This window comes from Pinus tabuliformis, chromosome J (assembly GCF_031772625.1).
Source record: "Pinus tabuliformis cultivar Carrire ecotype Pingquan chromosome J, CPIR1, whole genome shotgun sequence".
Classification (NCBI taxonomy): Eukaryota; Viridiplantae; Streptophyta; class Pinopsida; order Pinales; family Pinaceae; genus Pinus; species Pinus tabuliformis.
The window spans coordinates 976,465,050-976,537,138 of record NC_142295.1 but is presented as its reverse complement, the minus strand read 5'-3'; the positions used below and the strand labels follow the sequence as shown (position 1 = coordinate 976,537,138).

At 37.6% G+C, this 72,089-nt stretch overlaps 2 pseudogenes; one reads left to right on the top strand and one right to left on the bottom strand.

Annotated features, from left to right (window-relative positions):
• Nucleotides 1-43,587: 43,587 nt before the first annotated feature.
• Nucleotides 43,588-44,785, top strand: LOC149230103 (DNA cross-link repair protein SNM1 pseudogene; annotated as a pseudogene).
• Nucleotides 44,786-47,137: 2,352 nt separating this feature from the next.
• On the bottom strand, nt 47,138-49,168 carry LOC149230102 (phospholipase D delta pseudogene; annotated as a pseudogene).
• Between the last annotated feature and the right edge of the window lie 22,921 nt (nt 49,169-72,089).

Genomic DNA, 72,089 nt, shown 5'->3' with positions numbered 1-72,089 from the left:
TGAGATTATAGAGATCGTTGATGATAGTAATCCATACCTCGTGCTCTTGGGAATTGACTGGGCCATTGATATGAATGGAGTCATCAATTTTAAGAAGAGGACAATGTCGTTTGAAAGAAATCGCTTCGGGTTGTAGTACCGTTGGACCCTGCAGAAGGGGCGTGCTATACTGAACCAGTCCGTGATTATGAAGAAAGTGATGATGAACTAGATTACATCTACAAAATAATAGCATGAGACCAAGACTGGATCAAATGGACAACAGATGGATGGATTGCATGGGACTGGGAGAGTTCCTACACCTTTGATTCAGACGAAGAGTTGGAACATTGGTAGAATCAACTACATGAAGTATCCACACTACGATGCAATATGATGATGAAGTTGCTACATTGTGTCTCATCGGAGGTAAGGAAATTACCCTATTATGATGGTTTGACTGATGTAGATAATTTTTTGGATGCATTTGAGTGCGAAGTTCCTAAGGATCACCGCTTCAAAGCATTAGACTTGGCCTTGCGCACTACGCTTGTACCATGGTGGGGTATGCATAAAGATAGTTTTAATGAATGGCGAGGTTACAGAAGATGATGAGATTATGGTTTGGGCATCCTAACACTAAATTGATTGAGAAATATAGCAGGAAGGATGATCCGCCTGATCACCTAGAAAAATGGACCAAAGCATGGGGGACAGAACCGCAGCTAGAGTGGGTGCACATATTTTGACATACTTTGGATACAATTCCCATCAACTGGGATATGGAAATGGAGCTTTGCCATGGCACCACAGAGTGGGATATATTGATGGAAGGGTTCTTATTGACCTTCATCTTTGAGGATGGCTTCGCAAGCATCGATGAATCACTACAAGAGATTAAGGTAGTTATCTTTAGAATGCCACAAGAACCTATGGAATGGATCCAACCAGACTGGAGCACCCAGCTGCGCCATGCGCTGGAATGCTATAATGTGACCGCTGAAGAGGAGGATGAAGATCCAAGAAACATTAATATTCTGGAGGCAGAAGGGCATCGTGACATCGAAGGCCCACAAATAGACAACCCAGACATCACTGTGCTGTTGAAGACAAAGCAAGTAAACATTGGTATTAAAGCAGAACCAAAGTTTGCAAATATTGGAGATTATTGGGACGATGCTACTATGGATAAAGTTGCTGAGTTACTCCGCGAATACCAGGACATATTCCCTACCAAGCTTTTGGATTTGAAGGGCATAGTGGGAGATTTGGGTGTTATGAATATCACTCTAAAGCTGGACAGGAAGCCTATTAAATAGAGGTCGAATCGCCTTAATCCTAAATAAAAGGAAAAGCTTCGCCTAAAGCTGGATAAGATGCTGGAAGCAGGAATCATAGAACCAGTTGAAGGATTTGATTGGGTGAGCCCGATGGTTGTTTTAGAGAAGAAAAAAAAAAGGGTGAGATAAGGATTTGCATAGACATGCAGAAGCTTAATATTGCATGTGTCCATGAATCATTCCCAACGTTGTTTACCGATGAAGTATTAGACAATGTTGGAGGGAAGGAGGCCTACTCATTCACTGATGGTTTTTCAGGGTATCATTAGATTAAGATCGCGCCTAAGGATAGGAGAAAAACTACCTTCACGATGGAGTGGGGATGTTTTCAGTACAATGTGATGCAGTTTGGACTCAAGAATGCGCCTGTGATATTTTCTGGCGTAGTCATCGCAACGTTCAAGGAGTTCATTCATAAGTTATTGGAAGTATACTTTGATGATTGAACGGTATTCAGATTAGTCAAATTCCATGTAGCAAGTCTGCGCTTGATGTTGGATACATGTTGCAGATATTAGATCGCATTGAATTTGAAGAAATGTATATTATGTGTTCCCTTTGGAATATTGCTAGGTTACGTGGTGTGCAAGCAAGGGTTAATGGTGGACCCTACAAAGATTGTGGTGATAGTGAACCTGGAGGCCTCGAAAAATGTTAAGCAGCTACGCGTGATGCTGGGACATACGGGATATTATAGAAAATTTATCAAAGCATATGCTCAAATTACCGAACCCATGGAGAAATTACTAAATAAGGACGCAACATTATGTTGGGATGAAGAATGTCAGCGCAACTTAGATGTATTGAAAGAAAATATGGTCACCGCGCCAATCTTGGTATTTCCTGATTGGAAAAAGGAGTTTCACGTACATGTGGATGCCTCTTGCATTGCGTTGGGTGCAGTTTTAACGCATGCCAGTGATGGAGAAATGGACCATCCTATAGCCTTCGCCAGTAGGAAATTATCGAAGACCAAGAAGAATTACTCAATGATTGAGCACGAAGGATTGGACATGGTGTACGTGCTGAAGAAATTTAGGCATTATATGTTAGGAGGGAATTTCAAAATGTACACAGATCATTCTACCTTGAAATACCTAGTCAACAAGCTTGTGTTGGGGGGGGATATCTACAGATGGTTTCTACTATTCCAGGAGTATGACTTTGAAGTAATTATAAAGCCAGGGAGGTTAAATGTAGGGCTTGACCATCTGTTGCAGATCGAAACTGGCAAAGAACCCAATAATCTAGAGGAAGGGTTGACAAATGCGCAACTCTTTGCGGTGCGCGTAGTGGATAATCATTTTGCATATATTATTCACTTCTTGACTACGGGGATGACACTGGAAGGGTATACAAGTAAGCAGAATAAGGAACTAGTAGTGCGCGTGAAAGATTTTTTAGTTATTGTGGGAAATTTGTATAAGATGGGTGTTGATGAAATATTGTGAAGATATGTGCCGAATTTCGAGAGGGATAGCATTCTCGTTGAAGCTCACGGAGGGGCTGTAAGAGGTCATTATGCAGGAAAGGAAACTACGCAAAAGATTTTGCACGTAGGCCTATGGTGGCCAACATTACACAAGGATTCCAAGGCGTATTTTAATGCATGTGATACATGTTAGAGAACGGGTAGACCATCGCGAAGGGATGAATTTCCATTACAACCTCAAGTATCTTTGCAACCCTTTGAGAAATGGGTGATTGATTTCATTGGGCCAATTTAGCCCCCAGGGAAGAAAATTGGTGCGTGCTATATCATCACTGTGACATAATATCTAACCAAATGGGCAGAAGCACAACCAGTTAAGGATTGTACAGGGGCTACGTCAACAAATTTTTTGTTTGAATATGTCTTAACCAGGGTCAGCTGCCCGGAAGTGTTGATGAGTGACAGGGGTACGCACTTTTTTAACGAAATGATCACTGCGTTGACTGAAGAATTCCAAGTCTACCATCAATAGAGTACAACGTATCACCCACAGGCCAATGGAACTGTTGAAGCCTTCAACAAGATTTTGGAGAATGAGCTAACGAAGATCTGGGACACGCAGCGAAATGACTAGGATGTACGCGTATCCGCAGTACTATGGGCATATAGGACTACTTGCAAGAAGATGATAGGGTAAAAACTGTTCAAATTAGTATACTGGGTTGAAGCTGTAATGCCAATGGAGTACATTGTTCCCAGTCTGTGCATAACAACTCTCACGGGTATGGTAGATCGTGAGGCCTTGGAGGAATGACTCGCGTAGTTGATGAAGCTTGAAGAGGATCGAGTTTTGGTAGGATTTCATCAATAAGTCCAAAAGGAACGCGGAAAAGCATGGCATGATCGCCACATCAAGCTTCATACATTCAAGGTAAATGATCTTATCTTGTTATATGATAGTAAATTCACTAAGTTTCTGGGTAAATTCCAGATGCATTGGCTAGGTCCATATAATATCAAAGAAATTACATATGGAGGCACATTTCAGCTCGCGAAGCTAAATGGAGAACCTTTTCCGAGAAGAGTGAATGGGAGCATATTGAAGTTGTATACGAGGGATGCTACACAATGACTATATGGCAGTAGGAGAGTCTTAGTGCTCCAGGAAGTTGCAAGGGAGCGCGAGACTATAAGCTACATTTCCCAGTTTGGAGGACAACGCAGCAAGCAAGCTGCATGGAAAGTGACAAAGTTGCAACCTATGAAGCTGCACGCAAGAAGCTGCGCCATGGAGGGAAGTACCGCGCAGAAGAGCAGAAAAGTGACCATTGGAGTCACTATTCATGACTTGACGGCCAGAAGACAGTTAAGAGGAGCGGGGTGGTGGCATTTAAGGAAAAAATCTTTGAAGATCTGCCACCAAAACAACATTTATTATCAGAATTTGGGGGGAACGATCGGATTTGAATTCAAAACTCCCTATAAATTACGCGTGTTGGTCCAATAGAGAACAATTTGCACTCTCATAGTTGTTGTTGAATTTCACTATCTGTTGCCTATGAGCCGAGCATTTTGGGAAGAATTCCTGGCATACACAAACATTTCTCTTGAAGCCCACGAGTTGTTTATGGAGAGGATGACTGCCACCAACCCCACCAAAGCCCTGAGTTCAGAAGCAACTATATTCGACGCTCCAAGACCAGAAGTATCCAGTGTAGAAGCTACGCGTGCGGTGCCCACGGCATTGAGGTCGCCCAGGCCGAAATAGACCATGGAAAAAGACAAACAACCTGCCATGAAAGAGAAGCAACCTGCAACAAAGGAAAAGCAGAAAAAGCTGGTGCAGGTACGTGCCTCCCCAAGGAAGCATACCGCGACACAGATGCAGAAGAAAGATAAGCAGCCGTAGAAAGTAGTCAACCTAGAGGCAGAAGAAGGCCAGGGAACAGAAGACATCGACGCTGAAGGAGCGGAGCCCATAACAAGGCTCCCTGAGTATATCCCTCCATGGAAGGGAAAAACGAAGGTCACGAAGGACCTAGATTCTGAAAAGTTTACCATTTCCATGCCCCTTCTACCTAAGCAGGTTCCGTTTGAAGGTCCCTAACTCACGCGGATCCCACTATTGAAAATGGAGGATTGGGACCTCACAGATCACGCTAAGTTCGCACACTTGGTGACAAATAAATATATGAGGAGGGTTTATTATGAAGAAATAGGTGTTACAGTGCTGGAAACGGAGGAATGGGTCAACGGTGTTGAGAAATCAGGGTTGTTCAATTTGCTATGGGTGTCACATTATCACCGAACCCCCATTAACACAATCTGTGTGCGCCAGCTGCTCACATTGGTGCATGATGCTTTTCTATGGCTAGGAGGGCCTATACCCATTACAGACATGCTAATTCACAGAATCACACACCTGTCGTACGAAGGCTTGAACCCAACTAAGGAGTTTGGAGGAAAGACTGGGAAAAGGGACCTTGCAGAAAGAATGAAGAGAGATTATGGCCTTGTGAAAAAGTCGTGAGGGTATTTGATTCTGTATATAACAGACCCAACATTGCAATTGGCTACCCAAATTTTAGTGGGGAAGGTGATGAGGAAATGTCACACGGATGAAGTTTCGACACCAATAGTTTCCTTGGCTGCACAGTGCTTGAAGGGCACACAGTTTAATTGGTCAAGAAACCTCTCACAAGAGTTCCCACCGAACTACCGAGAGGCCTAGGATGAAACCAAGTTGTTTCACTAGACTTGATTATTGTTGTCGATTGTGCTTGTTGCATGGGAATTCTTGGAGGACAAGCAATTTCCTCTACTTGAGGAAGGATTGTCAGAGGCAGCGCAATTTGCCTCCTTATGGGCTACAAAGTATATCGAGCGCATTACAAAAACGAAGATATTTTGGGTCCTTATTGAATCAAGTCTCCGCATGGCCATTAACCAGTGTCTGAGGTTGTCCCCAACGTTGTTCACGCAGCTATCATCCTACATGACATTCAAGGTTGACTTCCAAAGGGTGTATATCCAAGCGCGGAAGGATCGAGAGCAGAAGTGACATGACCGATCATATTTGGTAATGAAAAGAGATGTGTAGGAGGTGGTAGCAAGATTTCCTGTAGAGTAGCATGCCCCATAAGACTTAGCTGCTAGACCAAGCACGGGTGTAGATAATTCTGTCACATTAAAAAGGAAGGAGGCAGCTAGGACGACTGCGCGTAACCTGGCTCTGCAGAAAAATAAGGAAGTCGCAGAGAAGGATTGTGTTGAGAAGGAACACGCTGATAAGGAGTAGGCAGAAAAAGACCATTGCGATTCCCAGAAAGGTGACAAGTCACCTTCACTGGAGACAGAGATGGAAGAGGTTTCAGGACAAGGTAGCGGAGGCGAGGAAGGGCAGTGCACCCCATTCATTTTGAAAAGGTGTGACCTAGAGTAGCAAGGTGGGGCGCGAAAAAAGTAGAAAGCTCATAAAACATAGGTTGATCCCATGGTGTTAACAGAAAGTGATCTTGATGAGACTAGCGATAAAGTCAGGGACACCACCAAAAAATTGTTGCAGCAGTTTGAGTAGCAGTACATGGAGACATTGGGAGGTGTTCATAAGGATCTTCGAGAGTTGCAGCTCCAAGAAACCAATATCCAAGAATATTTCAGGAAAGCTAGCGATGCACAAGGTAGTTTGGCATGAGGAAAAAGTACAGTTTCAAATATGGCCTGGTCGTAGGATGTGAGAGTCTTCCCCTTTCTTGAAGGTTCAGTTTGCACTGAAACCGATGAACAACATGCAATCCTTGACAAAGTCACTAAAATGGGACTGAATCTTGCGACGATATCACTTGAGTCACTACATGCATTACTACAGGGAGTCATGGAAGAGCTTCGGATCAGGGAACAACGAGCACTTAGTGTTTTCAGTGAAATTAAAGTCAATAATCAGTAGTTGTTCACTGAAAAGACACAGGTTCTGAAGGAGAAGGAGATGCTACAGGCGCATAGTTTATTATTGGAGTCAGAAGTAGCGGAGGCATGAAAGTCAGTGCTTGAAATTCACATCCTGGAGGATGCACATCAAGAAGCAAAGATTAGAAAACTAGTCGTTGGTGTGCGCGAAGCTAAAGCCAAGGTTGGCCAAGTTCAGTTTGAGCTCAATATGAAGATCACCGAACTACAGTTAAAGTTGTAGCCCACGACACCGCTTGAGGTCTGGGCACGACGTGGAGCCACGATAAAGGAAGGAATGGCCACCTTGGATGCCATAGTCATTGACTATATGACATTGTTCAAGCAAGCAATGGAGTTAGTGACCAATCTATAGGAGGATCCAAACCTACAAACATTGAATACAGAAGTAAGGGAGCTGCAAAAACAATACAACGAAGTCAGGGCAACTACATGCTCCATAGCACCATCTTAGCGCCTTGCTAAACTATAGGAAGGAAAGCAAATCTTAACACAAGTGGAGAAAGCATAGAAAAAGGAGGCCTTGTTGGAGGCTAGGTTGCAACCATGGTTGGAAGAAGATTATCAAGTCACGATCACTATTCAGGACAATCTTAAAGGGTTGTAACAGACACAGGAGACGATGAGGGTGGCCATAGAAGGACTAGCCATGAAGAAATTAGTTGAGGAAGTTAAGAAGGAAGCAATGCAGAGTGCTGTCGAAGTCGCACTGATCCACGTGGAGTTGGGGAATATTCGCAGTAATATCGCCACGCCAGCAAAGTGACTTGAGGGTGAGTCACAATCTTTATGTTGGGGGCTTGTTGGGATGGGGTCCCCTGGGTTAGTTTTGGGGTTAAGATAACCCAAGTTTTGATACACTTTTGTAATTAATGTAAAGAATCTGCAATTTGTGGATGCAGAGCGCATAGATGATTAGGAGTCAAAGGGGTTTAGCCCCTTGTTTTATGTAAAGTATGAATCGGTTTTTGAGATCCACCCATGGTCCATGGACCATGGCATTGTATGAAAAAGGCTATAAATAGGTGTGTCTTAGGGAGTCTAAGGCATGGTCATGGATAACAATTGATGATGGTTAAGAAGTGATAGAAAGAAGAAGTGGATCAGATAGGAGAAGAAAGGATTTGCAGTTAAGTGCGCAAAGGCCTAGGTAGAATCTGCAGCTGAGTGCGTGGACCCCTGCAGTTGAGTGCGCATGGTAGTTTTGAGTATGTAATCCTGAATTGAAGATCAAGAAAGACAGTTTCTGAAGAATTCTTGTGTATTTCTGTTTACTTCTGTTAATACTATATGCTGTCTATGAATAATGTGTTTTATGGATTATTGATTGAATGTTGTGTGATCCTGTTGAATAACTATTAATGATGTATGCAAAGCATGTTTATATATTTTCTCAAAGAATCTAAGGAATTCTCTAATGTTTACTAATAACTTAAGTGAATCTGCGCGAAACCTAATTTAGGACTTCTTTCTGATGTGCGTAAGTAGATAGATTGATTGTTAAAGGTCTGCAAAGACTGATCGTAGACCTTCGCAAAGGTCTATAGGCCATTTTGACATAGTTACAACATTGTTCCCTAAGGGTGTAGTGATCTGCACGAAGGCAGATATGAGGTGCTAAAAGACATCACACTAGTCTCTAGATGCAGAAGCTTGGTTCTTACATGTCCCCATACTGCTTCGGGTGAGACTGTAACCTGTGTTACATGGGTTGTTGCTGAAAGGGCCAGTAGTGTAGGGATTTGTTGTTTGGCGCAACTAACTCTTAACCTGGTTCAGGACCCCCTAAGCCAACACCTATATGAGCATAAATTTACATATGATAATTAGTAACAAATGTATTCATGATGTATAGATCTTGGGACCTTAATTAGCGCTCCATTGTTTCTATCATTTCACCTCTTCAGTCTTCCATACTTCTACCGAAATGTTGTTGCTTAGGATTTTGTCTTGTTTCTAGCCCTATGCATCGAATTCCCTCCTCTCTTTCCTCATCTTCACTTTACTACAACACCAATATTAAAGTTTCCTATTGTTGTGTGTCAGCCACCAGAACCAGATATTTCTCTCTAAGATCAGCCCGATTTACCCCCTGAGCATTTAGATCCATGTATTCACTTGAGTTTACCTTGATGAAGGACCATTGAACCAAGCCCCCCTTCATTATATTTTTCAAACTACGTGACAATTGGAGTGCAGTGGAAATCCCCATTGGTAATATTCAAAATCACTCCTCTCTTAATATTTCCTAGGCACTATTCTACAATCAACCCATAGGTTGTCTCTAGGAAGCTTCTATATCGCTTGAAGCACTTGTGCTATAGGTGCTAGAAAAAGTGACAACATATTCATCCAAGTAGCCGATTTTCAGACCTTTCCCAAAATTGGAAGTATAAGGTGTATTTTTTCCATGTGTTCATTTGATTTTGTTGAGATCATGATTTGAATCTGAGATCCATGTATTCCACTTTGTGAGAGGATCATTATATGCCACTTTATGTGAGATATTGTTCCTTTGTCATGTTGAAGGAGAGCTTCTTGTGAGTGGGAGTTCTTTTGCAGAAGAATGTCTCCTAGGAGAGACATGCCACTCTAGTTAAGGGGGTTCATCCTTTTATTGACAAAGATTGCATCATGCACTCATCATCTTCTTTCAGCAACTAATGAAGCGGCCTTCCCACTCTTGACACTGAGCCTGGAGACGTATTCCACACTAGACAAACTCCATTATCCTATTGTTGTGTTATGGTTGTTTAGATTATATGTTCCTTGTTTCATGTTGATGGTTTGTTGACGTGTTGTTTAAGAAGTCACATTGCTCATGCTTTCACATGCAAATATGCGTCAATAAAAGTTCCTATATAATGGGGATTTTTGTTTGAAATCATTCACGAAGATTTCTTAGATCACTCAGAAATTGATCCAATAGATAGATTGGCATTTAAGGAAATAGAATTGGGACTTCTAGCTAGTTTCATGACCATTTGTCAAAAGGTAGCACACTTAATTTTAAGGAATTATATTTTCCTTTTATGACTATGAAAAATTTCAATAATAAATACATATCAATTACTTTTAATTTCCTCATGAAAGTGCAAACCTCTGGTCACAAAGAAAAACAATATCCTATTATTTGCAATAAGAATCTCTTGTCTTCTAAAAACTTAGTATATACAATGATTTCACATTGTGGACATACCTTGAAATGTGTATGGCCTTCCATTATGAAATTAATACATAAAACATGCAAATTCCCCATTCCAACTCCCACAAGATTGGCTAGAAACATACTATAATGACAAATAACCAAACCCTTTTTTAATATCCCCTTAGAAAAAAGACATCAGAGAAAATACCATTAGATGTGTAAGTTCCAAAAAAAATCATAAAACTAACCTTTTGATTTCCCCTAGAGAGATAGTAGTGCTTCATGGATATCTTCAAAGAAACCAATAGAATTGGAGCCATGAAATCAAGTCACCAATAGGAGGTAGACCCAACAATCTACCAAATGAAATCAAGATACCCAAAGAAATAGGGATCCCAATTTCATGACTATGTTGGCACCCCAAGATTGGGTTAAGGAAAAACCCAACTCAAACCAACTAAAAATTGAACAATGCATTGCAATTCAAGAAACCATAAAGCCTCGCTTATAGGCATTCATAATAGCCCTCCAAAACCATTATCCCATGTACAGAAGAGCCCAAATCACTTCATACCTTATTAGCATACTTCATTAAATGGTGAGTGCCTAAAGGTATTGTGTGGCTAATGCTCCTACAATGCCAAATTCTCCATAATTTTATCACCCTTATCTAATTGAATTGTCACTTGGATATCATGCAATGCTTGTTCATAACTACAGTTTAAGGAATTAAGGTAGCAAAAGTTTTTGTTCTAAGCCTACTTTATTGTCCAAAGTAGAGGCCATATTGGCCAAATGATTAACCTCTTGATTGAGCTACATTAACACATGTCGATATTCATTTAAATCAAACATGTTAGCTTCCTTCTATTTTTATCTTAAACCGATACAAGTTTTCCATTACTCAAAGATGAGGAACTATATAATTTTCTTTTATTTTTTTTGTTGGTTTGACCCATGGGGGATTTAAACTTTGAATCTCATGGTTTACATAGTGGTTCATAACATGGTTCTCTGAAACACCAAACTCCAAGTTAGCTTGTCTATTAAAAAAACTACTAACATATTAGAATATGTTATCTCCATTATTTTCACAATTTTGATTAACTGGTATGCATACAACACACAATTTGCGATCAACACACAATCATCACTAAAATTTTTACAACTAGCACTCATTTTCACATAGTAAACAATTTCTAGAAAACACCACACTCTATAGCATAGCTCTATATTTTATCCTTCTAGGTATATTTAGTTTGAGTGCTAAACTTGGCAGCTCTGGTACCAATGTGTAATGCTCCCTCCCATCCCCTTGGACTTCCTAGGCATATGGGAAGTGTTACTTTCAATTAATATAACCTCTATGGTCTCCTTATGAAGATTGGGTTGTAAAATTTCCTTCTCCACCAAATTTTATGGAATTAACTTTGGATATCACCATCACATCTAACTCGTTGAGGGATTTCCATGGATGTAAATTTTATCCTGATATAGTGCCCAGATAAAAGGTTATGCTCATTTAAAGTTTGGACCCTTAACCCTTTCCATGTTAGTAAGTACTACCACATGGCAACCTAGGTGCCTATGTGGCCCTGCCACATCACCCCTAGTCCAACATAACACCCATGATGGCCTCGTGCCATAGCACTAGCCTCAAAGAGCACTCTTCTCCAAAACACTCATACCACAATAGACTTGTTCACAATAACCAACGAAGAAATCCCCATATAGTGCTCATGTTATTCTATGCCCCTACTTTTCAAGCGTGATCCATTCCAACCTCTGTGGCATGACACAAATGTTTCTTCTATGAAATGGAGATAATATTTCTCACACACCTTCCAATTACCTTGTGTCTTTTATCAATACCATGCTCCACTATGAATTGGCACCATAAAACATTTCCAGGAGGTCGAGCTTTGTGGTGACATGGCCCCATCCACGTAGACTCCACACTAGCTCCATGTGGCATTCCCCAACGACGTGGCATCACAATTCCACTTCCACATGTCACTACCACATCAATGTTATGTAAAAAACCATCCATGCCACTTGCCACATCCTCTAAACTTCCACATGGTGTCCACCTTAACTTAGGTTAGGGGGGTGCCACAGTGCCAAGCCCCATTGAGTTACTTGATGTTTTCATGTTATAAAATTTATGGTCACTTACGACCCTCCACATGAACCACACAAGGGCTTCACTCAATGAACCTTTGACATATCATGTGTGTTCGTGGCATACTAAACAATACCATTAATTAGACTAATTATTGGAAAATACCTATAAAAATCCCATTATTTAACCCCATACCAATATGAACCCAATAAACCTTCCCAATTTAAAAGACCCCTACTTTCACTAGATATTGTAGGTATCCAGTTTTTAATTAACATTTTTTCAAATATCTCTTTATATTTTTTCATTAACTTTGAACTCCACTTTTTATACCTACCAATATAAAAACTCTTTACCCCTATTATATGCTCAATATATTATGTCATTTTTTCCTCAATATATATCCTCCAATATGAATGCACATGGTATGGTATTGCTCTACCAATGAAGATCATGTGGTTAACCAATGTATTTTTTTTCTCAACAAATGTTAAGGTTTCCGTCCTATGGAGGCATGTCTCCATTCCTCGAGACATACATGTGCCCATCAATAGACATTAATAATTCTCATCCCATGAAGGCACATCTTCATTTCTCGAGACATATATGTATTTGTCTCTAAATGGACACTTCTCCATGTTTGCAGACTCTGACTCTATTGCAAATCTAAAAGGGATCATTCAACCCAAGCACAAGCATGCTGTTCAGTGACAATCAAGCTTAGAATTCCTAGGGACTTCAATGGCTTCCAAATCCATTCTTAATGAGGAGAAATGATCAACACTATTATTACGACAGGAATGAATCCATCATCCCCACACCAACAATCCAAGAATTAAACATAGCCATAGTAAGGGGAATAAAGTTGTCAAAATGGTCACCAATAGGCACAAAACTAGGTTAAACTATAACAGAGACTTAACTGTGAATTCATATACATAGCATCCCATGAATCACATAATGGATTCTAGTAGGCACCATCAAATCCAGTGATATATCATTCCATACACAACATCAACCACAAAATTTCACCAGTTCATAAGTAACAAATATCTACGATATTCATAATGTATCAAACAATAGAAATCACACACAATGTTAGTCAGCTGAACTCAACAAATAACCATACATACTATGTAATTAAAACTTCATTTGGAAAAATATTACAGTCATAGGAGTCTGCAAACCCCTCTTAGGTCATGGGAACAATCACATATACATCTCATTAAATACAACCAGGAATAACATCATTTCTCCATAAGAAATATTGATACATTCATTATTATATCCCATAACAACATCCTTCAATATTCATAATACAACAGAAGTATAAGTAAATGCACTTATCTATATAACTTAATGACTAGAAACTGAGGGAGATAATTCCACTCTCCACCCAATCATAAGCCAATTGCACTACAATCTTTCTTGTAGTTGACCACCCCTGAGCCGGATTCAGAGTTTGAGGAGTTAACTGCTCGAGAGTATTCTCACCTATAGCAAGTCAAACAGGTGGTAATAAGAGAAGTTAAATTTTCCAGTAGTAACATCACAGTGACTCTCTACCCCAATAGAAAATCAACCATAGAAGTTCATCCAAGGATCTATGAGTTATAACTTAGTTCTAGGAAAATGAATACATTATTTGGGAGGTTTATTAGCATGATTCTTTAAGCTAGTACTGCAGGAGTCAAAATCCCACTATCTAGGTGGTTTATTAACTTATAGAGAATGTACATAAGTGGTTTATCAACCCCAAGGCTAACACTTTGGTTTATCATCCCTTTCAGAGAATACTTATGTGTCTTAGCCTACCAAGTGGTTTATCAGACCCAAAGATAATACTGAGTATATCGACTCCACTGAACTCTCCCTGTCCAATCAATTCACATGAACACACACTAGCATTAGCAAAACATAGGGAATAATTTCCAAATACAAAACATATGCTATAGAAAAGCCATTTCTCCTCGGAAAATCCATGTCCACTACTAATTCCAAGCTCTGCATTCTCTTTCCTTACACGTTCATTGTTCTTGCTTCTACAAGTTATCTCTTACTCAATACTACTACAGAGTATGGTTGTGCTCTTGCATCTCCCCCTATCTACCCCTTGTCTCCCATCAACTCTTGCTTCATGTAATTTTTTGATGCATGTTGACCATGCCTATGCTTCTCACAAGGAATAGGATTGCATGGGCTCCTCCTGCACTCAGGAAGCCCATACCTGAATTCAATGTTTTCACCATTAATGCCATAAATCCATCATGGAGATAGGCGGTGAAATAAATATAGTGGCTTGGGTTTATAAGAAAATCCTCCTCTTCATAGCTCTGAATCCATGTTTGCTTCTCTCAACCAATCGATGTTTTACATTTCCACATTATTTACATGAATTACAATTCATATAAATATTTACAAGAGGGATAACAATAAGGGTTGTTACATTTACCTATTTAGTTATTACTGCTACAATTCCTCTACATGTTTTTTTTTTTTAAATTCTTAGGGTGGTCTTCTCTATCCATTATGTATGAAGAAACCTCTCAATCCATTTATTCAAAACATAACCTACCCTTTCCATTACTCTCATCCAAATAATTATATTTCCATATCAATGTCCCAGGATGCCAATCATTGCAATCCATAGTATATTGACACCAATCTCATAAGAGTGATACATTTGGCATGTGTTGATGGTGCTGGATAATGCCAACATACATGGGATCTCCTCGACATAAGGTCCCAACTAGACCTCACATTGTTTGGTGTAGGAGTCCCATCCAGAATATGACCCATCTACCATTTCTTAAATATATGCCTTGGCTTTAGCTGTCAACATGAGAGAGAATCACAATTGTCCTTTCAAATGAGAAAGCAAGTATGCCTTGTGTATGTTTGATTTCCGATATATCTATGTTCTTCTATTGTAGGAGGGGAATTAAGTAACCATCTAAGAGAGAATTAATAGTACTACCCTGTTGGAGGAACACATGAAAGAAAAATGTTCGTCTAACATCAAGCAAAATAGTTCACAAGGATGCAACAATCATTATAAACATATCAGAACATTTCCAACAAGGAGCACCGAAGTAACCGAAATAGTTCAACTAAACCAATACTTAATGAAACAAAACATGACCATAAACATTCAAAGAATAGTCTTATAAATATTCATAATCCATGTGTGAAAACATGTTGGCCTTGGAAGGCTTCAATATTAAGAAAAAGTCTCAAGACACATAAATGCAATGAACACCACTAGCTCCAATAGTGGAGCATCAAAGCCACTACTTGCTCCCTAAAATTACTAACTCTGTCTCTCTAGTTCCTTGTGGGATAAGACAAGGTTAAAATTCCTTTACATGAGAAATGAGGATGTATTTATAACTTGAGGAAAGACCTTTCACATCCTCATGACTCTTGACTTTCTAAATTCTAGTGACCTTAGGACTTGTACAACCTTTGGAATTACATATGACTTTTGGTATTACATTTCTTTTGGATGTCCATGAACCTTTAGTTCATACATGACTCTTGGGCTTCCAATCATTTGTATTTTACAATGATTACAATAATGCATCATGACTTCCACATCATCATATGATGAGGCTTGACATGTCACATTATTTGATGACTGGGACTAATAGTGACTTATGGCGTGGTGCTTCTATAGTGGTGACATGGCTGTTGAGTGATAAAAGGTGTCTTTTTAACTCCTAATTATCTTCACATTAGTTATCAATCCAAGTAAGACTTTCTCTTTCAAGAGTGTACACAGTTTTTTGCGACTGTTTACTCAAGAGTAATGCATCTAAATTGCAGTACAGTTCTTTCTAATACAAGAGTAAATGGATGCAGCTTATAGAACTCTAATTACAATTAAAAGAAAGCTCAATTCACTAATGAAACCAAATCATGCATTCATTCAAGTATCAGTCAAGAATACAGTAACAATAACTCATTTCTCTTTGAACTGATTGATTTTCCAAACACAATTTCTAATCTGAATAGCAGGGATCTTGGTCTGAGAGCGTAGACAACAGTAGTCAATACTCTTTACAGGAGAGAATCTCAAGATAGCACGCTGAACTAAATAACTGTATTGGAAACAATAATAATAGAATGCTGGACTAAATGACTAAATCTGAAATAACAATAATGGAATACTGAAGCAGATAATTAGATCAGAGATAATAACAACATAAATCAATATTTCTACAACATGTAAAACAGAGTAATTTCGTTAAGTTTGGAAATACGAAATAGCAAAGCAATGCGATTATAATAAGTGGAAATCAAACCAAACCATCACACGGTAGAAATCATAAAAGAATGGTATAGGAACAACAAGTGAATCCACCAGGGCCGGGCCCTTAGCCGCCAGTGAACACCGTCAGATTACTTCAGTATATGAGAAGGAACAACAACTGCTTTATATATTAATCATTGCAAAATAGTTACAGCCAGTTCGTACTTTGTTTCAACAACGAGAGTCGATGATCAAAGTTACAAATACAATAGTAATTCTCGAATAATCTCCCCTCCTCCTCTGCTTACAATCGCTGCCTTTTATAATGGCAAAGAGGTAAGAAGGATAAATAGTAACAACGATCCCTCAGGATCAAGAGATCTTGAGGGATTCGCGCAATCTTTTAACTTTAGTCGTATTTCCTCCTTTGCACTGGTCCTGTGATTCGCCTTGCTTTTGTCCATAACTGCATGCTCCATCCTTGGCTTGCTACCTGTATGTTGTTTCCTGGTTAGGGAACAACAATTGTTCCATTTCGTCTTTTTCTTGCATGAAGAAGGACAACAATCAGCTAAATTGTGATAATAGATAATTTCCTCATTTTTACTATAATCCTTTGATATATTATCATCTTAGGATATAAAGGGAATATAACTAAAGAAAAGGATGATGAAATAAGTAAGATATGCATACCTTTTCCATAACTCAACATACTCCCCTGCTTACCCTTTTTCACGTCCTCATGAAAACCATGTAGTTTGTGTGCAAAGCAGTCAAGAAATAGGCTAGAGAAGGAATGTCATGAAGTGGTCTGAAACCATAATTTTTAGCCAAAATTTCAAAGATGTGCCCTGTCTTCCCTTCAGGTAATTCATATATAGCTTTATACCCTTCGGTAGGATACCAGACGATAAGGCTTCAAAACTGACAACTAGCCAATATGGGCCTTCCCTCAAGATGAGGTTGCTATAAGTAACAAAGTGATCTGTAGCCAATTTAAAGTTTTTATAGTTAAATGGTTCTCTATCCTGTACATTATGATTGGAAACTGTCCATCTGAATTTAGCTGCTGCCAAGGAGTTGTCTTTAATAGAGAGAAAATATTCTACCCCCTATTGGACAATTTCTTTGTGAATGGGCCCCAAGATCTGGATTGCTCCTTCCTTTTTCATCAAACTTTTATGTTTGGCCAACATTTGTAGTGGGTTCTTTGGTTCTCCTCTGACCCAAAGTTCCAATCCATTTTCATGCCTTTGGAATGTATTATGGGCTTTAAACCATTTCAATTGGTTAACAACAAATGAAATGAAGGCTTGAAATTGTACATCCCCCACAAAAGGGTTGGGATTCTTCTCCAATTCTTCTTCCAATACAAAATTATGCAAGTAAAACTCACAGACTAATCGTTGAACATTCACTCCATGGTGTTTACAGCAGTTTATGAAATCTTCAACATTTTTCAATTCTATGGGTTTCCCTGCCTTGACAGCCTTGATTTTTAGCTGTAAATACCTTTCTAACAAAAATAAAGCATAGTTATTGGCAGGGGACCTGCATGCCAAAACATCCATGTATAGTGAACAAAGAGTATCCATTTGATGCATGATTGTCTCTAGTATGATCTTTATTTTCTTAGTTCTTTCTTCTGCCCTTCGATATTTATCGAAGGCCTCACTTTCCAACGCATTGATATCCCACAATTGCCTTTGTAATTCCTGGTACTTCTGTTGGGGAACAATTTCTTCCTCAAGCCTTTCTATGGTCAGCCGAGCCTGTGCCAGATTTTCTTGAAGATTTGTTATACAAGGATCGCTACACATCAAAACATCTTTGGCTTGGATATCTGTCTGGGTGTTTTTATTATGAGACTGAGTACCTATAGTCTGCATACTCTTATTATGGGACAGAATGCTTAAAGTCTGTGTTCTTTTATTATTGACAGTCGGTCTTTCTGTCTAGGTGGCCGCGCTGTTGGAGGGTATTGCCTCTGTTTGAACAGCTACATTACAAAAATGTACATTCTCTGTTTGGGCAGCCACTTCTATAATGGTTGCATGCTGTTCCTTATCAATTTGAATGAATATGGGCTCAGTTTGAGTCCCAGTAACCCTTATGTCATGAAATTTGGTTTGAATGGTTGCATTCACCGTTTCCGGGGTTCTACTTGAAAATTTTCCCCTTTTTAATGTCCTTATCTTTTGCCGAAGTCTTTTAATTAATTTTTGCAGCCTCTGTTGTTCCTTTCTAAACCTTTCAATTTTTCTTTTCTTCTTTTTTGGAGGAACAACTGTTTCACTAACCGTTTCCATTCTCAACGAGCTCGGTTGCTCACCTAGGCTTTTCTCTCCAAGGGTTGTGTCTTTGCCCTGACTGGTTTCTGTTTCTCCTATTTGGCCCACATCTTCTATGTTCAAATTGACCTGACTAGGTTCTTCTGGATGTGTACTCCTAGTTTGGTCTGCCTCTTCCTGAGTAACTTCTGCCCCTGTTTCTTCCTCACCAGTTTCATTTTCCATCATGCTCCTACTGTGGGCAGAGTTTTCTTCCAATTGCTCTACTTCAATATTAAGGTTGAGTGGGCTTTCGGGTTGTATGAATTCACTCATATTGGCCAAAATCTGGGCCAATTCAACATCATGTAATGAGTCTTGTGGTGGACTTGTGCTGGGCGTTAAGGGAAGTTCTGCTTCATCCCTCTCCTCTTCACTAGTATGCTCTATTTCCTCCTCAAGTTCTGAATCTTGGTTATCTCTTCCTTCCAGCTGTAAAGGTTGCTCATTTTCAAGGCTAGATAATTCTAAGGGTTGGTTGTTGCTACCCAAGAGGTTTTCAGTTGTTCCTAGGCTTGTCTTGGCATATCGTCTGCATTTTTATGGTCTGTTTACTGTGCTGGTAGTCCTTTTCCTTTTTGGGGCAGGTAAGGCTAACCCCCCGTCTATAGTAAACACTAATTCTTCCCAACTAGTTTGCTGTTAGGCAAGGTTGTAGCCTACTATCAGCCTAATTAAACAATGATGACTTACAATAGTCTCTATCTGCCAGGATTTCTTTATGCTTTGAGAAGTTTCATGCAACAAGAAATTCAAATATGCAGGCAAGTTTAGAGAACATTTCTGTTTTAGAACTGCGAATAATTTAAGGTGGCGTGGCCTTACCACATCTTTTCTTCTGTTACATGTGATATAGCTCTGAACGAATCTAGCCAGCTCTGTCCATGGTTCTCCCAGAGATGAAGGTTGAACTCCTTTGCCTTTGACAATTAGGTTTTGTCCCTCATCCCGAAAGGTGGAAATGGCGTCTTGTAGCCTCAATTTTTTATGCATCCATATGGGTTTGACTGTTGGTAATCCAAACACCTCAGCTATTACCACATCTATTACTATCATTCACCTTCCTCTTATTATGGAATGATCATCCTGTAAATTCTATAAAAATTTGATAGCCACGGTTTCATTGGGTTGCTGCAGTCGTGTAAAATATGTGATCTGGCCCATATTAGAATTTCTTGGGCGGCATCAGAAACAACTAGTATCTGAGGCTCCCTGCGCACTGATCGTCCTCCCATTTTGCCTGAATTCTGCACACTATTAGCTTAACACAGGGAACACAGCAAATACACAGAGCCAGCAATGGAACAACAAGTTGTTAATATCGGATAATACTTTTTTAACATAGATACCGTTAAAAACTTTCTATTTTGGGATATCATGTAGCCCAGTACAACCAAATAAAAGACTGACATGCATGCAAAAGTTCTTTGGAAGTCACCCACGCCCCCTGAAAAATGATAGGTTGCCTTCAACCGATTAAATGAAGGAACGATGTACTGGGGGCAATTGTACAATAGTAAAAAAATGGCAAGGTATACATATTTATGATAAGATCACAAAAATATCGGGTTGCTGGAATCGATGCATAGAATGAAAATTATGAATAAATGTGGAGATGCCATGGAGTGATTCGAAAAGGGAGAAAGGACATCTGACGTGGGTGAGATGCTATGCGGTCATTATTCCACTTAAACCGTTATGATTGACTTTTTAAACGATATCTCATGCATAAAGGTTCAAAAAAAGGAATTAGGAACATAATCTCTTCTGTAATAAAGATAAAGAAATAAGAAAAGGGAGTTATAATCACTATTGATGTTGAAAATATGACTCCAATACCATCAGCAGAGCTTCTGTTGCCCATAGGTGTTTATAACCTTGATATAGTTGTTTTTTTCACCCTTAACAATAGTAAACTTTGAAACGGGAACTGATACTGTTACCCGTTTCGTAGAGATAGCAAAAAAATGACCCGATTGTCAAAAGTGGTGATGCAGAATACACATGTTTTTTTTAGAACATGGTTTTTGGAACTTTAATTTTTTTTCATGTTCAAGGATGAAATCAAGTTTTAGAATGGTAGTGATTTTCATGCTGATTTTAAAAAGTGAGTATTCTGCATCACACCCTTTTTTTAAAAGACCTATTTTTTGACTTTTAATTTTCTAGTGTGTGAAATGTAAAAAATTATTTTCTAAATTTGATAGTTTTTGAAGTCGTAATTTTATTCATATTTTCTTGTTCTCTATCTTAATTTTTTTTTTTAGGGGGGTTTTTATTGTTTTCCGTTTTTAAATTAGAAAGTCGATAGTTTGAATTTTAGATAATCTACATATTTATACATCCTTAATTAATTTTTCAATCCACATGAAATAATTGTTTCTAAAAAACAACATTTTTTAACAATGGACATAAAAATAACCATTTTTAACATAAATATAACAAAAAAACTAAACGTTTTTATAATTTTTTGCTAGAATTAACATGTCAAAATCACAATTTTTATACAAAAATATTAACTAAAAATGGTCAAATAATAGTTTTTTTTATGAATTTCATGTCAAAAAAATAATAATAACAACTTTTTTTTTCAAAAAATAATAATTAACTTAAAAACCAATGCGAAAATCATAGTTGTGCTCTCTCTTTCTTTCACATACCAGACTCTTGATGGAAATTTCACCTCTTTTGAACTTTTCCAATCTGAGATTAGCTTCTTATCACTTAAAGCACTTGAAATATTTGTAGGCATGAGCTCAGGTGGAGTTCGTTCACCAATGTTTTTTGAAGATACACCTTTAAGACTCTTTGGTCCAGAAAGATTCACAGAAATTTTCCTTGATGCCATTTTCCTAAAAAAAAACACACAAATTAGTAAATAAAAAAACATATTAACTTAAATTAACAACAAAAATATACCATAAATTTTTTATTTGTATAATCAGAATTGCCCAGCCACCTCTAACGGGCAGGCAGGTCGATGGGCGAACGGGAGGTCAGGTGAGGGATAATGAGACTAAGTGCACAATTAGGCAAGTATGGGCGAGCCCCTACCCATGCGCCCCCCACAACCCCCTGACGACTACATTGAAGCCCCGTCCCCGTTAACTTATTCCTCTCACGAGAGATCTCTTGTCTGGATTCACTACACATTAATAATTAAAGTAACACGCCTGATCCAATCTCCGAAAATGATGATGATGAAAAATCCCTCGATATGATTACCAAGTTATTGTACTCCATGCATCCATCAAATCTGTGTTTTCTCTTTGTTTCGCTCGCCAACTCTGTATTTCTTCGTGGTCCATCCTTTGCATGCCATGCTAGATGTTTGTTTTCAACTGAATTTTCTGTTTGAACAAAGCTTCCTAAGCTTCCTCCCCCCCTTCCCTCACCCTACCCCCTACCGTCCCCCCACACTCCCGCGCCCCATCCCCCCTCGCCCCCCGCCCCCGCCCCCCTCCATCCCCCCAAACCCCCGCCTCCCCCCCCATCCCCCCAAACCCCCTACACCCCCCAACCCCTCCCCGCGGCCGCCCCTCGCCACTGCGCCCACCCCCCCAACCCCCTCCCAACTGTACCCTTCCCCAGTCGCCACCCACCCTTACCCCCGTGCCCTACCCCTACCCCCTCCCCCCCCCCTCCCCCCTCCTTACACCCTACCCGCGCCCTACCCTTACCCCCCCACCCCAAACCCTACCCTTACCCCCCCCCCCCCCCCCCCCGGCCCACCCCCTACCCCCCACCTTACCACCCCCCCCCCCCAACCCCCTACCCGCGCCCCCCCTTTACCCCCTACCCTTAACCCCCCCCCCTAACCCCCGCCCAACCCCCCCACCTTACCCCCTACCCGCGCCGCCCCCCTTACCCCTCCCCCAACCCCCTACACCCCCCCATCCCCTACCCTTACCGCCCCGCCCACCCCCTACCCCCTTCCACCCACCCCCCCCTCCCCGGCCCACCTAGCCCCCCCCTCCACCGCTACCGCCCACCCCCTACCCCCTTCCACCCACCCCCCCCTCCCCGGCCCACCCAGCCCCCCCCTCCACCGCCACCGCCCCCTCCCCGCCCACCCATCCCCCGCCAATGAGCGCTATATTCAGAGGACCATATTCCTCCTCATATGGTGCTCCATATTCCAAGTTCAGAGGATATCAAATAAACAGTTTTTCAAGGAATATAACCCCGTCATCGACCCGCCGCCGGTCGGGCGGGGCGGGGCGGCCCGGGGGTGCCGCTGTGCAAATTCCTTCTTCGCAATTTTCGAATATTTAACTGAATTTACTAAGCTTACTGCATCGGAAGAATGTGACAAACTAATCAATCAATCCACTAACTCATAGACTGGAAATATTGAACTTGAAAGAGTTACGGGTGAGCGCAGTTGACTAAGAGAGCCTCCAGAGGAATAATAGTAAGAAACACAGTTAAATAAGCTACTATAAGCATCACGAAATCTCATATGCTACACTCCTGATTGAGTTAAGTTGTTCGAGTAAAGCGCAACAACAATAAAACGTTGTGCCTTTCTATTTACGAGAAACACTATGAATGAGTGGTGGAAATTTGCATTTCAAATTGTAAGAGTTTTGCAGTTTATGTACGGAGATTATAGTCATTATAATAACGATTATAAATTTTGAATTAGAAGTTGGATAAACAATCAATTAGGCAGTTGTCAAACCGACATCGTAGGTTTTTTCCATTTGCCACATGGCTCGTCATTTTATATGATGCATGTGTTGCTCTCACCAAATGCTAGGCCAACACCGCATTAATGATAAAATGGGATAGTGGAATTTTTGTTTTTATTAATTAAATATGGCTTATATCTTTAGAAAAAGAAAGAGTGGCTTATATCTTTAGAAAAATTAAGTATTGGTAGAACTTTTAACTCCATGCAAAGCTAAGGCAGTTGGGCACTTGGCTTCATCATGTAAGTTCACATAATTCTATAGCGTTGCACCCCGAGTTGATTTCCTTCTTATTTTCTTTTTAGTTGGTTTTACGATCGATTTATATAATTGAAATTCGATGGTGGAAATATGCAAACATTTACAGACTTTGCAAAAGTTATATCTAGATTTGAAGCAATTCAGATGTCTCGGTTAATTAACGTAGCTTAGGATACGATGCTAAACATATTGCTTAATGGGTAACAATTCACAACTTAATGAAAAATTGCATTATAATGGATGACAAAAGAATCCTGGAAAGATGTAATAATTATAGTTATTTGTAAATATAAGGATCGTGGAAAATTTTAGCGGTTAATATTAGTAAGAAGGTTAATTTTTTATGTTTTTTTCACGATGAGAGGGACAAAAGAATTATGGAAACATGCAACAACTATAATTACTTGTCACATTCTTCCGATGCAGTAAGCTTAGTAAATTTAGTAAATTCCGCTGTGCAAATTCCTTCTTTCGCTGTTTTCGAATCTTTCTTTAAAAGCTCATATAACAGGCAATAAAAATACAAGCCCATCACCAATTCCAGTCTCCAAAATTCAGTGTTCTATACAGTAAAATACTGAATAAAAATCATATCAACAATATGACGGGGTTATATTCCTTGAAAAACTGTTTATTTGATATCCTCTGAACTTGGAATATGGAGCACCATATGAGGAGGAATATGGTCCTCTGAATATAGCGCTCAGTCGATCTGATATTCTCCACTAAATAGAATGTTCTGTTGACCTTTGTTACCTTTGTTTGAACGAAATATTTAATAATTTTGTCGTCAATTGGAACCAACTTTTAGATCGGTGCAAACTCAATTCAACGCATTGTGCAGCCGAGGAAGATTCGGGGTGGGGGGGGGGTAGGGTAAGGGTAGGGGGGTGGCGGGGGGTCGGGGGTAAGGTAAGGGTGGGGGGTGGGGTAAGGTAAGGGTGGGGGGTGGGGGAAGGGTGGAGGGGGGTAGGGCGCGAGGCCCATGGGGCCGGCGTTAAGGAAGGGGGGGAGGAGTTGAGATTGGAGGGGAATGGGAGTTAGGGGGTGGGCTTATGGGGAGGAGAGTTGTGGGTTAGGGAAGGAAGAGTTGGGGAAATGGTGCATGGGTGGGTGAGTTGGGGGTAGCAAGGGCTGGCGCATGGGTAAGGAAGAAGGGGGAAGAGGGCATGGGTGAATGGGAAAGATCGGTAATGGGTTGGGGGAAGGGGGCACGACGACGGCCTACCCACGGTTATTGGGTGATTGAGTTTGAATAATTGTTTAAGACAGTTTATATAACTGATGTATGCATCGTATCTTCAAATAAAATTAATGTTTTCCATATTTTGTTAAATGAGAAGTTATGAAGCATTTTTATGTTGTTGGATTATGTCTTAAGTATGATAAATTTTATTGTTTAAATATCTACAATGCAATATCAAATTAGAGATATAATGTCTGTTTTATTCAGTATACAAATAAAGACTTTTGAATTCATTCAGTGATATAATTTGTTCATAATGTCATGTTTTTTTAGTTTTATAGTTGAAAAAATTTCAATTTCTTTTTTATCTAGCATGTTGTGGTTGAAAACATGTTAAATTTATACTTAGGAAAGAAAAATGATATTCTACTAGAAACATTAATGTGTTTTTTCCTTAAAATTTAACTTTGTTTGAGACATAAAAAATTGGTTTTATTAGCATTTTTTAAAAAGTTTGAAAATTGACCCTAAAAGAAAATCATTATTCCAGTATCAACACTTTCATTTTGAAGCTATATTTTGCACGAAAATTTCGTAGTAAATTTCGTAGTCACTGCCATTTTTAAAACACGTTCAAAATTGACACCTAAAAAAAAAAGCATCGTTCCAGTATACACACTTTTCGTTTTTAGCACTGTTTTTGATGTTTTTTTGGGGTTTTTTGGCCAGAGTTCCTGTTTTGAGTTTATAGTTCCCGTTTCAAAGTTTACATTGTTCCTTTGGAACCATGATCCTTTATGTATAATTAGGAAAGTGCCTTGTGATTTCAGAATGGAGGCCATTGTGCTAGCTTGGTAACCAGATGGATCACAATGCCATTCATTAGGAGGGAGTGAAAGGTGGGCAGGCCGGCTCATGATGAGACCTCTTGTTCCAAGGACTTTTATTTTTCTAATGTGTCCATTGGATCATATCCCTGGTGTGGTGGCCATAGTAGGAATGCCACTTCACTGCTTCCTTATAATCATGGCAGGCTGGCTCATGATGATAACCCCTATCCTCTATCTGACAAATCATAGAATTGTTAGTAAACATATATATATATATATATATATTTTTTTTTATTTTTTTTTTCTTTCCTTCTTTTTTATTTTCTTTTATATAGCACTTCCTATTTATATATAGAGGGTGGCTCAGCACTCCTTAAGAGTAGGGATGGTGGAAGAAGTCTGAACATATCAATAGAAGAAAATATGCCCTTACTCTTATTCAATGATAATAAGCAGAGAGAATTATGGGGATTAGGGAAGAACCAGCATGGTACAAGTAATCAATCAATTTGAGTTATAGTGAAGATAAGGACAGCAAAGTGATATAGATAGTTGTGTCCTCCCCTTTTCTAATCAATACAAAGCAATCTCATTAAAGATGATAATTTTTTTTTTGATTTGCTTGTTCTAGTAACCTTTAAATTTTGTATCTTTACATATATGTTTGTATTCTTGCCCTATAGAGGATGATAGAGAATAAAATAATTTTGCCAAGGTGCTTATTTTCTAAAGAAAAACCTCTCAAAAAGAGTGTTGTTCTTTAGGAGGAACAACAAAAAAAATACACACAAAAAAAGGTGTTGTTCCTTAAAAGGAACCACCGTTGTTCCTTAGGAGGAACAGCAACAAAAACTGCACATGAAACTGTTGTTCCTTAGGAGGAACAGCAAAAGGACAAAAAAATTTGCACACGAAACTGTTGTTCCTTAGGAGGAACAACAACTATTCCTTAGGAGGAACAACAATTGTTCCTTAAGAGGAACAACCAAAAAATAGACGCAAGCAAAAGTGTTGATCCTTAGGGGGGACAACATTAAAACAAACCCAAGCGAAATTGTTGTTCCTTAGAAGGAACAACAAAAAGCAAATAATGACGAAATTGTTGTTCCTTAGAAGGAATGGCAGTTGTTCCTTAGGAGGAACAGCAACTGTTCCTTAAATGGAACAACGTAAAGCACTCACATACGAAATTGTTGTTCCTTAGATGGAATAGCTGTTGTTCCTTAAAAGGGAACAACAACTGTTCCTTAAACGGAACAACGAAAACAAATGTAAACGGAACTGTTGTTCCTTAGACGGAACAACAAAAAGAAACGCACGAAACTATTGTTCCTTAAATGGAACGGTTGTTGTTCCTTAGATGGAACAACAACTATTCCTTAAATGGAACAGCGCAAAGAAACATGCGAAACTACTGTTTCTTAAATGGAATGGTTGTTGTTCCTTAGGAGGAACAACAATTGTTCCTTAAATGGAACAGCAAAAAGACAAACACAAAAGATTGTTGTTCCTTAAATGGAACGGCTGTTGTTCCTTAAGAGGAACAGCAGCTGTTCCTTAAGAGGAACAGCAGCTGTTCCTTAAGAGGAACAACAGCTGTTCCTTAAGAGGAACAATAGTTGTTCCTTAAATGGAACAACAAAAACACAAACACACAAAAGTGTTGTTCCTTAAATGGAATGGCTATTGTTCCTTAAGAGGAATAACTGTTGTTCCTTAAATGGAACAACAAAAACACAACCACGTGAAACTGCTATTCCTTAAATGGAACGACTGATGTTCCTTAAGAGGAACAACAGTTGTTCCTTAAATGGAACAACAAAAAGACAAACACGCAAAATTGATGTTCCTTAAATGGAACGGCTGCTGTTCCTTAAGACGAATAGTAGCTGTTCCTTAAGAGGAACAACAGCTGTTCCTTAAATGGAACAACAAAAATACAAACACGCACAACTGCTGTTCCTTAAATGGAATGGCTGATGTTCCTGAAGAGGAACAACAACTGTTCCTTAAATGGAACAGGAAAAACACAAACATGCAAAACTGTTGTTCCTTAAATGGAACGGTTGCTGTTCCTTAAGAGGAACAACAACTGTTCCTTAAGAGGAACAACAACTGTTCCTTAGGAGGAACAACAGATCGTATATACAGGGGACTAATGTTTCGTAAATGGAACAACAATTTTTACTTAGAGGGAACAACAGCTGTTCCTTAAACGGAACAACACGAAAATCAAATAAACAGAAAATTGTTGTTCCTTAAATGGAACGGCTGTTGTTCCTTGATGGGAACGACAGTTGTTCCTTAAATGGAACAGCACAAAAATCTGTACACAAAATTGTTGTTCCTTTAGAGGAACGACAACTGTTCTTTAGGAGGGAACAACAATTGTTCTTTAAATGGAACAGCCAAAGCAAACAAGAGTTTATTTACAGTTTATACAAGCAAATTCAAATAGAAAGAAAAGTTTATATACAAAATTAAAAAACAAATGAATTATTCACTGGATTGATGCTGAGGATGGGTTACCCTCCTCAGCGAGAATTTGCATGGTGGAATCTTCCCGTAACTATTGGCAAAAGGACTCCCTGGTAAGCGGTTTGCAATAAAGTCACACTCGATGACCATTCGCTTTAAAAGAATAGCCAGATCCATCAATGGTTGCTAATGTAATGGTGCCATTATCATGCACCTTTTGTATCTCATAAGGTCCCAACCATCTGGTCTGGAGTTTTCCAGGGAAATCCTGAAACCTAGAATCATATAGGAGTGCCCAATCTCCCTCATGGAAGATATTCTTCTTAATAAGGGAATCATGCCATTTCGCTCTTTGTTGTTGGATCAATGTAGTGTGTTGAAGAGCTGGTAACCTGATTTCATCTAATTCGTTGATTTGTTGTAATCGATTGATCTGAGCTTCATTTAAATTCAAACCCACCTCTTGAGCTGTTCTTAATGTTTGAATTTCAAATTTGATTGGTAAGATGAGTTATTTACCAAATACTAATTGATGTGGTGAATATCCCGTGGTATTTCTTCATGTTGTGCAGTATGCCCACAAGACTTCTAGCAATCTGGAAGCCCAGTCACGTCTGTGTGATGCAACTGTCTTTATAAGTATTGCCTCAATTACCTTATTAGTACTTTCTACTTGTCCATTTTCCTGTGGGTGGTATGGAGTTGTAATGTTGTGGAAGATATGATAATTTCTCAATGTTCTAGCAATCTTATTGCCTACGAATTGTGGTGCTCCATTTGTAATTATATCTCTCGGCGGGCCATATCGCACAAATAGTTGGGAAAGAAAATGTATCACTGAATCCTCCATTGCCCTTGGTAACGCCTCTGCCTCAACCCATTTAGTAGCATATTCTGTTGCAACCAGTATGTATGTTTTTTGATTATATGATGGGTTAATAGGACCAATAAAGTCTAGCGCCAACCTCTCAAAAGGCTCGATTACTAATTGTGGGTTTAGAGGCATCTCATCAAATTGTCTAGGGTGTCCCACCCTCTGGCAGCTATCACATGCTTGAACAAAATTTTTAGTGTCTTTAAAGATAGTGGGCCAGTAATAACTTGTTTGTAAGACTTTGCGACCGATTTTGCGATCTACAAAATGTTCGCCGCATGGCCCATCATTGCATGCTTTTAGAATGTCAAACACTTCATCTTCCCGGATGCATCTTCTAATGTGCATATCTGCTCCTGTATGGAATAAATAGCCCTTGATCCAAGAGAATTGGGTACTGTGCTACACTATTTGTTTTATTTCATTAGGCATCAAGTGCTTGGGTAATTTACCTACTACCAAATAATTTGCAACGTCCGCATACCATGGCATTCTGACAGTAACAACAAATAAATTTTCATCAGGAAATTGATCCTCAACTGCTGCTGCGTCAGCTGGCTTTGGCATTCATGAGAGAAAATCAGCTACAGGGTTTTCTTTTCTGGGTCGATCCTTAATTGTGATGTCAAATTCCTGCAAGAGAATCAACCATCTTGTCACTCTTCCATTTGTAACAGGTTTATTCGCTAGATATTTAATGGCAGAGTGATCTGTATATAAAACTACAGGATATCTAGTTATATAATGTCAGAATTTATTAACAACATATATTACAACTAAAAATTCTTTTTCAGTCACAGTATAATTTAATTCAGTAGGAGATAGATTTTTGCTAATATAATATATTGCATATGGTTTTTTATCTTCTTCTTGGCCGAGAACTGCTCCGATTGCTGTGTCTGAAGCATCAGATGAAATCTGGAATGGCAAATCCCAGTTTGGGCCCCTTAGCACTGGGGCTGTTGATACAAGCCTTTTTAAATCCTCAAAAGCGCTGTCACATTTATCTGTCCAAATGAAATCAATATTTCCTATTAGTGCATATAATGGTGCAACAATCTAAGAAAATTTCTTTATAAATCTTCTATAGTAACTAGAAAATCCCAAAAAACTGCGTACCTCTGTTTGTGTGGAAGGGGTAGGTATTAAAAGAATTATCTGAATTTTAGTTGGATCTACCTGTATTCCAGCTGCTGAGATATAATGTCCCAAGATGAGTCCCTCAGTCATCATCATATGACATTTTTCATGGCTTAAACAGAGCCTGGTGGCAATGCATCTTTGCAGCACTTTTTCTAATGTTTGTAATGCTGGCTCGAAGTCATCTCCATAAGGTGTGAAGTCATCCATATACACTTCGAGCCCTTCATTTATTAAATCTAAAAAAATGCTGAGTACAACCCTTTGAAATGTGGCAGGTGCATTGCACAACCCAAAGGGTAAAACCCTGTAAGAAAATGTTCCCCAAGGGCAAGTAAAGGTAGTCTTATCCTGATCTTCAGGGGCAATCTGAATTTGATTGTATCCGCTGAAGCTGTCAAGGAAAGAAAATAATTTCTTTCCTGCCAGTGTGTCCAAGACTTGGTCAATGAATGGAAGGGGGAAATGGTCTTTCTGGGTTGCTTTATTGAGTTCTCTATAATCAACACATATCTGCCACTTTCCATTCTTTTTCGGCACCACTACTAATGGAGAGACCCACTTGCTGTCAGATATTGGGTAGATAAAGTTGACATCTAGCAATTTTTGTAGTTCAGTTTTAACAATATCTTTAAGATGAGGGTTTAACCTCCGTTGAGGTTGTCGAATGGGCCTGGCATCCTTCTTTGTATAAATGTGGTGTGTGCATAATTGGGGATCAATGCATGCAAAGGCATCTTTAGATTTTCTCAGGAGTTGGACAAGTTTCTGTTCTTGGTTAGTAGTCAAGTTTTTGTTAATATTCAAAGTTTTTCCCGGTTCAATTTCTATGGTTTTGCTATTATAAACAGAGGTGGTTGGTATTGATTGATTGTTAATATCTTTTAGGGGATCTTCTTCTACTTCACTATCAAATGTTGCTTCAATCATGTGACATTTTAGATGGGATCCGACTTCTGGTTGGTTAATGTAGGTGTTAATGATGTCATCTTCTGTTTGATCTTTAAATTCGAGAGCATCTTCTATGGTTAGTGGTGATCTAATGTTTTCAGTTAGGTATGATACAGGTTGTTTTCTGGTTTTGATTATTGTTAAACTTGGCTGAGCTGGAGGATATAAGGCTAAATTCTTTACATTGCTTCCTCTTACTATAGTCATGCTGTCTATTCAACAGCTAATGTAAGCATACATAGTTGCTAGCCAAGGTCTACCTAGAATTAAGGGGTGTCCATCAAGTCGATTTCTAGGATTGATGATCAGAAAGTCTGTAGGGTATTCCCAGGAGTCTACAAACACCATTACATCATGTAATGTGCCTTTTGGTTTGACTACTGATCGGTTAGCCAATTCCAACAAGGTTGTGGTTGGGTCCAATGATGTAATGCCAAGCTTTTGACAAGTTGTGGTTGTAAGAATATTGATTGCTACTCCTAAATCAACTAAGGCGTTGGGGAAGGAGCATCCATTGATTTGCACCATGACTATAGGATTTCCCGGGTCCTCATATTTTATAGGTGTTTCTCTTCCTGATAGTAAATCAGATAAGGTACCGACTACATGGATAGTTGGATTTGTTGTTATTTTCCTCTTTGTATTTTTCATACATAATTCTTTGATGGTTTTTGCATAAATTGGGATGTCTTGAATAGCCTGGAGGAGTGGTATTTTTATACATAATTTTTTCAATTCTCCCAGAAGATCAAAATCAGGGTGTTAAATTGGGCGAGGTATGATTAGTCATTCTGGGAATGGTGGAGAAGAGGTGGTTGCTTGTTCATGAGTTTTCTGTCTAACCATGTTCTCTTCTTGTGGTGCTTGTTCTACAGGTAACAGATTTTCAATTTGAACATTTTTATCCCCCTTTGATTCTATTATACACCTAGATCTTAATTGAAGGTCATTGCACTCCCTTAACTCGGTTTCTGGTTCTGGACCTTCAATAATTTTCTTGAACCAGTCTGTTGTTGGGGTTCGGGTTGGGTTGGGCTGGGAGCTGCGGTCTTAAGTTGGTCTGGGGGTTCTGTTGCAATGTGTACGGTGTTGGCAGTGTGGGTTGAGGTAGGGGGATTGTTCCTGCTGGCTGATTTGTAGGTCTCTGCCAGCTTGACTGCCAGTTCTGATTCTGTGAAGTTGAGGGTGGCCATTGAGATTGATAAGCATTATTTTTCCAAAACGGTGGGAAGTAAGAGGAATTTGGCCAATTATTATTTTGATTCGGTTGGTTGGGCCAGGGTGGCATAGGGAATGGTTGTTGTGACCAATTTGAAAAAGATGGCTGGTTCTACCACATGGTTCCTGGGTATTGTTGAGCATTATACTGAGGAGGTTGAAAAGAAGAGGATGGGTCAATGGGCATACCTGTTGGTCGTGCTTGCCACTGGCAGCGCTGATTTATCAAGTATACTGGTTCTGTTTCTTCTTCTACTTCTTTATAAACTACTTTCAATCCTAGGAGTGATGGGCAACTTTCTATGGTGTGATCTTTCATACAGATGGCACAGATTTGGACCGTATCCAGCGGGCACTCTTTGTGGCTATGCTTCTTTATGCATCTAGGACAGAATATCACCAAGTTTTTTTTCTGCTTTTGCTTGCATAATGTCCAATTGTGTTGTCAGAGTCCCTAGAATATCAATTTTGAAATCCTCTAGTAGATTGCCAATTTCTGCGTGAGTTATACCTCCACCAGAGATTTTGTTATCCCTTGTGATCATGTCACGTTCTGCTGGCTTCAATCTTGTGCTGCCTCTTGAACACCTGATACACAAATTAATGATGTCAGCAAAATTTTCCTGATATATATCCCCTTTACCCATAATATTCAATGTTTCTACCCATTGTTCTTTCATCCCTTTAATTAGTGTAGTTTTCAGCACATTATCAGGTAAAGGCAGAGTTGCATAGGGAGACCGTTGAAGGTTATATTGAAATCGTTCCACATATTCTTCTAATGTTTCACTTGGTCTTGCTACCATCTGAAATATTTCGTCTTTCAATTCCCTAGATCTACAATAGTCCTAATACTTTTTTAGGAAAGCAGTTTTCATTTGATCCCAATCATTTATTGTGCCTCCACCTAATCCCATAAACCATCGTAAAGCTGCTCCTTTCAATGTGGAGGGAAATAACTTTAGTTTTTGGGGATCAGTGGTATAATCATATCCCCGACACAATACATCAAACTCAAACAGGAATGCATTTGGGTCCTCTGATGTCAGCCCATGAAAGGTAGGAATATTTTGGAGAGGAATTGCTTTCATAGGTGCGTTGACTACTGTGTCAACGATGGGATACTGCAATGTGGAGGTCTGAGGTGTTTGTTGGTTGTGGGCCATTTGATCAAATATGTGCCAATACCCTTCTGGGATCTCTAGAGGATTATTCCTAGGATGACTAGAAGGGATGGGAATGTGCTTAACAGTGCTTCCCTGATCGGGAATAATAAGCGTTCCTTGCTGAACTACCACCTGAGGGGATCTTAGCTCCTCTGTTTCCCTTGCTTCTTCTTGAAGGAACTTAATGGCACTCCCTTTATCTAGGGTACTGAGTGTTCCTGGTTGAATTATTACCTGAGGGGACCTTGGCTCCTCTGTCTCCCCGGTTTCTCCTCCTCCTTCATGGAGATTACTAGAATTCCCTTCTTGTAAAGAAATTGGGTGAGAATTTTCAATTTCTTGAAAACTCTGCTCAGTCTCTTCTGTTTTGTTGTGTACCTCAGCAAAGGCTACAAATGGTGAACCTGTGGCCCGAAGGGAGTCAGTAGGTTGTCTGGAAGCAACTTTTCTAGGACCTACTGATGGCTGAGATTCGGCTTTCTTTATAATGTCGTCTATGAAAGTTGATCGTCCAAGGGTCACCGGTCCCTTAGATCTGTTGGGTTTGGGTAGGGAAATTGGATTATTTTCAAGTTTTATCTTCTTAATCATACACACAATTCAAATATTCTATACCCTAAATTCTTTAAAAATTCTGCTAGAAAGCAGGTGGGGGAGCAAGCATTTTACGTGCTCCGTACGCAAGTTCTTACCTTTCATTTTTAATACCCAATTCTCTCCTAACAGACAAGCATCAGATGTACACTACTCTTCAGAAATGGCTACACTCTCCCCGCAACGATGCCAAAATGTTGAGTGATAAAAGGTGTCTTTTTAACTCCTAATTATCTTCACATTAGTTATCAATCCAGGTAAGACTTTCTATTTCAAGAGTGTACACAGTTTGTGGCGGCTGTTTACTCAAGAGTAATGCATCTAAATTGCAGTACAGTTCTTTCTAATACAAGAGTAAATGGATGCAGCTTATAGAACTCTAATTACAATTAAAAGAAAGCTCAATTCACTAATGAAACCAAATCATGCATTCATTCAAGTATCAGTCAAGAATACAGTAACAATAACTCATTTCTCTTTGAACTGATTGATTTTCCAAATGCAATTTCTAATCTGAACAGCAGGGATCTCGGTCTGAGAGCATAGACAGTAGTAGTCAATACTCTTTACAGGAGAGAATCTCAAGATAGCACGCTGAACTAAATAACTGTATTGGAAACAATAATAATAGAATGCTGGACTAAATGACTAAATCTGAAATAACAATAATGGAATACTGAAGCAGATAATTAGATCAGAGATAATAACAACGTAAATCAATATTTCTGCAGCATGTAAAATAGAGTAATTTTGTTAAGTCTGGAAATACGAAATAGCAAAGCAATGCGATTATAATAAGTGGAAATCAAACCAAACCATCACACGACAGAAATCATAAAAGAATGGTACAGGAACAGCAAGTGAATCCACCAGGGCCGGGCCCTTAGCTGCCAATGAACACTGCCGGATTACTTCAGTATATGAGAAGGAACATCAACTACTTTATATATTAATCATTGCAAAATAGTTACAACCAGTTCGTACTCTGTTTCAACAACGAGAGTCGATGATCAAAGTTACAAATACAATAGTAATTCTCGAATAATTTCCCCTCCTCCTCTGCTTACAATCGCTGCCTTTTATAATGGCAAAGAGGTAAGAAGGATAAATAGTAACAATGATGTGCAATCTTTTAACTTTAGTCGTATTTCCTCCTTTGCGCTAGTCCTGTGATTCACCTTGCTTTTGTCCATAACTGTGCGCTCCATCCTTGGCTTGCTGCCTGTATGTTGTTTCCTGGTTAGGGAACAATAGTTGTTCCATTTCATCTTTTTCCTTTTCTTGGTTAGGGAATGACAGTTGTCCCATTTCGTCTTTTTCCTGCATGAAGAAGGACAACAATTAGCTAAATTGTGATAATAGATAATTTCCTCGTTTTTACTATAATCCTTTGATATATTATCATCTTAGGATATAAAGGGAATATAACTAAAGAAAAGGATGATGAAATAAGTAAGATATGCATACCTTTTCCATAACAAAACAATGGCTACCATTATATTTTCTTTTCATCCATCTTCTAATCACAATGATTTCGACCTGCAAAGGGTCTTTGATATTTGAGTATTTGGGGTGCTTCAATCATCAATTTTCAAGTGTGTTATTGGTCCTTTTCATGCTTCCTTTGTTTATCCTCTTTGCCCGATCTTCCTCATGTGTGCTTGTCATGAGGTCCCTGAAATACCTGTTTCTACAATCACTCATGACGAGACTCTGTCAGCCTAAAGATATCATATTATACCATGTTTTATGCATATTTTCATGTTTATGCCTTTTATGTGCACTCAAAAGGGTAAAAGATGCTTCAGGGCACATGGGCACACTTTGAAAGCCTAAAGGGATGAAGAAGAGGAGATTTTGGGCTTTAGCATGCACTCATGTGCTCAAGGTAGGAAATAAATCAAGTTAGGGCACATTTCTCCAGTCTGAAGCATGAAGGGGAATGCTTTGGGCTTCCCAAGTACATTGTACACTCAAAGGAGAGAGGGAGGGCATAGGGCACAATCCCAAGGACTGAAGGTTAAGACTTCATGCCTTTGGGGTGTGCTCATGAACTCAAGAGGCCATAGGGAGGGTGAGGATGCATAGGGGAAGGATAAAGATTTGAGCTTAGTGACTTTAAGGTGTGCTAGTGTGCTTAAGGAGGGCACACTTCTTCGAGTCAAAGGAGTGCGCTCAAGGAATACTTAGTCATTTCGAAGGGCACGGTTTGGAACAAGGAAGGGGATTCATTGTTTGGGAGTGTGCCCAACTCACAAAGAGGGAATAGGGCACACTTTTGAACAATGAAGAGTCTCCCATCAAGGTTTCAAAGTGTGCTTGTGCACTCTTGGCCTTAATGGGCTCGCTTTGCAACTGAAATTTGTCTAAGTCTGGATGATAAGGCAAGGGGCGAACAAGATGAGTTTAGACATAGAACCAAGCATGACGCACACTAAATCATTGAGAAAACTTATACAATATTGATAAACAATGAATATACATCAAAATGCCACTTTCTACATGTTCCCCAAGTACTACTAGTGAAGTGTGTGCGACTGCAACCCAAAAGTGTCATTTGATAACACAAAGATGTTGCGACCATGAAATGCACCTAGAGATGTTCTAATCAATGCAATGACACTTGAGAACATTCAAGAACACTTATAACATATAAAGTGACATGAAACGTAACTTGACAAAAGAAGTGACCCTTGATATGACAATGAATTAGGCTCCAAAATTAGAATGTAGTGAAATTTTGGAGGGTGTTGTAGCAACGCCAACACTTGGTGACAGGCTAGGTGAACTTCAGCTTCTCTATCCGGGAAATTTTTCAGCTGAGGATCAGACCTTTAGGAAGTATTGATTTCCCCAAGTTCCCCTTTTCAACCCCTTTTATATATAGCATATTTCTTTTCTCTACTTGGTTGAAACACATACAAAAGATACACTACATCATAATTATTTCAATACAGGAAAAGGGTAATGTGCATGGTGAGTTTATCATTTTTAGAGTATGAGTTTTCATCTCTGGTGTTGGTCCACTACCAGCAGGCATAGATAGTACCTCAGTGGTGTCACTTCAGGAGCACAAATGTTTATTCGCATGGCATTTTAATTCGGGCCCTTATAGATTAGCACTCATAAAGGAAATAGGTCGCTCATTTCCTTCACTATCCTTATGAGTCAGCGAAACGATAACTGAAAAATCTGAAGTGAACATATGGAGCAGGAAGTCCTTGCCATAATATGGATTGAAGAGTACGTGTGCTTTGATGATAGCTTGCTTGATCTGAGTGTCTTTCTCTTGTTTTTCCCATCTATACACTGTATATTTCTTAATCATCTATTGTATAAGTGTGACTATCTGAGTGTAATCAGAGATGAATTTTCTTAGGAAATCGTTTTTCCCTAAGAAAGGCTACATGGCTTTCTTATTCAATGGGAACGGGATTTGTGTGATAGTCGACCCTCTCGGGATCAATTTTAATTCTAATCTTCACTATGATGTGCCCCAGTAGAATCCCTTCGGACACACCAAAGATGCTCTTCCTGAGATTAAGAGAAATCCCATATTTTCGGCACCACTCAAATATCTGCTTCAGATGATGTACATGATTTGTTCATTTCTTGAAAAACACATTAATATCATCTAAATAAACAACAATGCTTTGACCTATAAGGCCCTGAAATGCAATGTCCATCACTCTTTAGAAAGTTGCACAGACTTTTATTAGTCCAAATGGCATCTTCTTGAAAGTGAATGTTCCCCATTTAGTCCAGAAGGTAGTCTTTAAGCCACTAGACTCTGCTACTGGCACTTGATTATAACCTAAAATACATCTAGTAAAGAAAACATTTTAGACCCAGATACTATCTTAGAGAATCTGCTCCATGGATGGCACTGGATAGTTATCAATTAGAAGCTCGGTTGAGATTCCAAAAATCAACACATAGACGTATTTAACCAAACTTATTTCTAACTAGGACCAATTTGGAAACCCATGTGGAATGCCTAACTTTGAAGATGATCCAGACATCCAATAACTTTCTCAATTCCTTCTGAATAAGGGGTTCTAGTGTTGGATTAACTTTCCGTAGTTTTTGCTAGAATAGTTTCACCCCTTCATTGATAGGAATCACGTGTTGGATGATATGAGTGTCATAATTCTTTAAATCATCATATTTCCATGAAAACACGTCTCGATACTGCTTGAATAGGTAGATAAATTCTTGTCATTCCTATGGAGAATAATAGTTACCAAGGTTCACAAACTTTGTATCTTGTGGGGTTCCAAGGCTGACTTGTTCAGATGCTACCTTTAAACTCCAAGTCTTCATGTTGGTTGCTTCCCTAAATTGGTTCTGTAAATCATATAATTTCTCCAGAGACACCACACCTTTTGGCATATTATTTCCTTTCATTGCATTGGATGCTTCTTATAGAGCCTGATCATTCTCATCCTCCTCTATGGCATCATCTTTGAATGTATCAACATTAACCATAAAATGCGGTATCTGTTGGTCAACATTGAAAATGCGTAAATTAGTAACATTGTATGATAGATATGGTTTATATAAAATTTCAATAAAAATAACTTTTTTTAATGGCGAAATCCTAGATTCCACATTTTCTAATGCATCTGTTTCTATGTTCATAACTCTAAGAACAAAGACAATATTGAAGTCATTAAAATGATTTATCAAACGCCATAACTCTTGTTGGTAATTTTTAAGATGTGGTGAAAGACAATGTATAATATGTCATACCTAAGAATTGACCACCTCTGAGTCATCGATTACCTTTAGAAACTCTACCTTCAGGTCAATAGCTTTCTTCAATCCAAGCATGAGCGCTTCATAGTTTGCAGTGTTATTGGTGCACTTGAACTCTAGATGACACATAAGGATATGCTTCTTATTATTCAGATCTGTAAGAACACAACCTGCTCCAGAATCATCCTATTTCTTTGAACCATCAACAAATAAAGAACAAATATTATGAGTTGCTAAGCTACTTCCCATACAACTATTATTACTAATACTACTACTAAGTACATCTATATTACATGTTTCATTTCCACCAACTAGAGAAGAAATAAGGAGTTCAATTTGTGTATCTAGTGGAAGGGGTGATGGTTGTGCCTGATAACACCCGAGGTCAGTTTCGAGAAAGAAATTCTCAAAAATCAAATCATCAAAAGTGATAGGTCCATTGTGGCCCTCAAGTGGTGTCACAACGTGCTTCATATATGGCTCAATGTTTACTCAAATTTGGTTATTCCTACCCTTGTATGGAAGGCACAAATGTGACCAGTCTGATGCAAACTATCCTTGTAATTTGCTAGACCAGTATCTGCTAAGTAATACACCATAGGCTTCTGGTATGTCCATAATTACAATATTTATACATTGGTGAACTCACTCATCTTTTGATAATCTGATAAGCACATTCTTAAGCTACCAATATCTTGGACAAGAGACCTGTCCAATTGGACAATCTTTGCATTGGTTTTTTTCTATTTCGCGTTTATTTTATTTTCTACTAATAAAGGAATTGCATTTACAGATGCAATAGAGTCTAATAAATAATCGTGGACATTATAATTGAAAATTTCAAATGTTAAAAGAAACAATAGGCATAGAATTTTTGATCTGATTTAGAAAATTAGTTTTGTTGTGATAAAATTCCTTTTCAGAATATAGTAAATGTTCTTAATGATTTATGAAATTATTTGCAAGTTTAAACATGGGTTTTTGAGTTCTTTTATGTAAATTTTATGTGCAAATTAACATAAATAAATGACTAAACAACAACATATAACAGACATAAACATCACACAAAACAGTATCATAGCAACACATGATGAAGGAGTTCACCCCTCTTGGGCTACGTCTCCTTGGTCCAGCTTCCAATGGCTTGGCCCTCTCTATTATGCTCAAAAGTGTGAATACATCAGTTTATAATGCTCAGAAAGCTCTGAAACTTGTTCCAATGGCTCCAGAATGCCCAAAAATGCTTGTGTAGCCTCTTTCTGCTCCTGATTTGGTCAAAAACTGAAGAAGTTATGGCCTTTCCCAATATTTTGCTAATCACACCGCAAATTCCCCAAAATCCAGCACCATCCTACAAATTTTCCCCAAAACACGCTAACAGAGCGACAATTTCACTGAATTTCAGGTGAAATTGTTGGATGCGTTAAATGTCCTCTAACGCCTTATATCCGAAAAATGTGGCCATATGGGGGCCACGTGTCGGGGCTAAGGTTAGTGGCCTGCCCTCGCTGGTCGGGCCCTTTGCTCCTCTCCACCGAAGGTCATGTGCCAGTGGTGCGACCAAGGGCCGGCCCAATCCTCGAATGGCACATTTATAATATTCAAATATATATTGACGACATATATAGTTAATAACCATGGTGACAGTGTATTGGTGGAAGGATTTGGACTATGTTGTAAGGTCATGAGTTCGACCCTTGCTGCTGCTGCCCAGACATCGATCCATAATTTTGGTGGCCCCGGAGCTACCACGTGGTGGTCTCTAGTTGGACCACGTGTTAGAGTGTGGTTGGCCACCAACCAACCAATCATAAATTACCAAATGGCACCCAATAAAAATGTACTTCTTAGCACAATACGATTCGTCGAGCCCGTTGAGCATTCAACTTGCCACATACACTTACCTAGTCAATGCTATGTGAGCGGTATGGATTGTTGTATGGGCTGTACATTTTTTTCAAAAATTCACCTATCTAGGAAAGTGAACAAAACATGATTCTAGGAGAATACGATGTCCATTTCGCGTGAAACGAGTTGCGCCGAATTCAGGATGATGAGTACTACATGGTCATCCAAGTTCCATACTGATCTAACAACTTTGAGTTTTGAGCACGTGATCATTCCTCCCCACTGGAAGCCTTTTGGACCCCAAAAGATCACTTTCAGTTGTCCAATAGGTGAGGGTACATTTTCCTCACCTTTCCAATCTCGATCCATTCATCACTGACTTGGAACTTGTGATCTATTTGAAGCTTTTTGAGCCTTATTTTGTACTTCCCTTTGGTCTTTTCAAGCTGATCTTGTACTGTTTGATGTACCATTTGGAGTCGTTCAATAAACTACTTGGCTTTGTCCATGTTACCATCAATAAAACATATTTATTAACTAGATGATACAACACATTTTGATGCAAATGGTAAACAAATTCCTCTACTTGATTCCTTTGACTCAATCTTGAATGTACATCTTGAAAGTGTGCATTTTGTTTATCATAACTTTCATGCAAAATAAAATGATGCTTGAAGAAAGTATTTACATAAATAATAGGCTTAGAAAGTACATCAACAAACTTGTCACTTATACCTTTCTTATTCCTTTTGACCAAGTGGAATAGTAGAAGAAAACCCATCCAATGAAAGTGCCTTTATCGCTACAACTTAATCACTGCTCCAGAGAAAATTTCTTAATGAAATGAAATGGGCATACCATGTTGCAAGAGGACTGCGCCCATGGCATAGTCGCATACATCAACCTGAAACTCAAAGGAATTTTTCAAGCCTAAAAGAGCAAGTATAAAGGTTGAACTGATCTTTGTTTCAAAGCATCAAATGCTTCTTGTTGTTTGCCTTCCCACTAGAAGACCTTTTGCACAATTGCCAAAGAATGCAAATGAGCTACAATAGAGGAAAATTTAACAAAAAATTTCCTCCAACATTGGGCTGCTCCCAAAAAAACTCTTACCCGGATGGCTATCTTTAGTGTTAACCAATCCAAATGGCATCAATCTTGGAGAGGTCTAAATTCAGCTCACCCTATCCAATATTATGGCCCAAGTACATCAAAGAAGCTTTGCCCAACTCATATTTTGACATCTTCAATAACAAATTTTCTTGACTTACGGCATCAAGTAATTTTCTCTCATACATGATATGTTCATAATGAAATTTTCTGTAAATGAAAATGTCATCCAAGTAGACTATCATGTCTATAAATGGCTTCAATACATCTTTATTCATATGCATGAAAGTAGTAGGATCATGACAAAGACCAAAAATCATAATGAGCCATACAAACAAACCTTTCTTAGGTTTGAATATCGCCTTCCAATTGTCTTCTTCAACAACTCTACTTTGATGATAGCCACTCCTTGAGTCCCATTTAATGAAATGCTTTCCATTCTTCTTGGGTGCCAAAATAATAGGTGCACCACATGGTGAAGGAAATGGTCGGATGATCCTTTTGTTCAATAACCCTTGGATTTTCTTTGTTATTTATGCACTTTCCCTTCTTGACATTCGGTGCATGTCAATGTTAGGAAGAAGACACTTATGCTGCAATGGTATTTCATGTTGGAATCTCCTATTGGGAGGAAATCCCTTTGCTATCTGAAACACCTCATCATCATGGTTAACTACATCAACCAAATCAGTTTTCAATTTTGAATTACAACCATCAAACACTTCATAATCAACATCAACATTGGGTTTGATTGTAATTCCCTACTTAATATTATCGTGCAAATTTTATTAGTGTTTAAATTACCTGAAATATTGACTTATAATTATCAAAAATATTGGTATATACCTACATTTGTGAAATTGTAATTTTTATTTACTAATATAAAATTTATTATTGTTATTATTCAATTCCCAACTTGTCTTCTCAAATTTAATTTTGGATAGGATATGGTATCCTTCCATTTATTCCAATTTAAATATCCATATCCCAAGGTGTCATCTCAAAATCTACTTGGGGGAAGATATGGTATTCTCCAATTAATTTCCAAATAAAATATCCATATCTTATCCCAAAAATGTCTCCTCAAATCTACTTGGGAGAAGATATGGTAAGAAAATTCAAGGATACTAAATGAAAGGATGAGGAGGTAGTCATGACATTAATGATAGGTGGTTGAGGTGGATGGGAGGAAGAGGCATAAAAGGGGAAGGATGATGAGAGGAGAGGGGGAATCCTTGGTCTTGGATTTGTTTTGGAGGATTTTGTTTTGAGGGAGGAATGTGGAGAAAGAGAAGGGAGAGAAGGAGGTCAAACTTGGATTTGGAGAGTGTTTTTTAACTTGGACACACTACATCTAGTTGGACTTGGGCTCGGAGGGCTAGGGAACCTGTGGAGGTTCCCTGGGCTAGGAATTACTTCCTAGTTGGTTGGGAGGCAAATCCAGTCAGGTAGTCAAGAGGAGCATCCCAACAGAGTCAGGAGCTCATGAGCATCTCAACTAAGCTATTGGAACATGTATTATCAGTCATTTATTTTAGTTATGTAAATTATTACAAGTTATACATGTTGTAGATTAAATTAATTTATGTTCATGCTTATGATGTTTTATAAACCTGAAATTTTCCTTGTTATGAAAATTAGTGAAATTTATTTGAATGAGTGTAGTAGTAGTTAGAGGACCTATAGTTGGGTCCTCACATGTGGTATCAGAGCTTAGGTTCAAAATCTGGACCTTGAAGCCTACCTACCCTAGATAAAAAAAATAAAAAAATGGAATTTTGTTTCCCTCATTAAATTTCCCGCGCGAGGAGGACTTCTCAACGATAATCCCACCGCTCCCACTCGGCCCATCGCTCATGACTGGACTCTAATTATAGACCATCAACCTACTCGAAGAGGAGGATGGTCACATGAAGCGAAGAAAGCCTTTACAGGAGCTCCCTTCTGCTACCTTTCCCTCAATTCAGAACTTTCTCCACACCGCCTCGCCTCGCGTTTCTGATGAAGCAGCCGAACCCTCGACCGACAGGTCGTGTGATCGAAACTCAGAAGAAGACGAACCCTTCACTGACTTCCCTTCTCCCTACGAAATAGACGAATATGGAATCCCTTGCGGTTCGGACCCAGAGCTCGAACACGACATCGTTAGCTCACCGTCAGGTAAACAGGCAAAAGTTTCTCGAGAAACCTTTGCTAATTCATTTTATGCAAGCGGCATCGATTGGTCATCCTTACGTCACATGGAAGCCGAGCCCAAGAGGAAGGCAAGCGGAAAGCTTGTGCAGACCAGCTTGTCTGCGCTGTGGGGGCTGAAGACAGAAGAAACTCCGTCAAATTCTGATTCCATTAGGGCCGAGGCTCCGTCGAATTCCACACAGAAAAGATCAAAAGCATATGAGAGTGGCAGGAATTTCATCCCTGGGACTACACGTTCATCTGTTAGAGCTTTCCCTTTCTATAAGAAAGTGACAACAAGCACTGGTCCCATGGCCCCATCTATTGTACATCTGCTACTACTCGTCTGTTAGCATTTTGTCTTTCAGTGGACACAAAGTTTATTCATGCTTTGGACGTAGATAGTCGACATGTTATTGATGGGATCAAAGTGCAGATGCTTGAAGCAAACCATTGTCCAGGAGCAGCTTTGATATATTTTGAGCTTAAAGTCGGTAGACATGTTCTCCGCACAGGTGACTTTCGAGCTTGTGAAGAAATGCAGAGCTATCCTGTCTTGAGAAATGCACACATCCATACTCTATATCTAGATACAACTTACTGTGATCCCAAGTATAGATTTCCACCACAAAAGACGTCATAAATTATGTAGTCAAGATTACAAAGAATGCACTTTCTAGGGACCCAAAAACACTAGTGGTGGTTGGGGCATATAGCATTGGAAAGGAGCGTGTCTTCCTTGGTATTGCGAAGGCACTTGGGGTCTAGATCCATGCTGATAGCCACCGAAGGCGTATACTGGCATCTTTGCAGTGGCCTGAATTGTCAGAAAGACTTTTCTCGGATGCAAGGTGTGCTATGTTGCATGTTCTGCCGATGTCATCCTTGCGTCCTGGGATTTGTGTGTCTGATCTCTTCCCTGGATATACTTAGATTCATATTACTTGAACTTTTGTTCTTCACTTCTTGCAAGTAAAGATAAAGGTTGTGTTGATAAGATGCCTTCTGCCATGACGTATCCATCAACATTGTTTTATCCTGCTCATAGTTAGATTCAAGATTAAGTGATATTTCATTTAATTTTTACACTGCTAGCATTTAGTTCAAGCTTTAATGTTGTGGAAACCAGTGTTGGCAGTTGGTCAAGCACCACTCAAGGCTGTTTAATCTATCATAAACATTTTGCTGCTAGAATATGAAGAGTATGCGTGTTCTGTGTAATTGTTATAATTATTGATTGCAAACAAGTTAGTGTGCATGTACTTTTGATTGAGGCAACTGATGGTGCTTGAGACGATTTCCTCAAGGCAAGTGGAATTTCACTGTTAACTGAGACCATTTGTCAATAATTGTTGATTGCAGATAGATTATTCAGGCTTCTTTTTTACTACAACAACTGATAGTGCTTGAAATGGTTTACTTTAGTAGATAGATACTGAGTGTTTTGTTGTGAAGGGATGGCATTTTGGGGACGTAAAGGAGGGATTCTCACATAGAACACCTGGAATTTTTCATGCACAACAATAGAAAACCCATTGCAACAGGACAATACTCTACGTTCTCTACATTTGAAACAAGTCTGTTCCTGACCATCTTTACACTGTATCAGTAAATACAATTCTGGTAACTCCTCTGCCTCGAGTGAATTTCGTTCCCTAACACTTGTGGCTTCTTAATTGCTTTCCTCCTTGGGTTCATCTGTTTCTCCTTCCAAGCAACATACCCCATCATCTCTCCTCTCATTACAATGTGAATGACCATTAGAAGTTGACTTGGTGGCACTTGATAACTGTTGTAATTTTTCATCTCCAAAAATGTGGATTTCTAGTTTAGATCCAATATCTTGCATACCATTTCCAGTATTTATTTGAGAATCTTTCTGAAAATTCTGTCTTGAAGTGCATAAAGAATTGTTCTGGAAACCTTTTTTAGAAACATTATATGGTTTTTCAATAATGCATTCACTTGTCTTTTCAATATTAGACTGAGAGCTATCTTTTCCACCATGCTTCAACCTATTTTCACCTTCTGAACATATAGGTTTGTATGGAAAGTCTGCTTCTCTATACAATCGCTTTTAACCTCTACTATTGTTACATTATTTCTTGTTGGTGATGGATGTGTATAATGTAATAAATAAGGAAAGTGTCATCCCTTAGAGACATCATAAACTAGCTGGTCAACAACGGGTCTGTTCAGAGAAGCTTTCTTCATATGAACAAATTGAAGTAAATCATACCTCAATGTTTCAATAGGATACTTCTCTAATGTAGAAATACAAGTGTTTTTATCTTCCATGAGCCATGACATCCATTTTCAAATCACTACCTTCGGAAAAATCCTCTTAACATAATTGAATTTTCAAACATTGTATATGAAGTAGAGTATTTAGGCCTATGAATGTTCTTAATCCAAGAATCTCTGTTGCTTTGGGAACTATTTATAATCTCCTATTCTCTCCCAAAAAGGTATGTCTTTCCATTGTTTACTTCAATATCAAAGAGATCGTGATCAAGTTATCGCAAATATCAAGGCTAGACTCAAAGGTTTTACATCATGTAGATTGCCTATCTCCCCAAGTCACATTATATGTATAAAAGTTATAGACATAAAAAAATTGCTTAACAATTTCTCTGTAGCTATTGAAGTAGTGGAATTGTTTCCTAGCAAGTCATATAGCTTAAAAGTTGCAGAGCATGCTTCTTCTACCAAGAAATGTTCAATTATGCTTCTAGCTTAGCCATCCTTGAATGTCATGGTACAGATTCCTCAACTACGACGTTGTAGATTTATCAGTATTTGTTGAGAAATCCTCCATAGAGAGATCCTCTGACCATGTTTCTAAACAATCGTGGGGTTTCAAAACCCATTTTGCAATTATTTTCCTTTGTTTATTAAACTGTGCATTTCTACATATATGAAATGGGACTATTTACATTACCTACGAGTTGTAAGAGACCTATTTCCAACGCCTTCTCTTGGCTTCCAGTTTCAAAACTCAACCTAAGTCGTCAATCTACTCCAGTTGATATCTAAGATTCTCAATTTTGTTCTCGCTTGAGGTAATAAGAAGTCACTTGATGTAATAAGAAGCAGTGCACCATCCTCCTAATCCAAGCTTCGAAAGAAATTTTCTTGAGGAATTGATAAAATTTTGGCCGAGTTAATAGAACATTTGGAAAAAAAAAAGGAGAAAATTGTGAGGAATATCATTATGGATAATATCAATCTTTGAAACAGATCTTCTCATATTTGTGGGAGAATTATCTTTGTAGCCATCTTCACTTATAACCATAAAATCAGTGGCTTCATTGTCAACCATGACAAGTCCAATTTCCAAACATTGAAATAATTTCTATAGGCACCTAGTAAAGCACCCCATGCATCAGCACTATGTTCTAGTGGCATCATTTGAATGAAGTAATATGCGTCGCCTAGGTGACCTGCATGCTCAAGAAGGTCAACCATGTATGAGAAATGCTCCATCACGAGTGTGATTTGATAATCTTGGGTCATGCAATGGAAATATTTCCACCCTTCAGGCTGACATGAGTGCATGCATTCAAAACACCGGTGAATGTGACATTGTCTGGCTCTACCAAAAAAAATTATTTCTTGTACAGATGCATTGGTAGGAATGCTTTCTGGCCACATCGGTATCATTACATGCACTACAAACCTTTCACATTTTCTGATTTTACCACCAATCTTCAAGGCTATCTCCATTGGAATCAAATCATGAGCACCTACGTTTTGTATGAGGGCCAATTGTAAGATGATCCCAGAAAATACGAGTTTTCAATATAAATAAAATGTTGAGAAGATTGGATGGCCTTCACATATTTTTTGTGAATGCTTTTATCGACTAGCAAGTTCTTTCAGCAAACAAGGTTTTGGTTTTGTGCATCATGAACAGACTTTGGAAAGCCTTTCACTAATCTCGAATCAATAAATCGGAAAACCTGTACATGCCAATTGTCTTGATCATCTTCCTTTGAAACCCATAGCTTAGGATCACCATCAGGAGGATTTTGTGTAGCACTAGGGCTAAGAATCCATGAAATGTGTTTAACTTTGATGAGTGAATCATCAGTATATCTATGAGCAACCTTCCTGAAACATTTACCAAACCTATGTAATTTTGTTTCTTTACGCCAACGTTGCTCAAAATTTGTGAGTATGTCGTATGCAGCTGGACCTTCTATTTTAGAGTGTAAATCATGCCATGGTTGCCTTGGCCCATGAGCATCAGCATTTGTTGGAAAAGTAGGATTATGATAATCTTCTTTGTAGACAGTCTCAAGATCCTTGAACAAACGATGCTCGGGAGTATCATAACGACCATCACAAATATCAAGCCCACCAATAAATGCAGTTATTTTTCTGTAGTTTCCATGAGCTTGTGATTCCACAATCACATTTTTCTGATGATGAGTATACAAGGTACCCACAACCTGTTGTTTGAACCAACTCAATTTACTACTTGCATAACGCGGAGCTAGCACACATTGAACCGATGAGTGCTTGAAGATTTTTTTTTGTTTCCTCATCATGTGTTTGCATAACTCCTTCCGTTTTCAGAAGCATATTGTGGTGTGAAGTTTTGTCATCCCAGACTAATAGAAGAACACAGACACCTTCTTGAGATTTAAATTTTAAAAGGTTCCCCAAGTTCAGATCTCCTCCTTCTGGAAATGGCCTTGTGGGTTCCCTCACAAGCTTTACTTTATGATATATGGACCATCCAGTAATGTAGACCAAATGATGGGCTTCAAGTATAGCATGGCAGATATCTTCCCAGCATTTTCCATGTTCAAACACCTTTCCGCCATCCAATGGAATTTTAGGAAGTAAGCCATCAACGACATGAGCATCCTGATAAACAGAAACCATCCCACCTTTACGCAGAGGAAAATAAGTATTGGGAACCCCACCACCATCTTTGCACAGAGCTTCATCTTCTGCTTCTGCTGGACGGAACTGAATTGACAACCTCAAAGCAGAATCGGGCTTAGGAGGCTTACCACTGGAATTAAGCACCGGAAACCAGTCGTCGATCTTGTCACCAATCAAAACCTTCTGGACAGGGATCACCACAATTCCTATGAGATCAGCTCCAAACAAAAAAACATCATTGTCCTTGACAATGAACTCCACATTCGATGCAAAATGAGCCAGGTCAACATGGAAATTCTCATCCAAGTGAGGATCTTGGTTGTTGCTTATGATACGGGTTTGCGCAACAGTTGCCCCTCCAACTTGGATCGAAACATAAGGATCTATAGTTGTAATAAAAAAAATTGTGGTGAGATCCATTACTTTGTCAGTGATCTTGGCTATTGGGTGATAAGAGGAAACATAATTATAAGATTTGGCATATCGGTAGTGAAGTGAGATGCATTCTGGGTTGTCAGAGTAAACTTAAATTCGATATTTCACAAGACAGTGAAGTGAAATTCGTAGTTTTTCTATGTTGGTGGGAAGAAAGAGAAAGCTACAGAATCCAAACCTATTGCAGAGTGCTGAAATGCCCTTTTGAAATTTCAGTTGGGCATTATGGATCAAGGTTGTGATTTCAATACGAAATTTAGTACATACGTACAAGGAGGAATCTGCCATTATTGATCATTTGTAGCTCTGGGATTGGTTTCAATCTATTTTTTGCTATTGGGTTGCAGTTTTTTGAGTTTTGGCTGAAACGTATGGTTCTGGGTGAATTCGAGGACATAACAGGAGGAATCTGGCATCATTGAGCATTTGCAGTTCTGGGATTGGTTTAAGGTTTCTGTTTCCTTTGGATTTCGGTGTTCTGATTCAATTGAAATGGTTGGTTCTGGGCGATTGAATGGATCTGAGAAGATGGATGATGTACCCTTAAATAAAAGCCCATCTCAGAAACCTGTTCTTCTGCACGGTAGTTTGGAAGTCTGGATTTATGAGGCAAAGGAACTGCCCAACATGGATATGGTATCGGAGAATCTAAGGCAATGCATCTCATTGCTTAAGACATGTACAATGAGAATCCGAAGGAGAGAGAGGAACCACCATGGTTTGTGCTTACATTCTCCTTGACACTTCCCTCATGACCCTGTTGATCACCTCTGGTTAGTGTTGAGGTGTCTTAAGGAAAGTTGTTCTTATGCGCACTTACCTAGTGTCGTTTCCCTCGAAATCACATAACCATGGGGGTTTATTACTATGATTTATTATTGATATCCCATGTTAGATAATGCACATTATGTCCTTGGTTGGCGTCATAATTTCTTGTTTGGAGGCTTGCATCTAGCACATATGGTGTTTGAAATGTGATTGAGGGCCTTGCATAACATTGCTCAAACATTGATTTACCCTTAGCACATTTATGATGAGGGATATCCATCAACTAAGAGTTTCCTTAAATATTGTTGGTTAATTATTGCTCCTTGACATAGTGAATTAGTTGTTGGGCATGTTTTCATGTGTTCATAGGGTTTCACTTGGTTTATTATTTAATGATTTTGATTGGTGAACCTTGAAGTAATACACCCACCCTTTGTTACATAATTGATGTCTCTTTTGGTGGATGTCTTGATGACATGGAAAGGTGGTTGTGGTTTGTTAGAAGAATGCCAATGGATATTTATAGTTTGGCTATGATGTGGCATGTTGTGAGTAGTTATTTTCTTGATGGAGGAAATCATTCCCCTTATTTGGAATCTTCTCATGCATTTGGAGGCATTCAGACCTTGCTTGGGTGGTCTTATACATTGACACTCATGGTTTTGGTCACTTGGTATGTTATTTTCACATTATATCATATAGTTTCTCTTGGTTGGGAAGATCCTTTATTACTATATTGGAGAGTGTCCTAGCCTCATTACATATCTCTTAGGGTGAACTATTTATCATATTCCTTGGAGGAGAGGTGTTGGTACATGTGCATTTAACCACTTTGGCACATAGAATGAGGACACCCCACTTCTTTGAGGATGTTATAACAACTTTAAGGAAAATTGTGGCACATGTTTCTATGTGATTACTATTTATGGCCAATTTGGTTGATCCTAGGAGATGATTCCCTAACATCTTTATGCTATTTTCATTTGGAGGAGTTATGTTGTTTGTCTATAAGACTCTAATTACCTTGGCATATTCATTGAATTCACTCCACTTGTAAAGGTGGTCATGACCATTAATTGCAAATATTTTTTTTTTTATGGATTACTCTTGAAGGATGAGTTGCTCTCTTCTTGGAGAAACAACCTTAGCATATACTATTTTGGCCATGTATTTGGTATCTCCAAGTGGCTAACTACCTTGTCTAAGGGACTACTCCCATTTTGGCTTGAGTATTTATAGGTGAAGTTATCTAGCTACATGGGTTACCCACAAGGATCATTTTGATAGGGACTCTCGCTTTACATATATATTTTGGACAAGTTTGCAGTTAGTGTTGGGGACTTAGTTCAACCTTAGCACTGTATATCATCTATAAATAGATGGAAAGACTGAAAGAGTAAATCAGGTTATAAAATATATGCCTATAATGTATGTCATGGATAATTAGACAGTGGGAAAGGTACTTACCATTGGTAGAGTTTTCCTATAACAACAATTACCACAATTAAATTAGGATGCCTCCTTATCAAGATCTATATGGGAGGCCATGTAGGACACCATTGAGTCGATGAAAGGATGGAAGAAACAATAATAGTCACGATAGGATTGTTTCAAAAAATGGAGGAATAGGTAAAATAGATTCAATGAAGTTCAAAGGAACCACAAGATAGGAAAAAGAGTTATGTTGATGGACATAGTACAGATTGATGTTTTAAAGTGGGGGACCAAGTTTTTATTTTTATTTTTTAGTTATTCCTAGCACCATTCTGTTTGGGAAAGGGACGAAGTTGTCACCTCAATTTATAGGACCTTTTAGAATCAAAGAGAAAATTGGACCAGTGTCCTATTGTCTTGTACTACCACCCCACTTGCATAAAACCGATGATGTTTTTATGTATTTGTCCTATAAAATTATGTTTCCGATGAATCCCACAAACTCGACTGGAGGAAATTATAGGCCTCAGACGTGGGAACCATAATGATCAAACCAATATGCATATTATACCATAGGGTTCGATAGCTCAGGCATCACTAGGTGGACCAAGTTAAGATACAAATAGGACAATTATAACCCAAGATCTACTACCCGGGAGGATGCACATACTATATGTCACAATTACCCCTCACTTTTTACCATTTATGATGTCCATTTTGACTTAGATAGCTACCTATGCCAAGGCTCTATTTGCAGTTCCATGTTATTTATTTATGAACGCTATGTAACATTGATGCATTTAGTTGGACAAGTGAAACTAATTATATAAATCATTAGATGGATTAGGTAATGATGATTGAAATGTTCTATGTATGACCTAATGTATGACTTACTTGGTTATGATTTATCTAGTGCATGACTTATCAGAGTTATTGTTGTTTCATGTATGGCTTAAGTGGATATGGTTTATCTAATGAATGACCTAGTGAAATTAGTATTTATCTAATGTAAGATTTATTTCCAATATGAACTACAAAATTGACACGTGGATACTAGACTTAATAACATGATGTTTAAGATCATGTATCTATATCGATTTTGTTGTTATATATATGCATGAATGAGAACTAACCTGCAGATTGGAAAGAACTATATGATAACCAAGATCTACTCTTCCATTGGGAAAGGTCGAGACATCCAATGAGGAATGGTATGATGTACATTGTTCTATTACATTTGGTATCTACTTGATATGCACTCTTATGACATGGGTAAAATGTAAATGGCAAGTGGCAAGATTACCTGATTGGATTATTCGATGACAAGTATCCAAATAGCGCTGTAGTGTGGTCCATATTAGGGTGTTGACCCTAGTGTAAGGAGGGGTGGAGGTATTTCCCACTGTGTAACCTCCAAACCTAGAATCGTGGGAGGGCAGTGATGGACACGCTCCCCTAGATGTGTGATGATGATTTCCAGTTGGTGTTGACCCTAGTGTAAGGAGGGGTGGAGGTATTTCCCACCATGTAACCTCCAAACCTGGAATCGTGTGAGGGCAGTGATGGACTGCTCCCTTAGAGGTGTGATGATGATTACTAGTTTCCCACTGGGGAAGTTAGGTCGATATAGTCAACGCTTCTGCCATATTGGTTTTATCAGTGGTTAGATTGGTATAGCCAATGCCATAGTATATAACAGCAAAGGATGGATAGGGTGGGAACAGAAGTAGGTTAGGAAGGATAGGAGGATATAGATTAGTTGGAGACTCTTGATGGGAAGTGGTATCATTGCCTGACTTATTAAATTTTACTACTATAACTCTCTCTCTATTTTGTTATGCCTTATTGTCAAACTGCTTTCAAACTCCTTGTATCTTTTTCACTCTAACTTTGGGACAAAGTTTTCTGAAGGAGGGGTGTATGTAATGCCCTACTTAATCTTATCATGCAAATTTTATTAGTGTTTAAATTACCTGAAAATATTGACTTATAATTATCAAAAATATTGGTATATACCTACATTTGTGAAACTGTAATTTTTATTCACTGATATAAATTTTATTATTGTTATTATTCAATTCCCAACTTGTCTTCTCAAATTTAATTTTGGATAGGATATGGTCTCCTTCCTTTTATTCTAATTTAAATATCCATATCCCAAGGTGTCATCTCAAAATCTACTTGGGGGAAGATATGGTCTTCTCCAATTAATTTCCAAATTAAATATCCATATCTTATCCCCAAAATGTCTTCTCAAATCTACTTGGGAGAAGATATGGTAAGAAAATTCAAGGATACTAAATGAAAAGATGAGGGGGTAGTCATGACATTAATTATATGTGGCTGAGGTGGATGGGAGGAAGAGGCATAATAGGGGAAGGATGATGAGAGGAGAGGGGGAATCCTTGGTCTTGGCTTTGTTTTGGAGGATTTTGTTTTGAGGGAGGAATGTGGAGAAAGAGAAGGGAGAGAAGGAGATCAAACTTGGATCTGGAGAGTGTTTGTTAAACTTGGACACACTACATCTGGTTGGACTTGGGCTCGGAGAGCTAGGGAATTTGTGGAGGTTCCCTGGGCTAGTAATTACTTCCGAGTTGGCTAGGAGGCAAATCCAGTCAAGTAGTCAAGAAGAGCATCCCAATAGAGTCAGGAGCTCATGAGCATCTCAACTAAGCTATTGGAATAGGTATTATCAGTCATTTATTTTAGTTATGTAAATTATTACAAGTTATACATGTTGCAGATAAATTGTTACAAGTTATACATGTTGTAGATTAAATTAATTTATGTTCATGCTTATGATGTTTATAAATCTGAAATTTTCCTTGTTATGAAAATTAGTGAAATTTATTTGAATGAGTGTAGTAGTAGTTAGAGGACCTATACTTGGGTCCTCACATTGATCATAAGAAGCACTAAATTCTTGCTTGAATTCACTAGTCTTTTCATTTTCCCTGCATTAACTAATTAAATATTTAGTTTCTTGGGATGAGCTCTCACAATGTACTCCACACCATCTTTGAACAAGTGTTACTTGTTTTCATGACGATAGAATATTTCTTTCCTATCATAGAGGTAAGGACTACCCAAAACAATTCTTGAAATATCAAGCGGTACAACATCTAATTCAACTTCATCAATGAAGTTTGTTGTGATTGCAAACCAAAGAATACATTTTCTTGTAACCTGTAAGTTTGTGTCCTTGCACATCCAACCCAATGGATATGGCTTGGGATATAAAATGGTTTCAATATTAAGTTTCTTGACTAAGTCATTAGATATCAAGTTGGATTGAGACCCACTGTCAAACAATGTGTCGATTATTGTATGTTTTGAGATTACCCTCACATGAAGTAATTCAATCCTTGTTTCTTCATTTGGAGTTCTAGTGTGACTATTTTATAAACTAGTGCTAGCAATGGATTCTTTTCTTTTATATTACCCATGGCTGTAATTTTAGTTTCATCACCCGAATCAGATTCCAAATCCTCTTGAATGATTGCAGTTGTCATTTCTTTTCCTTTGTTGTTGAATTTCTTAGGCCTCATCTCAGGATGAACCTTCCAATAATTAGCTTCATTGTGACCCTCCTTGGAACAATGTTTACATATTTTTTTCTCTCCTTCCTTTTTAATGGATGCATTTTTCTTTCCTTTGAAACCCTTTTCTTTTTCTTTACCCTTGAATGGATTTTTACTACCCTCTTCTAGAATATTTTTTCCTCTTGCCTCAAGATGAGTGGCTTGCACACACACCTCATCTAGATTATTGGGATTAAACATAAGCATAGTATGCCTAAGGTAATTGTGTAAACCCCCTATGTACTTCAGCAACGTGTCTTGTGATTGCAAATATACACCTAAAATTAGAGACCTTTTTTTGAATTATTGGGTGTAATCTTTCACATTTTGACCTTTAAGTTGTCTAAAGTTTTTCCAATTCATGATAGCTTTCTGCATATAAGCTAGAGGGTAGAATTTTCTTTTAATTGCAACAATGAAATCAGACTAAGAAATTGATATCTTACTGTGTTTTTTTATCTCTTCTTGTGTCTTTGATTCCCACCATACTAGTGTTGCACCCTTCAGCCTCAAGGAAGCTAATTGAATCTTTATGTCATCCTCTTGAATGTTTTGAATTCTGCAATATACCTCCAACTGATAAACCCAATTGTCAAGCTTCTCTGCATTCACTTCACTATTATACATTGGCAATTCAAATTTAATATCAAGTTTTAATAAGGGTGATTTACCAGTTCCTTCTGAGGTATGTTGACGAGTATGAGTAAGGGTTGTGTTAGTGGAAGAGGGTGAATATGCCCATGAAGAAGAAGATGAAGAAGATGGTGGAAAGGGTGGAGGTTTACATCCATTTCCATTACCTCCTCCTCCTAAAGAACCTTCTCCTTTGGGAGATTTGGAGCTTTCACCCTGTAGTCTAGTATTCCTCTCTTCATAGAGGACCTTCACCATCTCTGTCATATCAAAGAAAGCCTTCCTGAAGACCTTCTCATCCTCTATCATGTTTGTAGGTTCTCCCTCATGAGACATTCTCACTGGAGTCTCAACTGCAACTTTAGGAAGAACTAGTGGTGGAGATTATGGAAACCTTTCCCTCCTTCCCCTTGACCCAACTTCAGGACTTTCAACCAGCTTCCCTTCTCCTCTCTTGAGTTTCAACCTTGTAAGCATGACATTCACTTGCAAATAGTTAAATCCTTCTTGCAAAAATAAAACCAAGAGATTTGATACCAAACTTGATCTGATTGAGAAAATTAGTTTTATTGTGCTAAAATTCATTTTTAGAATATATTAAATGTGCTTGAGGATTTATGAAATTATTTGCAAGTTTAAACATGGGTTTTTTAGTGCTTTTATGTAATTTTTATGTGCAAATTAACATAAACAAATGACTAAACAACAACATATAACAAACATAAACATCACCATAAACAATATCACAGCAACACATGATGAAGGAGTTCACCCCTCCTAGGCTACGTCTCCTTGGTCCAACTTCCAATGGCTTGGCCCTCTCTATTATTCTCAAAAGTGTGAATACATCAATTTACAATGCTCAGAAAGCTCTGAAACCTATTCCAATGGCTCTAGAATGCCCAAAAATGCTTGTGTAGCCTCTTTCTGCTCCTGATTTGGTCAAAAACTGAAGAAGTTATGGCCTTTCCCAATATTCTACTAATCACACCACAAATTCCCCAAAATCCGGCACCATCCTACAAATTTGCCCCAAAACGCGCTAATGGAGCGACAATTTCACCGAATTTCGAGCAAATTTGTCGGACGCATTAAATGTCCTCTAACGCCTTATATCCAAAAAATGTAGCCATATGGGGGCCACGTGCTCGGGCCTAAGGCCAATAGCCTACCCCCACCGGTCGGTCCCCCCGCTCCTCTTCACCGGTGGTCATGTGTTGGTGGTGCGACCAAGGGGTGGGCCCTGTGGGCTGGCCCAACCCCCGACTAGCACATTTATAATATTCAAATATATGTTGACGACATATATAGTTAAGAACCATGGTGATAACATATTGGTAGAAGGCGTTGGACTATGTTGTGAGGTCACAGGTTCAACCCCTGCTGCTGCTGCCCAAACTTCAACCCATAATTTTGGTGGCCCCCAGGCTACCACATGGTGGCCTTTAGTTGGACCATGTGTCAACCCATGGTTGGCCACCAATCAACCAATCACAAATTACCAAATTGCACCCAATAAAAATGTGCCACTTGGCACAATATGATTCACTGAGCCCGTTGACAAGTTAACCTACCACATACACATGCCCAGTTAGCACCATGTCAGCAGTACAGACTACTGACTAGGCTGTCAATGTTTTTCAAAAATTCGCCTGTTTGGGAAAGTGAACAGAACATGTGTCTGGGAGCATACCGTGTCCGTTTCACGCGAAATGAATTGTGCTAGATTCAGGATGACGAGTACTACGTGGTCGTTCAGGTTCCACACTGATCTAACAACTTTTAATTTTGAGCTATTTTTTAGCACCTGATCAATGTTAGCTTCTAATGTTAAAGAATTCACTACATATTCAAGAGGGCGAGAAGAATTACTTGATACATTTTAGAGGAGGAAGCTTTATCACCTGTCAAAGGTCACGAAAAGGTATAGAGAATAAGTTCACGCTAGCTTGCAATCTTGGCAAGCTCATAGATAGAAATGTTGGCTCACGTCTTCTTCATGTCTTCCAAAATGTTGTAATCGATTAATTCCCCTATTGTAGGCAATGTTGAAGTGTTTAGAGGGGTGGATTTATTTGACATTTCCGGAATGCTAGATATACTCTTTCCACTCGAGGAAGTGTTCATGGACTTAGTTGCATCTCTAAACTTACTTTGTTTATTCTTTACGGGATTGATAAGTGGAAAAAATCTTCTCAATAACTGCCCTTTCAATTTCTATCTAGTCAATTCCTATTCGGATATACAACCTTTACTCCTTAAATTTTATCGACCACTTTGCTTCTGAGGAGGGGGCTCATCCATTTGTGGTTCTCCAACATCCTTCTTATTAGCGTTGTAGATACAATGATATACATTTACTGCATGTCCAACACTTTTTTTTTCTTTAGCCGCCATAGGTTCTTTTGTTTCCTCTGTCTGTTTTGTCTACTCATATGTTAATAGAGTATCTATAATGTGTGTAGCTAGAGCGTCATTTTTTATTCCACTAAGGGCATTATTTTTCTAAATGATATTCTTGATGGAAAGAACAATAATTATCCATGCCAATGCTTTCTATGTTCATCACAACATTCAAACTTTGTGCAAACTTGGCGGGTTGATTGTTGTTGTTACTATTATTCCTTTGAAAAGGGAAGGACTTGGGAGGCTTTCTATTAGCAGAAGCCTCACTTGACCTCTTATTTAGTTATGAAATTTCATTGGTGAGTTTCTTCACCATCTCGGTCAAGTTTTCGATATCTGATTATTCCTTCTCTTCAACCTTACTAGAAGAAGGTTGTGACTTCCTACTAGTCTCTTTGTATTATTTTTATTCCTCGTCACTTGTAATGAAACCCAATCATGTGCAATTCCTTCTCGACGGTGATTACCTCAACAAAATTCAAAGCCAAAATTACTTTTGGAGTTCTCTTTACAAATTGGGAAATATTAGTGGGAAACGTAGTTGTGTAAATTATAGTTGATAGTAATCGAATCATGTGGTTGTGCACCTAGGGGAAATTTATTAAATATATTATTGAATCCTTGATTAAAATATTTCACTTGCTCCTTTTCCCCCATCTTCATGCTTCCAATCTCTTTGAGTATCATGGCAAGAGTTTTTTCATCAGTGAACTTCTCAAGAAATAGCTTTTTAAACTCCCTCCAAGTATGCATTGAATTGAGGGAAGAATATGGTACCATGATGTCACTCTACCTTCTAGTGTATACAGTAAATCTTGCAAGAAACATAATAATACATTCCCTCCATCATTCGTTAATGAAGATAAAAGTCATCGAGATGGTCTTCTACCTTTATCTTCTTATCTAGATCATATTTTGAAAGCAACTTTTCTGTATGTGTGGGCATTCTATGCAAGCTATCTAGAAGATTTAGAGGCCCTTGGGTCATCCAATCCAAATCTTGGTATGACATTTTCTCATCTCTATGTTCCTACTCATTATCAAAATCAAAATATTCCTCACCATGTAATCCATCGAAAGGTTCGTCAGAAAGAATAATTGTATCATCCCCGTCTCCCTCGTTAAGAGGTGGAAGTTGTTCTGGCTTTTTAATATCGTCTGTGGATTCTTCTAACCCTACCAAGGTGGAAAGAACCAAATCTTCCACTGTAGACCAAGACAAAGGTACCATTTGTATCTCTTTGCTTTGGAAAATGTGGAAGATCTTGTGCTCCGGGAATTGATCCGATAGCCTTTGCAAACCAATGGGTTATAGGTCGAACTGCCCATATTTTCTCGTAAGCAACTTTGCAAGTGGGTTCCAGGACAAGGTGAGAAGTCCTCCTACTCCAATAATTGGAGTGGAACTCTAAATATTGCTACCTTGGCCAAAAGAGGAATGACTTAGGTGTGTGGAGTGATCAACCATAAAAAAATGACAACCCTCCTTCTAGCACCATAATATTAACGGCGCTGAATATTGCCAACATATAGGAGATCTCCTCAATATAAGGTACCAACTAGACCTCACACTATTTGGTGTAGGATTCCCATACATAATATGGCTCGACTATCGTTTACTTAAAGATATGCCTTAGCTTTAGATGTTAGCACGAGAGAGAAGTGTGATTGTCCTTTCGAATGAGAAAGCAAGTATGCCTTATGTATGTTCGATTTTCGATGTATCTAGGTTCTTCTACTGTGAGAGGGGAATTAAGTGAGCCTCTAATAGAGAAGTAATAGTAATACCCTAATGGATACACATGTGAAAGAGAAATGTGCGTCTAACATCAATTGAATTAGTTCACAAGGATGTGATGATCATTATAAACATATAAGCACATTTCCAACAAGGAGAACTAAAGTAACCAAAATAGTTCAACTAATCCAGTACTTAATGAAAGAAAAAATGAACCATAAACATTCAAACAATAGTCTTAGAAATATTCAAAAACCATGTGCGAATACATATCAGCCTTGGAAGGCTTCAATATTAAGCAAACGTCCTAAGATACATAAATTCAATGAACACCACTAGCTCCAATAGTGGAGCGTTAAAGCCACTACTTGCTCCCAAAAAGTAATAAATATGTCTCTCTAATGCCTTATGGGAGAAGCCAAGGTTAAAATTCCTTTACACAAGGAATGAGGATCTATGTATAACTTGAGGAATGACCTTTCACATCCTCCTAACTCTTAACTTTCTAACTTCTAGTGACCTTTGGACTTCTACAACTTTTGGAATTACATATGACTGTCGGTATTACATGTCTTTTGGAGTTCCATGAATCTTTAGTTCATACATGACTCTTGGGCTTCCACTCTTTTTCTTCTACCATGATTACAATAATGCATCATGACTTCTACATCATCATATGATGAGGCTTGACATGTCACTTTATTTGATGACTGGGACTAATAGTGACTGATGACTTGGTGACATGACTGCCACTATATTTTCTCTTTGTTCATCTTCTGATCATGATGATTTCTCCCTCCAAAGGGTCTTCGATCTTGGAGTCTTTGGGGTGCTTCGATCATCATGTTTCAAATATGTTCTTGGTTCTTTTCATGGTTCATTTGTTTATCCTATTTTCCCAATATTCCTCGTTTGTGCTTACCATGAAATCCCTAGAATACCTATTTCTACAATCACTCATGACAAGAAAATATCATCTTGAAAATTTCCTATTCTACCATGTTTTATGCATATTTTCATGTTTATGCCCTTTTGGTGCTCAAAAGGGTAAAAAATGCTTCAGGGTGCATGGGCACACTTTGAAAGGTTGAAGGGTTGAAGAAGAGGAGCTTTGGGGCTTATGCATGTGCTCATTCACTCAAGGGAGGAAATAAATCAAGTTAAGGAGCATGTCACAAGTCCAAAGGATGAAGGATAAGGTTTCAGGCTTCCTAAGTGCGTTGTGTGCTCAAGAGAGAGAAGGAGGGTGTGGGGCGCACTCCCGAAGACTTAAGGTCGAGGTTCATGCCTTCGGGGTGTGCTCATGCAATCAAGAGGCCTTAGGGAGAGCACAAGGGGGCATAGGGGAAGGTTGAAGGATTGATATTCGGGTATCGAAGGTGCGTTAGTCTGGTCAAGGAGGGCGCATTTCTTTGAGTCAAAGGAGTGTGCTCAAGGAAGACCTAGTCATTTTGGAGGGCACAATTTAGAACAAGGAAGGGGATTCATGCTTTAGGAGTGTGCCCAGCTCATAAAGAGGGCATCGGGTGCACTTCTCAACAATGAAGGGTCTCCCATCAAGGCTTCAAAATGTGCTTGTGTGCTCTTGGCCTTAATGAACTCACTTTGCAACTGAAATTTGTCTAAGTTTGGATGGTAAGGCAAGGGATGAACAAGATGAGTTTAGATAGAGAACCAAGCATGATTCACACCAATTCATTAATAAAACTTAGACAAGCTTGACCAATAATGAATATAAATCAAAACAACACTTTCTACATGTTCCCCAAGTACTACTGGTGAAGTGTGTGAGACTGCGACCCAAAAGTGTCGTTTGATAACACAAAGATGTTGCGACCATGAAATGCACCTAAAGATGTTCTAATTGATGTGACGCCATTTAATAACATTCAAGAACACTTGGAACATATAAAGTGACATGAAATGACACTTGAAGAAATAAGTGACCCTTGATACGACAATGAAGTAGGCTCCAAAATTCGAATGTAGTGAAATTTTGGGAGGGTGTTGTAGTAGCGACAACAACATGCTAACAATATCAGATCTTATTATTATGAAAAATAAGTGATTTTTTTGTTATTATTGCTACAATAATTAATGTTTAACCAAACATATTACCACATGAACATTTACTTTTCTTTTTCATGGTTCAATTTCCCTAAATCAATAAAATCACTCTTAAATCTTTCTCGAGGCAATGGCATTCTCCAACCAACAATCTTATTCTAGCCATCTATATTGTTTCCCATAACAATTTTGAGTTATTGAACATACTTGGTGATGAGGTTTTCATAAGAACTTGACATACATGGGTATATATGAAAATTAGTTAGTGGTAATAGCAACACCCTTCAAAAAGGACAAATTACTTTGGAGGTTTCCTCCTTCAGTTAGTGAGAGTCATCATCCTTCATTGTTGCCACTAGTTTTGTCTTCCTGACATTATTCAATGCTACATTTTCAAATCAGTCTTCTTTCTCAGCTAGTGTTAGATGATAACTTAAAAATGCTTCTTGAAAAGGCTTAAATTTTGCATTATCCCCAACCAAAATTCCTATAACTGACATCATAAGTAACATTGAAGTCATTATAAAAAACAATGACCAAAATACAGCGGAAGAAATAAGACAAGATGTTTCCAGAATTATGCCAGACCTCCCCCCAGCAACATATCCAAAGAAGAAGCCATAGCCCTAAAAAACATCAAGAATAACAAAAACATTATAATCTTAAAAGCCGACAAAGGAAATGCCACTATTTTCATGGATAGGACAGATTATGAGCATAAAATGGAAGAAAACTTAAACAATAGTGGCTGTTATAGAGTTTTGAACAAAGATCCTAGCAGCAAAATCCTTTGCCAAGTAAGTAACAAAATTAAAAGCTCCTCTCTTGATGCCACCATTAAGAACAAATTAATCCCTAGTAATGCCATTATCCCTAGAATTTATGGAGTGCCTAAAATCCATAAAACTGTTGTTCCATTAAGACCTATAATAAACACTATAGGATCTCCCACTTATTGGTTAGCTAAATATCTTGCGAACAAACTTAGACCTTTATCCGGTAACACTCCCTCTTACATCAAAGATTCTGCTTCCTTCATAGAATGGATCAAAAACCTAGAATTTAATGACAATGACCTAATGGTTAGCTTTGACGTAGTGTCTCTCTACACTATGATTCCTGTGGATGAAGCCTTAGAAGTATTGAAGAAAATTACAGACCTTGAAATGGTGGAACTAATAAGAATTTGCCTTAAGTCTTCATACTTCAGTTCTAAGGGAAAAATCTATGAGCAAACTCATGGCATTGCAATGGGTTCTCCATTATCACCTTTGATTGCCAATCTGTACATGGAACACTTTGAGAAAATGGCCCTTAGGTCTTTCCCCTTTACCCCTGAAGAATGGAAACGATATGTAGATGACATTTTTGCTAAATGGAGCCATGGTTTGGACAAACTGAAGGAATTTTTATCTCATATAAATAGCCTCTCTAAACACATAAAATTCGCTATTGATATTGAAAAAGACAACCAACTCCCCTTCTTAGATGTCCTCCTTACCAAGAAAAATGGCAAGCTAAGCCACCAGGTCTTCCGAAAGCAGACACACACTGACATGTATCTTCATTCTAACTCCCACCACCATCCGAAGCAAAAATTTGGTGTCATCAAAACCCTAGCCACTAGAGCCTCCAGAATCTCTGACCCTGAACATTTAGAAGAAGAACTTAACCATCTCCATGAGGTCTTTATAAACAATGGCTATCAAAATCACACTATCCATAAAATAATTAAAGATTCCATAACCAATAAACATAAAAGAAAATCTCTTGAAAACCCTAGAATCTCCTTACCCTATATTAAAGGAACCACAGATAAAATTGCCAGAGTTCTTGCTAAGCATAACATTATGGTTGCTTTCACGCCCCCTAACACCCTAAAAAACATGCTTGAGTCTGCTAAAGACTTAATAGACCCAAAAAATCACAAAGGAGTATACTCGATTCCCTGTTCTTGCGGTAAAGTTTATATAGGTGAAATAGGGAGATCCTTTGGAATAAGATTAAAAGAACACATTAATGATATTACTAGAAATAGGTCGGAAAAATCAGGTCTAGCAGAGCACGCATGTTTCTCTTCACACTATATATGTATGGAACAAGCTAAATTAATCCATAAGGAAGACCACTATTTAAAAAGAAGAGTAAAAGAGGCAATTGAAATTGAGAAATCCTCCAATAACATGAATAGGGATGACGGTCTTAAATTAAGTAGTACCTGGAAACCCTTATTAAATAAAATGAAAAAACATTAAATTAATCTAATTCTCCCTTTTGACAACATTTGACAAATCAAAGTATAAATAATTAATTAAATAAATAAATACAAATAATAATTTCTTCAATTCAAACTATTTCATAACAAATAACTCATTTATATAACATATCTCATAATTTAAATAACAAAAAAATATAAATATAATATCTTTATAATAATATTAATAATAATAATAATAATAATAATAATGATGATGATGATAATAATAATAATAATAATAATATGTATAACAATAATAAACTAATTGATAAATAACTAATAATAAGAAGAACATGAATAGGGACGATGGTCCTAAATTAAGTAGTACCTGGAAACCCTTATTAAATAAAATGAAAAAAACATTAAATTAATCTAATACTCCCTTTTGACAACATTTGACAAATCAAAATATAAATAATTAATTAAATAAATAAATACAAATAATAATTTCTTCAATTCAAACTATTTCATAACAAATAACTCATTTATATAACATATCACATAATTTAAATAACAAAAAATAAAATAAAAAATATAAATATAATATCTTTATAATAATAATATTAATAATTATAAAGAATAAGAATAACAATAACTTAAATAACAAAATATATATATATATATATATATATATATCTATATATATATATATATATATAATATCTTAATAATAATAATAATAATAATAATAATGTTAATATTAATGATATTATTAATAATAATAGTATGTATAACAATAATAAACTAATTGATAAATAACTAATAATAAGAATAATGTTTAAATTGTAAAAAAGAAGAAGAAGAAGATATCAATAATAATAATAATAATAAATTAATTATATCAACTTGTTCTGACGATGAACCACACTAGTTGGTTCGAAACGCGTCGACAAATGGTATTCCATGTGATTTTCACCGAAAAATCTCTCATAAACTTGATATGGATCACAGAAGCCTGAACTCTATAATAAATTAATTAATTAATAAAAAAATAAAAATAAATAAAAACAAAATAAATAAATTTAGAAATATCTATATATATATATATATATAGAAATAATAATAAAAATAAATAAATAAATAAAATAAATAATAATAATAATAATGATGTTAATAAATAAATAAATAATAAAAAAAAAAAAAAAAAAAAAAAAAAAAAAAAAAAAAAGAAGTAAATGAATAATAAGTAATTAAATTAGTAAATAAACAGTTAAAATAAATAAATAAATAAATAAAAAATAAATATAAATAACAAATAAATAAATGATATACAATTAAATTAAATAATATAATTCAAATATATAGATTAACACATAAAATTATGTAATATATATATCAAACAAATACGTTCAGATTTCAATCATTAAAACCTAAAACTTAAATCATAATATTAATTTTAAACAATCTCGTAAATAAAATTTATTAAATAATTTTAAAAAATTAATTAATTAATTAATAAATGTAAATCAATCGGGCCGACATTATAAGCTAAAAAAAGATATCAGATATTTTTCTATTCATCTATTAATAGCTTCATATTTTTCTCGACTCTCTCTTCTCAAAATACAAATCTCATTGCCCTGATGATGGACTCACCTAGTTAGTCCGAAACGTTGGTTTCATAAATTGTTCACAAGTTTTTCCATTAGCATAAAAAAATGCCACATGATGTTTTGAATGTCATTCTACATTTGCTCAAATATTTATCCAATATAGGGTTCCCTTCACACTACCGGTTTTTTTCGAAGAAAAATCGTAATTTTATTCAACCTAAAAATCAAGGAACAAATCACATTTTGTAGATGCCTGTAGGGATTCCTTTAGATCAAAATTTCGAGTGATGCCCAAAAAAAAATAAAAAAAATTACATGGCCAATCAATAGCCGGTGCCTAAAAGCCAAATCCAACTAGAAAGAAAGAAAATTGGGACTAAGAAAAAATACTTAGTGACCCCTTTATACCATTCTTCTTTTCTACTTTTCTCCATCCTCCTTGATTAGGAGTGGGCACTACAATGATTAGTTGGTTTTCTGTTGTTTTCCTCGAATGTTCTTTATCTAAGTCTGAGCTCTTAGAGAAAAAAATACATTTGGATCCTTTGAATTCCTTCTCCTACTGCATTTCTTGATCAAGATTTCCTTCTGCATATGTATCGTGTGACCTTACTTCCACCATTCCTTCCTAATTGATTCCTTCTCTTGTTGGGGGAGCTTATGGATTTTAGGTATCCTAAATGATGGGATCCTCTTCCTCTTCCTCATCAGGTTGTTGGCCTGGGAATTGCCATCCCTTAGGCTTCTTGAGTGGTTTCTTTTTGTTTATAGGATCTTTCATTGTTGAAGGACATGCATTTTGTAAATGACCATTTTGTATACAAAAGAAACATCTAAATGTTGTATTCTCATAATCTAAGAACTGATTCCAACACTGGTTGTTATGTGTCAGAAGGATACGATCTAGAAGTCTTTTGCTAAGGTCTAGCTCTATGCAAATTCAGGAAAAAGTAAATATTGTTTCTTTTGTTCTTTTTGAGCCCATCTTAATGTATCTCCTGAACAAATTACCAATTCTTTCTAAGAATTCTGGGTGCCATAAATGAAGGGGTAAATTTTGCAATCTTACCCACACTAGAATTTTGGAGACCACCATTGAATTGGCATCGAAATATGGAAACCATGGGGTGATAAATGGTCTCGCATTACCCCAAAACCATGGACCCTCGTGTATAACAAAATCTCTAAGCTCTGATGTTTGAAATTTTACTATGAAGAAGCCCTTAGAGCATAGATCAAGCTCACATTCTGGTCTCTAGGTCATAAAGATCCACTTAAAGATATCTAGAGGTTTTGTCCAAAAAGCATTAAACCTTCAAATGATTTTCTGGGATTGATAGGTTTTGTGAAAATTAGTTGACTCTGCTAGATCTATTGTCATTGCCAGAATTTTTTTTTCCTGCTCCATAATATAGGGCCCAGGAATGTTTAAAGACTGTTCAAATTTCGCTGATGCAACACATTTACCTTTAAGAGCGTCTTTGAATGAGGTAGATCCATGGATTGGTCTAGACAAGCCTCCCCACCGTGTCAGGTTAATGATAATTATGGAATTATGATCTACGCTATAGTCTTGTAGTTGTTGATCATCCTTCATAGATTTATCGACATATATCATACTTTGTGACTCCATTGGAATATCAGATCTATGATGGATCTCCCTTTTCAAATCTCGAACCAAAAAATCATTTTTGACTCCCATGAGGACCAGCCTTCCAGATGGGGTTTGAGTGAAAAATTGAAATGGTTTACCTATACAGATTTCTGCATGGGGGATCAGCTTCCCAGATCTTACAATTTCCTTATTTTCCTATGCATCCAGTGTTTCCGGTGAGTGACTATTACCAAAACCACCTTTAAGCTAGAATCCACCATCGAAGGAAAATGTGGGGTTGTCGGCTCCTTGCTCTAGCCCGCATTGCCAATAACACCAGCGTGAGCACTCGATCGAAAAACCAGATAAAAGAGAAAAAGATACGTATTTTCGAAATAAGTGTCTCCTCTATTGTAGCAGCACCAAAAAATCTAAACAGATGGATATGGGGTTTCCTTCATTTTTAGGGCGAATCTCAACAAAGCATGGATTATTAACAAAGATAAATTGTCCAGAGCCGTAAACTTTTCTCTCTTCCACTATTTTTGAGCCACCACACCATAAACTTTTCTCTCTTCCACTATTTTTGAGCCACCACACCATATAGAAAGCTTAGAATCCCCTGGAGTCACAAGCTACCCATCCCTGAACCAACGTAGAGATGGACATGGCCTCACCACTCCACAGGTCATCAAAACCATCCAAGATGCTAAGAAGTTTGTCGGCATTTATTCTTTCCATCATGCAACATGTTGAAACCATATGAAGACTCACGCACGCTCCTTCACACTACCATTATATCTCAATTCATTCAATTTAAACACTTGAAGCACAAATAAATTTCCACTATTCCTTTCGCATTGAATACAAGATAAAAACTCAATCAAACATCGTGTAAATCCCAATCATACTATGGACTTGAGAAGTAATGCAAGTAACATATGACATAGATAAATGCAAGCAACAAAGGGAGAAAGAAAATTTTCACAGACAATGCTTCTCCCACATAGATTTGTACTCTGTGGTCACCAAAACTCACGCTTGACCCAATCCTCTCCTACTTGAGTCTCACTCCTCCTCATCCTTATTTGGTCACAATACGAAGACATAGTATTTTATTGAAAACACCATCACTTCAATTTAATCCCTTAAATATTTCTAACTATCCCTAAAATTACTAAAATCCTCTCACTATATACTTAGTACATTGGTTGCATGGCATGATATATGAAAGAAACAACCTCATTCCTACGTAGATCAATCTAGAAGACTCTAGATCTTCTTACACTTGGGAAAATAAAATTTAAATTATTCTCTATCAATCCTTAAAAATTCAATCTTGCTAATTTGTTACCTTAAATTGATTATTTACCAAATTTAGTCACCCTTAAAAATGTATAAAGAAAATAAGTGCAATGATTATCAATCTAACCCTAGAAGGAAATGTGAATAGGACTATAGCCTTTAATGTTATTACCACTATAGAAAGATATGTCCCAATGACATTGAATATGCCAAAGGGTTTGTTGCAACTTAGAGATGAATGATTTTTGGATTCAAATCACAAAGTAATGTTAATCAAGAAATCAAAGGTTGTCTAAATGTGAATGTCATCATAAATGATTAAGAGTGTCAAATTAAATGTGTTAAAATGAGCATTGCATTGTGAGAGAGGTGTTAACCAAACAAAAGTCAAAGATATTAGAATTGATTACCTCAACCCCTATGTTTGCACCATGAATCCAACAATATTTGAAGATTTATTTCCTAACAAAAATTCTGATGCTAGAAATATTCAAGCAAGATCAAATCTTGTCTAAGATTTAGTTCACCTAATGACAAAAGAAATATCTTCACATTTACACTTAAAACTTGAATTTCGCTAAAACTATTACCACTTAAACCCCTGTATAAGCAATGGATAATTATCTTTTAATAATAATATTTATTTAATTTTAAGGTCACAACAAAGCTAGACAACAAATTGATGTTTGATACCCCTTGTTTGTGGGATAAGGGACCGCCCCTTCTTGTAGTAATTTGAATACTAAAATGTATAGACGTAGCTAGGTAGCTAAGGTAATTTATCATCATTTTTATTTCTAAGGTAGGTCATAGCAATAAAGAGGTTGAACACTCAAGAAATTAAATGCATCACCTGTGTGTTGAAGTTATAAGTTATAAAAAAATGAACATAATAAGGTGGAATTTGGAGCAATTTGTTAAAACTTGTTCTTGTAAAGCGTTCCAAAGTTAAGGCATCAACTCACACTTTAAATTAGATTTAAAATAAAAAATGGTATAGTGTTGAAATATGTTGAAGTGGGATGTAAACTATGAGAAAATCATTACTATCACTTCAAGGTATTCTTTATCAACAAAGTCATAACCATCCATTTCATCCATTAATTCATCCATGAGACCAAAATCATTAGAAACCTGTAGTTGTAAATAATAGAGTAAGAAATGGCAAAGCATATTAGTAATTCAAATGTTTTAAGACCTTTATTCAATCACATCATGCCACATCTACAAGGTTAGAAACCAAAAATAAGATTTATCTTCAAATAATGCAATAAATTTCAAACATTCATATCTTAAGGTCGTTAAATTAATATGATTTTGGGTGTTAAATTTGTGCATAAATGAAACCAATAAACATTAGATTTAACCCAAAAAAGGTGCATTAACTTGGAGCATAGCTATTTTAAGAGGTCAAGCTATAATAAAATCCTAAGTTAGGTGCAATAAGTAGAAAAAGATAAGGTCAAACAACTTGGAAGGTGTAACTTAGTTTTGAAAATATGGGTCTAGAAACCATGGGTTGCATGTAAACAAAAATTACAAAAATTTAAAGAGAAGAATTAAAAAGTATGGCAGGAAAATGAAAATCAAACCTAGTGCTTACTATTTGGTTATAGGGTCTAAGTTACTCCTAAGTATTTGTCCTTTTACCTTTGATGTTTGAATTCTCCATACATCTTGGAAGATTGCTTAATAAGAATCAAAGTAAGAAATTTGAACTATGAAAGAACCACAAGAGGCTAATCCTAGATAATTTAACTTAATTAAGGAAAACTTAAAACTTTAAATTAAACCTATAGTATGGAAATAAACTGTGAAATATGAATTGAACCTCATAAATTAGATCTAGCCTAAAACCTACAAAGAAATGAAATAGGTCACTATTCATACCTTACTTGCATTAATTTCTATGTAATATCTCTTTTCTCAGTGAAAACTTGCAATATCAAATCCTTCTTTGATGACCCTAGAATAATTATTCAAAAATATAAGAGGATCCCACACCAAAATTGAGCAAATAAGTCTCTCTAATTGGTTTCCAACCATGAGAAATCAAGGAGGTTCCCTCCTTATATAGATAAGGTTCTCACTAAATCATACATGCACTATCATGATCTAGAAAGAATATAATGTTTTAAATTGGAAATCATAAGCTGAAAACCATGAATGGCCACATATAATTGTAGGAAACCACTCAAACATGAGTGCCCTCTTTAAAAAAGGGGTCAAAACAATGTGTGAGGTCAAAAACACTAGAAAAACTAAGAAAACCCTTATAAAAAGCTCTAGAAGCATCATGCATGTGGATGAACAAACAAAGATGAAGTGCACCCTTCTATAAGACTTTAGAAGCATCACACATTTGAACTAGGAGAGAGAAAATGTTGCCAAAGGAGTGTTCACACATGTGATGAGTAGATGTCATCTCCAAAAGATTATAAATCACTCCATGTGTGAAGAAAGTGTCCAAAAGGTATGCACTTCAAGTGTCCTGGGATATCAAGTAGAAACCACTAGAATAGGCTTATGTATGCTCCATATTGCCATTAACTATACAAGTGATAATGTAGACACCTTTCTAATGTTGTCAATGTGTTTTCATAGATCCCTAGGTATGTTGGCATTGTAGTGTTGGCATTGATGTCAAAAAGTGTTTAGCTCTATTTTCCTTGTAATCATGATTCATATGCCTTGTAATGGGTCTTATGTATGGTCTTCTATGGTTGTAATAATGTCTAAAGCTTACATCTTAATGTCCTGAAGATGAGCTATGAATTTGGTGCAAGAAGGCTACAAACTTCAAGTGCTAATTCATCGTCTTTGGGAAGAAATTATGCATATAGAGACAATATCAGTATCTTCTTCGAGATGCCTATACTATCCAAACAATAATCGTTGCTGAAAGCTAGTTCAATCCTCGTGACAATAGCTATAAGGAGGAATTTCTTAAATATGTGCACACTTAGTTAATTCTATGGGCATTTTCTATGGTTTTTGTGCATGATATTTATCAAATAGTTCAAGGAAGGTTTCTCTTCATCTAGATGTTGATTTAAGTTGAAATTTTTCTCTCATTCAATGTAGATAGAGTTGGATAGTGGTGGAATGTTCTAATGCTAGATGAATGGGTTAATTTTATTGTATGAATGAAGATGATGAGTGCTCAATTACTCAGAATGCAAATTTTTTTTTTATCACTCCAGAAAATTATTTATAAGAGAATTCTTTGAGGAGTTGAGGTTAGTTGGATGTATTGTGAGGATGAGCTATTGAGAGGGAATTGTGAGAGGAGTAATGTGGTTGTCGCAGATTACTTAAGGTCATAAACACATCATAGATTGTTGTGCATGTCCCCATTAGTATTTCATGCAGAAAATGAAGAGATAGAGTGAACACTTGTAGAAAATCATTGATTTGATATGACCGAGGAAAAGTGATAGTGGTAGCAGAGATAGAGCACATGGATCAAAGTGTTTTATCTTGATATTGTTTATATTGCAGGAGTTGTTTGCTATGATATTTTACATTGCTCAATCTAATTATTTTTAGAGTTCCTATTAGGAGATTGAT